Source organism: Spermophilus citellus (genome assembly GCF_964194105.1).
Source record: "Spermophilus citellus genome assembly, contig: SCAFFOLD_259, whole genome shotgun sequence".
NCBI lineage: Eukaryota > Metazoa > Chordata > Mammalia > Rodentia > Sciuridae > Spermophilus > Spermophilus citellus.
In genome coordinates, this window is record NW_027673096.1 from 186,461 (window position 1) to 258,549 (window position 72,089).

Genomic DNA, 72,089 nt, shown 5'->3' on the forward strand with positions numbered 1-72,089 from the left:
ACCTTGCCCTCATTCGTCACCTTAGCTGGAGAAGAACTTCTGGAACTGCTGTTCATGTGAGCTGGACCACATTCTGGGTCTGTTAGAGATCAAAGAATGGATTCAGACTTATTCTAACATGAAAAGAATAAAAATCCTCCATCCACAATTACAGATTCTTTGAAATTACTTGGTCCCTTTACCAGAGGCAACGGGTTTCCCAGATGCCTCAGAAGACCAGTACGAGGTAAAGGTCCATCCATTGATCCTCAGAGCCCTTGTATGTATTTTTCAGAAGAAATAAACCACTGGTGGACAGGTCAGGGTTCAACAATAACTAGAAAGCAACATTAAAAATGGGTTGCCCAGGGGTTGGGGTTGGGGTTGTAGCTCAGTTGTAGAGTGTTTGCCTAGCATGTGTGAGGCGCTGGGTTTGATTCTCAGCACCACATTTAAAAAATAAAGATATCATGTCCATCTACAATTAAAAATATTTTTTTTAAAAAAAACAGGTTGCCCAATACTGTGGGGAGCCATTCTGACACGTGATTGGGTGACTCCCGTTAAGGGCCTGAGGCGCTCTGGCTGTGTCGGAGCTTACAATGATATGTCTGAAATAATTAAGAAATCAGAAAAAGAACACTCAGATTTGAAAAGATTTGTATCCAATGCTTTTGGCCTCTTTAACTGTTAGGCTTTTCATATGCAAAGTCCATTTACCTAAAATAATTTTCTTCCAATTATGTTAAATAACTATGAAACAGAATGACCTACAGTACAAACATAAGTATGTATAAGCGCATATATTATATATATATATATATATATATACACACACACACACACACTTATACATATATGTACACACATACACAGAGATAGACTAATTCTGCTCAGGAAAAAAAAAAAACTTAATGAACAAAACATTTAATGGATTTTTGGACAACACATAATCTATACTTCCAAATAAAAAGGTATTTTCTGAACACATGATCAAATCATAAAATCTGGGAAAAATTTATATAAAAGACTGGAAAAATTATCTCATCTCCTTTTTCTCATTTTACTGTTATTTCTTTGCAGCATTTCCCCGTTTATATGTGTTTATATTAACATACAGTTCATCAACATTTAAATCTTAGTTTCTGCTTTTTTTTCCCACTTCACATTTAATTGTGAGCATTTTCTGTACCTCAAAGCTTTGAAATAAATAAATCTGCCTACTATTCCATTAATCGAACATACAATAACCCCTAAATGAATTATGTTGTGCTAAGTCTTCAATCTAATACACTGTTCCATTGAAAAACATTACCAAAATCTTCAAAGCATAGTTATTTCTTTAAGATAGATTACTAGACATATATGCTACATAAAAGGATATTTATCTACCCTATCCCACCTTTTATCCCACTTTTAAGACTTCTAATACATATGAAACTACTGGTCAGGATGGCTGTAAGAATTACCAGTTCTACCAAATGCACCCACACTAAATTATTTTATAAGGTTAGTTTGACTTAAACCACTAATTTGTGTTTTAGCAACTGAAAAAGAAAAGGGGGGGGGGCAGTGACTATATAAAATAATCCTTGTGCTTATGTGCTAAGGTATAAGTAAGTTAATTTACTCACAACAAGAGCAGTTCTCCAAAAGAAAATGACAAAGGATACAATCCCAAAGAAAACAGTGAAAACTACAGGCTTCCATGGTAGTCCATAAAAATCAGTTCCAGGTTGAGTATCATCAGGCAATGTAGTAAACAGCTGAAACAGACAAATTAGAAGAAATGGGAAACCTTAAATTTATAACAAAACAGTCACAAAGAATCATGGCAATTCTAAACCAACGTCCTCATCAGAAATCCACCTCCTCAATATTTTCCAATAGCTTCTTCAAGAGAGAGGATACTGGCAGTCTCATATTTTTTGTTTGCTTGCAGTGTTTTCAAGTATAATGAATCTAAATACTTTTTAAAAAATATTTATTTATGTATCTTTAGGTTTAGGGTGGACACATTGTTTTGTTTTTATATGGTGCTGAGGATCGAACCCAGTGCCTCATGTATGCTAGGCAAGCGCTCTACCACTGAGCCACAACCCCAGCCCGAATCTAAATACTTTAAATTGAGCATACATTTCCAGTTTGTAACAGGCCCTATATCATCACATTGTCTAACACCTGGCTAGAATCCCTCTGGATCATTCTTTTCTCTTAGATAACCTGGTTTTTATAATTTAAAAAATTCTTTTAAGACAAATACTTAAATATATGAAAGAACTAATTAATTTTATGGCAACAAATAAAAACAATGATGATATATGTATAAGATTTTAAATCTTACTTCCATTCCACTCTTATATAAACAGATAAGTGACATGTAATTTCAGACAACTCTTGAAAACTGGCTTAGATAAACTTCTCTGAATTTAACATCCTTCTATAAAATTCAAAGCCTAATTTTAAATGGTTGCTCAAAGGCAGTGCAGTAAACACCTGCCTACTCTTCCCTGTTTTCACCGCCCTCTACAAGTAATAGGAGATAACTGTCATTTGGGCCCAATTCCCCAGCAGTCTCTGTAGGGAAAAGACCTGTAGTAACGTTAGCTGTTTGGATTGTTGGCTGCATTTCGGAACATACCATGAGGTTGTCACCTCTATTCCATCAAAAAAAAAAAAAGTGCAAGTGGGGAAAGCTCAAGTACACTCTCACCAGCCTCACTTAACAATACAGTCACGTCCTGCCTGCCTTGGGCCTGACACACTCCATTTCTCCGTTGCTGCGACAGTCAGTGCACCCACTCTGCCAGAACTCAGCCACCCGCCTGCCAGAGCTGGGGTCCCTCCCTGTAAATAGGACCGTCACCTCCAGTAGCTTGGCTATGAGGGCTGCGTAGAGCACCGACAGGGGTCCCAGGAGCTCCGGGTCCCCCGGGGAAGCAGTGACAGAAGGCACAGTGGCAGGTACTGAGTCCATGGTGTAGGGACAGCTGAGCAGAAGCGACGCTTCCCTGCAGAACAGCACAGGACCCTCTCTTTCGCCGTTTCCTACTTCGGTAGGACCCAGCGCAGGGGGCGGGTACTGGGAGTGAACTTTGCCTTCCTCCACCGCAGTGCAGTGCTTTCCGCCCAACGCACATAGAACGCGTCATCAGAAGAAGCCCCTGGGTGGACTGCAGTGAGCAGAGGGAGGATGCCGAGGGGCGGGGCCGGGAGCGGAAAGAACCATCTGCGGAGCCCGGCGGGGGACAGCGGGAGGAGCGGAAGAGTCCAAATGAAAGGACTCCAGAAGGAAAGAGGCTCACCTGTCCCCTGAACTGGGAGAGGACCTGCGATTTAGAAGGCCCTGGAGGAAGCCAGGGAACTAGCAGAAGGGGATTATAGGCAGAGACTAGGAAAAAGGAGAAAGTCAGGCCTCCCAGCCCTTCCCAGAGCAAAACCCTTTTGTCAATGTGTTGAGACACCAGGTACCTGCCCCAAAAGTGCAGACAGAAGAGGAGAAGCTTCTCCTGCTCCCTTCTAAAGGACTATTGCTCGGTCTGGGCTTTCCTTCCCTGCTCACTCCAGTCCTGTTACTTTCTCCAATTGTGGATGACACTCTTTTTAAAAAGCCTTACCCTAAGGAATCATGTCATTATCACCCCACGCCGGTGGCTTCATTTCTGGATGCCACATTTTAAGGTTGCATGACTTGTGGAAAAGAACAGAATCATGAATAGCCCCCGAAAAGCACGTGCTAAAAATTGAAGAAACTGGGGACGTTTAACTTGGGGAGGGAATGAACATCTGTGGATCTTTAAAAATCTGTCGTCAAGTTGAATATAGTCAATTCAAAAGAACAAGAATAAGCAGGAAAGCACTGAAAAAGAAGAGCAATGAAGGGTACAGGGAGGGCAGACTATATAATTAATTCATGTACCCTCGTCCAAGCCCAGGAATACATAGAGATTGTGGGACAGAATAGAGAATCCAGAAACAGAACCAACTGGACATTTGGGGTACAATAAAAGTTAGTTTGGGGAAAATAGACTTTCTAATAAGTAGCGTTACCACATGAAAAATTATAAAATTGGATTTTTCTCTACTTATTCAAAAGATAAACTACAAATGGATAAGAAACATGAATGTAAAAATAGAAAATAAACAAGTACTAGAAAATATTGGGTGAAATTTTCTATGTATTATGAGTGGGCAAAAACCTGCCTCATTGAAAAAATCTTTCCTGGATGTATCTAAACCTGCTACACACACACACACACACACACACACACACACACACACACACAGTTTGACAATGACAACCTGAGAAAAAATATTTGCAACATATTATTGTCCAAAAAATCATGTTCCTGAAATATAAAGAACATTATAAATAAAATGGCCAGCAAACCTATACAAAAATGGGCTGAAGAAATAAACACATCTCAGGAAAAGAAATGCAAATAGCTATAGCATATGGAAACATGCTCTGCTTAGCTCATAATGAACAAAATACAAATTAAACCACACCAAGATACCATTTCTCACTTGCATTGGCAAGATCCAAACGTTTGACAACATACTCAGTAGGTGAGAGAATGTGGGGAAATACAAATTCTCAGACACTGCTGATAAGTATACAAAATGATACAACCTTTATGAATGAGATTTGGCAACATCTCCCAAAACTGCTTGTATATATACCTATTAACTCAACAATCCCACTTTTTTTTTTTTTTTTTTTTTTTTAGTGAGAGAGGGGGGGGGAGAGAGAGAGAGAGAGAGAGAATTTTTAATATTTATTTTTAGTTCTCGGCGGACACAACATCTTTGTTGGTATGTGGTGCTGAGGATCGAACCCAGGCCGCAAGCATGCCAGGCGAGCCACATCCCCAGCCCCACTTTTTTTTTTTTAACTTTTTCAGTGCTGGGGAAGGGTATCTAGGGCAAGTGCTCTACTGCTGAGCTATAGTCCCCCAGCCCTAACTTCTAAAGATACTGGGAATACAACAACAAATGTTTAAAACTTGTATTTACAAAACTATGTTATTCAAGCATTAATTATAATAATACAAGATGGTCACAAAAGGCTGAAACAACCGTCATCAATGAAAGTTGTTGAATAAACCAAAGAAGAAAGAAAATAATTTTAAATACCGCTAAAAGCTGGTTTCCAGAATACATTTTTTAAAAATGAAGTAGAGAAAAATATTTATAGAATACTATTTGTATCTTAGAAAGTGAAAAAAGATGAATATATTATTTCTTATAGCTTTGAGGTAAAATTGACATGCAATAAATTACATGTATTTAAAGTGTGCAATTTGATAAATTTTACATGAAATTATGAAATCACCATTATAATCAATATACACATCCTTTACATCCAAAAATATTCTCATTCTCTAGGTAATTCTGCCCTTTGTCACCCTTCCTTCTTGCCCCCCACTTTCTCATTCCTCCAGCAAAACGTCTATCTTAATAGATTGCTTTGTATTCCTCAAGTTTTATGTGTATGGGATAATATATTGTATTTTCTATGGCTTCTCTTATTCAGCATAATTTGAGATTCATCTACATCAGTTTATCTATCATCTATTTTTATTGCTGAGTAGCATTTCATTATATGTACGTACCACAATTTGTCTATCATCTATTGATAGACATTTGGATTTTTTTTCCAGTTTGGGGCTTTTACAAATAAAATAGCCAATAACACTGATATAAAATTCCTCCTATTGCTATATAACTTATCTTTTCTTTGGAAAAGAATGGTTGGATATGACTGGTGTATGTTTACCTTTTTAAGAAGGTGATTCTACCACTTTATATCCCCACCAGCTGTGTACCCATCCAGTTCCTCCATCTCTTCTCCAACCACTCAGCACAATTGTCTTTAATATTAGATATTTAATAAGTGTGTAGTGGTAACTCTTATGCTTCAAAATTGCATTTCCCTGATAATTATGTCAAGCATTTTTAATGTATTTACTATCTGTTTATCTTCTTTGATGAAGTGTTATTTTACAGGACTATATTTTTTCTAATGAGTTCTAAGAGTTCTTCATATATTCTTGATGCAAGTCTTGATAAATGCTTTACAGTAATTTCCTCCCAGCTTGTGTTTTGTCTATTTCATTCACTTCAAAGTGTATTTTGAATTACAGAGGTTTTAGTTTGATGAATCCCACATTGTCAAATCCTTTTTAATGCTTTTGTTGTCAAATTTAAGAAATCTTTGCCGAATCTAAGTTCAACAAAAATTTTTCTCTTATTTTTTTCCTAGGTTTTGTAGTTTTGAGTTTAATATTTAAGTCTGTGAGTTAATTCAGGTGTCTAATGCAAGGCATGGATCAATATTTTGCATATAAATATGCAGTAATTTCAGTACCATTTGCTGAAAAAACTTTCCATTCTCTACTTGTCTTTCCATCTTTGTTAATGACTGCTGCCATATATATTGTGTATCTATCTCTGAATTCTTGGCTCTGTTCCAATGTTTTGTCTGCAATCCTGATTACTGTGGCTTTAGAATATATTTTTTTCTTTTTTTCCTCTTCGTATGGTACTAGGGATTGAACACAGGACCTTGCATATGCTAGGCAAGTGCTCTACCACTGAGCTACATCCCCAGCCCTAGATTAAGTCTTGAAGCCACGTATTCTAGGTCTGTTGCAATCAGCTTGTCATTTTCTACAAAACTCTGCAGGGATTTTGATTGGAATAATGTTGACTCTGGTGATTAAACTGGGATGAATGGACACCTTAGTCTTCTGACTCATAAATTAGGTATATCTCTCCATTTAGGTTCTCTTTAATTTCTATCAGCAATATTTTATAGTTTTTAATATATACATTTTAGTTTTTGCCATGTTTATGTTTAAATACTTCATATTTTTATTCTATTGTACATGGAAATCTTTAAAATTTCAATTTCTAATTTTTCATTGTTAATATATAGAAAATATAATTGCTTTTAGATGTAAATTTTATCTGTCAACCTTACAATAGCTTTTTTCTAGATCATACCAGATTGTATCTATATATATTCATGTTATCTGAAAATAAAGAGAATTTTATTTCTTCCTTTCCAATCTGAGTGCATTTTATTTCTTTTTCTTGCCTTAGTATACTAGCTATTTCCTTACTGCACCCCAGTACAATGCTGAATAGATGTAATGAGAGTGGACATCTCTGTTTGGTTTCTGATCTTGGGGAAAAGTATTCAATTATCAACCATTAAGTATGAGGTTAGCTGCATTTTTTCAGAGGATGTTTTAAGCTCCCTTCCATTCCTAGTTTGTTGTTTGTTTTTCTACATCAATAATCAATGCTGAGGGGCTGGGGTTGATACTCAGTGGTAGAGCACTTGCCTAGCATGTGTGAGGCAATGGGTTTGATTCTCAGCACCGCATATAAATAAGTGAGTCAAATAAAAGTCAATCAAAATCTAAAAAAATGTTTAAATAATAATCAGGGCTGATTTTTTTTTTACATTTCGATGGGATTTATTGTCACCTACTTGTACATGCACACAAAATAACAATATAATTTGGCCAATATTACTCCCCAACATTTCCCCCCTCTGCTATATTTTTTAAATGCTTGTTTTGTATCTCTTGAGCTAAACACAAAGACTGTGCTTTTAGGTACATCAATGTGGTAAATTTCATTGATTTTCAAATGTTAAATAAATTTTGGATTCTTGACATAAATCCCCATCATCAGTCTAGTTTTTGTCTATGATGTATTTTCCTTTTAAATATTGTTGTATTTGACTTAAATTTTTGTTTAGAATTTCTGTACAGATTCATTGGAGATCCCATGAGAGGTATGTGGCTTCCGTTTCTTGTTATATCTTTGTCTTGGTTTGGTGTAGTGATAACACTGGCTTCATAGGAGAAATATTTCCTTGCTTTAATATTCTACAAGGGTTTAGTATTACTAATACTATTAGGAATTAGTATCATTTCTTCTTCACAGGTTTAATTGGATCACCAATAAAGCTATCTGGGTCTTATATTTTTTTCTTTGTAGAAAGGTTTTTACCTATACCTTCAATTTCTTTAATAGTCAACAAGGTTTATGAAATTGTCTGTTTTTCTTGAGTGAACTTTTGCAATTTGTGGCTTAAATAGAATTTCTTCATTTCATCTAAATTGTCAAGTTAATTAACATAAACTGTTCATAATATCCCCATTATCAGTCTAGTATCTGTGAAATCTGTAGCTATATCCCTTCTCTGATTGCGGATATTGGTAATCTGTGTCTCCTCTTTTATTTCCCTCACTAGATGTTGATCAATTTTATTCATCTTAAAGAACTAGCTTTGGGTTTCATTGATTTTCTCTTATTTTCCTTTTTTAAAATTTTACTGACTTATGGTCTTTATTATATCTTTTTTTCTTGCTTACTTGGAGATTAACTTATTTTTCCTTTTCTAGTTTCTCATAGTAGGAACTAAAGTCAATGACTGGAGACTTCTTTTTTAATAAAGCTATCTTGGGCCTGGTAGTGCTATAAATTTTCCAATAACACTTTAGTGACATTGCACAAATGGATATGTTGTTTTCAGTTTTATTCAACTCAAAATATGAATTTCTTCTCTGATTTATTTGACTCAAAAATTATTTAGCAGTGGGGGCTAAGGTTGTAGCTCAGTGGTAAAGTGCTTGCCTCACATGTGTGAGGCACTGGGTTCAATCCCCAGCACCACATAAAAATAAATGTACTGTGTTGTTCATTTATACCAATATATATATGTATATATATATGTATTTAGCAGCCTGGCACTTAAGTTTTCAAATATTTGAGAATTTTCCAGATTTTTCCATTATTGATTTCTCATTTTATTGTGTTCAGAGAATAAGCTTTGCCTGACTTTGAATACTTTTATATTTACTGATAATTTTTTTAAGATCCAGAATATAGTTTATCTTGGTAAATGTTCCATGTGCACTAAGCTCCTTGGGGGTTTTCTATAATTGTCAATTAATTTCAAATGGATGGATTGATTATGTCATTCACACTTTCTACAACCTTACTTTTATTTTTCATTTTCTGCCAATTGCTGAGGAGAGGATATTGAAATCTCTAAATGTAATCTATAGGATTCATCATTTTCCTCATAATTCTATCAATTTTTATACTTCATGTATTTTGAAGGTCTAATATTAAAAGTACAAGCATTTAGGCTTATTATATAATCTTGACTGATTCGTTTATCATTAGGAAATAACTTTCTTTAGTCCTGATGATATATTTTGCCCCACAACCTCTTTTGGTTTAATGTAGCTACTCCAGATTTCCTTTGACTAGTGTTTAACATGAGATACCTTTTTCAATCATTTTAATTTTGACTTCTTTGTGTCTTTCTATTTACAGTGTTATTCCCTTAGACATCTATTTGGGTCTTGCTTCTTTAGGCAATATGACAATCTCTGTTTTTAACTGATATATTTAGATACTTTCCACTTAATAGGATTACTGCTGTGCATAGGTGTAAGCTTAATATAATCTTCTATTTGTTCCTTCTGTTCTTTGTTCTTTTTCTTTTCTTTTTGTCTTCTTTTGCAGAAATACCACTATCGGTATTTTTAGTGATTCCTCTATTGGCTTATTAAGCTATAACTCTGTTTTCTAATCTTAGTGCTTCAGGGTTTAGAATATACATCTTTAATTTGTCACAATCTACCTTCAGATGATACTATATTACTTCACATATTCAATAAGAACGTTACAACAGTTACTACCCTTCTGAGATTTATACTGTTGTCATGTATTTTACTTTACATGTTTTCTAAGTCCCATACTACACTGATATTTGTCTTTGAACAGTCAATGACTTTTTAAAATGTTCAAATAAGAAAAATTATTTTAAATATTTATGCACACAGTCACCATTTTCAGTGTTCTTTACTCCTTTATTCCATTATTTCCATCTGCTCTCTTGGTGCAAGTGTAGGGTGAATTCTTTCAGCTTGTATGTCAGTACAAGTCTTCATTTTAGAAAGATATTTCACTGGGCATGATATTATCGGCCAACATTATTACTCTTCAAATATATTAAAGGTATCACTCCACTATATTCTCTTATGCCTAATTTCTGACAAGAAATCTGATGTCATCCTTAGTTCTTCTCTACATAAATGTCTTCTCTAACTGCTAAGATTGCTCTTTATCACTGGTTTTGAGCAATTTATTTATGATATAATATACCTTGATATAGCTTTATTCATGCTTTTTGTACTCTAGTTCCATTTAATATCTTGGATCTGCAGATGTACAGTTTTCACAAATTTTTGAAAATTTTTGGCCATCATTTCTTAAAATATTTTTCTGAATACCTCTCATCGCTCAACTTGAAACTGTCCCACAGCTCACTGATGCTCTGGTTCACTTTTCTTTAACAGAAGAAATTTTCCCTGTGTTTCATTTGGGGTACTTCTCCTGCTATGTCCTCAAGTTCACTAACAATTTCATCACAATGCTTATTCTGGCATTAATCCCATCCCCTGTGTTTATCATATATTTTCAACTCTAGAAGTCTGATTTTCTTAAAATATATCTTCTATATCTCTTTTTACCTTTTTAACACACGAAATATAGTAGTAATAACTTTTAAAAAAATGCCATTACCTCATTCTAACATCTCCGCCAGTTCTCAGTTGGCTTTGATTGGATGATTCTTCTCCTCATCATTGTGGATTATATTTTTCTTGCTTCTTTGCATGCCTGGTAAGCTTTGATTCGATGCCATACATTACGAATTACTATTCTTAATATTTCATATACAATTAAATTACTGGAAACAATTTGATTCTCTTGGGTCTGAATATTTGTTAGGTATGACATAAATTGTAATAGTCAGTCCGAGGTAACACCCTTCTGATTATTCTACCCAACTTCCTTAGATAGTTTTTTCCAGGTGCTATTCTGGTCCCTGTGTTAGGACCTGTTCCTTCTAATCACTTAAGATTGTTTCTCTGACTTGCTAAGCAGTTTCATCACACTTATGTGCACATCAATACCCTGCTGAACACTCAGAGAGCCTTTCACAGATTTCCAGAATTGTCTCTCAATGTAGCAACCTTCTTTTGGTACTCCACCCTGTGAATTCTAGTCACTTTGGTTTTCCTGGAATCTCAGCACCATCTCTCAATTCATGGTATCCTCTGGTTCTGCCTGACTTCACCTTCTTTGTCATGGCTTGGGAATCTCTTAACATAGTAAAAGCTGGGACAACTAAAGAGCTCACAGCATTTGTTCCTTATGTTTCCAGAATCATTCTTTGTTGCTTGATCTTCAATGTTGCTGGATCTTCAAATTTTATCTGTTTGTGGGGTTTTTTTCATATTTATTTTAGTTGTTTCAGTTGGGAAGGTGAAGCCAGTACCTATATAAAGCTATCATGGCTAGATGTAAAAATCATTTGCGTTTCTTTTTCTTTTTATGATTGAACACATGGCCTCATGTATGGTAGGCAAGTGCTCTACCACTGAGCTACATATCCCTTTTCTCATTTGCTTATTTTTTTTAATAGCAGAATACATAATGAAATAAATTTTAAAAGTTAACTATAAAAGAGAGTAACATCAGGGTAGACAGAACTGGGACAAAAGCTAGAGTTCTTTCAAAATCAGGCAGGAGAATCACAAGTTCAAAGCTAGCCTCAGCAACTTAGCAAGTCCCTACGCAACTTAGTGAGAACTATCTCTAAATAAAAAATAAAGAGGCTAGGTATGTGGCTCAGTGGATAGGAGCCCTGGGTTCAATCACCAATACCAGAAAACAGAAACAACTTATTTTTACAAATTAACTTTGGCTCTTCTAAATATTTAAATAATTGTAAAATAAACCAAAAAAAATCTTTAAAAAGTAACACCTAAATATTGAAAGCAAAAATGAAACAACCTGTGATATCATATTGGTGACAAACCACAGAAATGAATTATTTCAAACATACCTTAGTGGGATATAGCTTAAAGACAAGAGAATTTCATTTCATTTCAGGAATACATTCCTGAAAGTATTTTAAATAACATAAATATAGTCGTGTGTTGCTTAATGATGGGAATAAATTCTGAGAAACACATCTTAGGCAATTTTAGTGTGTAAACATCATTGAGTATACTTATACAAACCTAGAAAATATAGCCATTTCCACACGTAGGTATTCATATATGGTATATCATCGCTTTGGGGATAAAAACCTATAAGATATTATTATACTGAATTCTGTAGACAATTGTAACATTGTAAATGTTTATATATCTAAACATATCAAAACACAAAAAAGATATTAAAAATACTAGGTGACAAGAATTTTTTAGCTCCATTATTATGCACTAATGAACAAAATGTCATTAAGTGGCACAAGACTGTAAACAATTATATTGATGTCATTGAAAACTGGAACTCCAACATCAGAGAAAGAAAACACAAATCTAAGATAGATGAAGTGAAGTAAAATCTCTCTAGCATCCTGAATTTTCATGGGAATTATCTAAATGACATGATGAAAAATCCCCATATATTTCTGAGCTTTGTTCACTAAAAAGGCCTACAAATGACAGTCAATTTGAGCAATAAGCAATCTTAGTACTTGGAATGTAGCCTCTAAATATCATTTCCTATTGAAAGGAACCAAAGTTCTTTTAGAGAAATAGTTCCTTCAAGGTCTGGACAGGGAATGTTTAAGATGAACTTGGAACATCTCTCATAGTTCAAAAGCAAGGGAAATAGGTAAGAATGACCACTAGGTGGTGGCAAAGGGTCCCAGGAGCCAAGATAAAGAGGCCTCTACAAGGCAAAAGGGGGAGAAATTGAGCATCAGGTAAGAACAATTACTATTCCTAACTAGATTAAACACACCAAATATTTTTAAATGCATGACATCAGACTGACTCTTAAATAAAAGTTAAAAAGATTTCAAAAGCCCCTTTGGGTATCATTTGATAATGCTAGAATAATACCTTACTATTCTGAAAAGTGTTTAAATGAAGAAAAGGAATCAAATGTTTATCTCCTGCCTTAACTATACAAACCAAATATCTGTGTAAAGAATAATCAATCATAGCCAGGCGCCGTGGCACACACTTGTAATCCCAGTAGCTTGGGAGGCTGAGGAGGGAAGATAGCAAGTTCAAAGTCAGCCTCAGCAAAAGCGAATTGCTAAGCAACTCAGTGAGACCCTGTATATAAATAAAATACAAAATAGGGCTGGGGATATGGCTCACTAGCCAAGTGCCCCTGAGTTTAATCCCCAGTACCAAAAAAAAGAAAGAATAATCAATCATAAATTTTTATTTGTATAGGCATCCCAGCCTTTAAATGAAGAAAAATCCCAGCAACTCAGACCATTGCTATTTTGCAACCTGTAATATATTAGCAAATCTCACCAAGGTCACTGTTGACTAGTAGTCAACATCAAAGGAGAGGACATGCAGATGTCAATGCAATATTTCCTATTAAGTTTTCATAAGAAACAGAATTGAACCTAAATCTGACTACCAATTTCCAAGAAATATAAAGCAACAGAGAGAGGCTGAGGTTGTTAGCTCAGCACTTGCCTAGAATGCATGGAGCCCAAGGTTCAATCCCCAGCACGACCAAAAAAAAAAAAAAAAAGGCAATAGAGAAAACAGGTTAAATTGTTGTACCAGGGGGATATCATTTATTCACCCAAACTACAATATATCCTAGAAGTCCCACAAACATTTTTTTTCAATTATTGCAAAAAGTTACAACAAAAGGAGAAATCAATAGAGAGTAACTTATGAGACTTATTCTCCCACTGAAAGCAACCAGAAAGTTGGAATATATATATATATATATATATATATATATATATATATATATATATATATATATATATATATTGGTACCAGGGATTGAACTCAGGAGCACTTGATCACTGAGCCACATCCCCAGTCTCAGCCCCATTTTGTATTTTATTTAGAGACAGGGTCTCACTGAGATACTTAGCACCTCACTTTTGGCTTTGAACTCGTGAACCTCCTGTCTCAGCCTCCCGAGCCACTAGGATTAAGGCATGTGCCACCATGCCCAGTCAAAATATATTTTTAAAAAGCTATTTTTCAGATAGAAAGCCACAAGGGACATGCAACTGTCACCCCTAAGAGCAGGAGAACAAATAGGTGAGCATTCTACCTGGAGGCACCCTCTAGACCTCAGTTTGGCGAAGGGGAACCCAAATGGGGCATAACAGTCTCACTGAGGAGAGAGAGACCAGAGTTCCAGGAGATTAAGCAGCCAAAAATTTGTAGAGAAAACTACCAGAAAGATGGGAGCCACAAAGAAAAAGAGTTCCAGAAATCTGCATGGAGGTGGTCTTCAGTTTGGGGCTACATTCTAAGCAGTACCTGCGAGGGCCAAGAACAACTATAAGCTAACCAATCCCACAGTTGGCACTGAGCTGGGAGAAGTCTGGATTCCAGCTAGCCAGAGAGAGTCGACCTACAAAAACAGTATGGTCAACAAGCTCATTAAGAAGTATTTGATCCAGGCATCATGGCACATGTCTGTAATCCCAGCAACTCAGAAGGTTGAGGCAGGAGGATCCCAAGTTTGAGGCTGGCAACTTATCAAGGGCCTAAGCAAGTTAGTGAGACCCTATCTCAAAAGAAAAAAAAAAGTTCACTTAATATCATTAATTATCAGGAAATAAACTCACAAAGACATACCCACTAGAATGGCCCAAGTGCTAGTGAAGATGAAGTCAAGTGGAAGTCTCCTAAATTGCTGGTGGAAGTATAAAATGATTGTGGTCATTTTTTAGCATGGCTTGACAGTATCACATAAGATAAAAACATACATTAAACGTAGGAGGCAATTGCACTCCCAGATATGAGTCCACTTATAGTGGCATATATATGAAATAGTACTGTAGGAAAAATGAATCTATAGTTTAAAAAAAAAAGTTATCAGTGGTTGCCTGGAACAGGTGGTGAAGGAACTCACTGGGAAGGATCCCAAGGAAACCCCTTTTCTAGTGAAAAAACTGTTCTATATCTTGATTATGGTAGTTTTTACATGGGTATCTACATTTGTTAAAACTCAGAGTGTGCTTGCTTTGGCAGCACATATACTAAAATTGGAACAATACAGAAAAAATTAGCATGGTCCCTGAGCAAGGATGACACCCACATTTGTGAAGCATTCCATAGTTTTGTGGAACCAACCCTTCAGCAGATGAATGGATAAAGAAACTGTGGTACATATATGAAATGGAATATTACTTATAGCATTAAAAGAGAAAAAAATTATGGCATCTGCGGGTGAATGGGAATATCAGGTTAAGGGAAGTAAGCCAATCCCAAAAACCAAAAGCTGTATGTTCTCTCTGAAAGTGGATGCTGACCCATAATGGGGGTGAGGTGGGTGGTAAGGGGCATGGAAAGAATGGAGGAACTTTGACTGGGCAAAGGGGAGGTAGGACAGGTGAGGGGGCATAGGGATAGGAAAGATGGTGGAATGAGATGAACCTCATTACCCGAGGTACATGTAGGACTACACATGTGTTGTGTACAACTAGGAAAAGTTTTGTTCCATTTATATACAATGAATCAAAATGCATTCTGCTATCATGTATAACCAATTAGAACAAATTAAAAAAAAACTCACTGATATTGGCTATCAAGGAATTACTGTTAAGTTGGGTGATGGCCCGTGGGTTCATTATACTATTCTCTATGCTTTTCTTTAAAGCTTTAAAATTTATTTTTTAACTAGTACATAGAAACAAACATTATAATTATTGAAGTAGGTAACATGACATTTTGATGCATGTATACACTATGTAACGTTTAAATCAGTTAAATATATCTACCTCCTCAAACATCATTTCTCTATGGTAAAACTTTCACAATCTTTTTTTCTAGTATTCTAAAATATACAGTATGTTATGGTTACCTATAGTCCCCTACTATTCTCTCTGCTCTTATTTGAAAGTTTCCATGATAAAAATACTAAAAATAATTTTTAAATTAAGATATAACTTCAAATATTTAAAGAATTTCTATGTAGAAAAGAATTCAATTTTATAGAGGAAATCATGTGGAGAAAAATTTGGAGTCAATACAAGGATGAACTAGACAACAGAAGAACAGATAGTCTTGTAAGAGAGTGACTCATGCTAGGAAATACTGGTGTACAGGCCTCATAACTACTCGTCAGGGCCACAGTAAAGAAAATTACAGCAATGAGTGAGAAACTAGACTAACAGCCTTCCAAGGTTTCTTCTAACACTAAGATTCTACTAAGATTCCATTGATCAATGAATCTGATTGGTGCACATCTCCCAAACACATCAGAGTCTATTACTCTCCAGTCCTATCAGATATCATACTACTTGTTTAAGATTTTACATTGACTTGTTCATAATTTTTGCATATATTTGTGAAGTCCTTTTCTTAAGGCTTTCAAAAATCACAATTATTCCTTACACCTGTTAGACTCTTTTAGTCCTCGCACAATGTCCTGTACATACTGGGCCATCAAAATGCCTTTTTGAAATCTTTCAAATCAGTCTCCTAACATTGTGCCTCTTCTTTGCCACTCACATCTATGTCTTACCTATCACCGTACAATCACTGACCATACCTGCACCACATTCGTGTCCCCCGACCTAGACCTAGAGGAGGGCTGTGTGCATACCTAAAAATATGAATAAAGAAATCCTTCCCATATCGTGAGGCTGTTAACTTTCCAAGTGATGCTTATTCATTCTGATAATCAAATTATGACTGTGGAAGACTGCTTTAATCACTGGAAATATCATTATTCTAACTGCCTGGCTTATACATACCCCTTACCCAGGTGGCTGCCACCATCATGAACAAACATGGAGCCAACTGAAAAATGATTTGTTTCTCCCCACCACATCTTTTCCACCCTGGTGGTCTTTCCTCCCCAGGTATATTCATTGTCTTTATATCACCTTCTGACTGCCTACATGAGAATTATGGGGTGCGTGGGGGTAAAACCCTTCAAAATGCCAGACACCTCACCAGACACTTTACCTTGTCAAATCATTTAATTCTTATGAGGGAGTAAGCATTATCTACATTTTTCAGATGATGAAAACTTTTTTCAAAAGTTTAGTTATTTGCCCAAACTTCTAAATAATAACCTTGGGATTTGAAACCAGATCTATCTGGCTTCAAAATCTATACATTTTACAAGGAAAACAACAACATCATCTTTCTTACACAAGCCTTGAAATAATACAATCTTCAGAAAACAAGTTCAGTTGAGGAGGATTACTGTCACAATGGCCCTAGGACCATCTTATCCTCCAACCTCTAAAAGCTTTCTCATTCCTATAATTAAACTCTAAAAGTCCAATATCAACAAATACCAATGGGGGGGAGGTAAGTCCTAAAATGCTTAGATAAGCTTCTAGACAGATTAAATATCTTGTTTGGATCATGATTTTCTTTAGAAAGATCAGCCTTAAGTGACTCTAAGAAACAGATCTAATCTAATTCCTTTCATTCTTAAAACTTTCTAAGGATCCCCACTATTAATGGTCTAATGCTACTTTGGCTCATGACTTCCTTTAAGATTTGCTGGCCTCTCCAACAGACCATCCCCTTCCAACTTCACACTTTACAACACCAACTATTCACATTCTCCTGCCCTCCCCAAATATCCTTTTCTTCATGTTTCCATTTCTCTGAACACATTTCTTCTGACTACCACCTTCCCCCTCAGTCTTCCACCCCAGCCTGTCTAATCAACAACAAACCACATGTCAGACTCCCTGTTTGCCCTTTGCCAGTGCTTCAAACACATCTCAACTACTTTATGACCTTATTGATCACCCTTCCAACCATAATAAATGCATTTATGGACAATAATGTTCTACCATCAAATAAATACCTCTCTTTCTACCATTATCTTACTGTGTTTTAAGTGAATGCCATTATCTCCCTGCCAGAAAGAAAGGTTCTGAGGGGAAGAACCAAGTTTTTACAGGTGTGCAAATGTCCAGCCTTGGTAGACAGCAAATCTTTCTCATGTGCTAAACCAAGTAGCCATTAAAGCCACACCCCTATGGCTTTTGTTTCAGGAGCTATCTACTCAAAGGGTCAGGAGTCATTTTCATAAAGACATTTTAAGTTCTTCACTTCATGACCAGAAGCCACTTAAAAACTAATAAATAATCAACATTCTAATTGAAGAAACTATGTCAAACTTACCATCTTAGACAAATAAAGCAAGAATGAATGTAACAAGAAAAGTATGCTGTCCAAAAGGGTGGCATCTGCTGGCTCTTCCACCTTTATCTCTAGTTGGTTTTCTGTATCAGCAGCATCAACAGGAGTACCTTCTGTTATAAGTAGCTCTAAAATTGAAAGGGGAAATGGCTATTTTATTTTATGCTATAGAATAAGAATTGTCTTTCTTCAGTTTCAATATCCATCGAGTGTTTCACTAAATATATGAGTCACAGTGCCTGGAATATGTCCCTCTCCTAAAGACAATTAACACAGAGAAGAAAACTTCAAAATCCTAATTAGAGCTGTCAGACCCTTCAATTATAAAATGAACACTTTCAATTTATCTGGTAGTATTTCTTCAAAAAGTTCAAATGAAGTTTGTTCACCCTGAGCATTATCTGTTTGACTATCTGCATGAGGATGGTTCTTCTGAGCCAAAAATTGTTCCTCAAGATCCATACTGTTTTCTGAGAATGCACTTTCAATGTGCTCTGAGTTTGCTACCATTGGTTTAGGTTCAGGTTCAACATCCTGGGAGACTTCAAGAAACTGTTCCACTTTTTCTATACCTTTCTCAGAATCTTCATTTGCAGAATCATACAATTCCAAAAATGCTAGAAATTCTTCTTCATTATAATCATCAAAATCATCTCCTCCACCATCAAAACAGACAAAATCTGTCTCCTGTAAGGAAAAGAAAACCATTAGTGTGTCAATAACAAAGTGTCACAAAAGCAAACTCATCCACCCTCCCAAATTCAGGATTGGTTCTAAAGAATCTTTGGGGTCAACCAGATTACCCTCCTCCAACCCCCATTGGCTAACTCCATCTATGGCTGAGTAAATCTGTCTTTTTCTAGACTACAGCGTTAGAAAGTCTATTATTTCTTTCTTTCTTTCTTTCTTTTTTTAACATGGGTCATATTCTTTAAAAAGCATAATGAGTAAAAATGGTGACAATTTGGTCTCCAACTGCCTGACTCTTGGGTCTCTCTCAATTTGCTCTGAACATAAGTAGGGAAAGGCAAGGTATCACTTATAGGATCCTCCAGCTCTTAATATCTACACCTATGTTTCAGAAATTTAACTCTTAATCATTTGCTCAGGAGAAGCTGGAAGATCCTGCAGCACTGAGAAAGATGAATCAGTTTTAAAGTATCTTACTGAGATACAAGTACATTTGATGGAATAAAGAATGATATTAAGGAGGCTCCTCACATTATTACCACAAGAACAAACTGAAAACAAGATTCAACAAGGTATACACCTTTCTCTTCATCAGGGTTTCACAGTCACTAAGATCTCTCTCAGGACTATCTATATATTTATCTAGTCTTCCTTCTTGCCACTAGTAAGCAAATTGATATAAAAGGAACCATAGTATGAGTGGAAATTTAAAAAAGAAATTTCCATCTCCTAATTAAATCTTCCTAATATTCTGTGGGGGTTCCGGGGGTGGGGGAGGCAGTTCAATGTAGTAGGGATGAGTGATTTCCTCTCCCCATCACATGCATTTCTAAGCCATGAGGGATGCATGTAATGGGAAATATAATGAGAAGGCAGAGTTCAAAACAAATGAGTTCTCTGTAATCAGTGAACTGCTGTCACAGCTTAAATCCCAAGAACTCTCTTTACCAACAATGAAGTCCAACAAGCAACAGAAGTGATTTTATGGCCCCTGAGATTATGAAGAAATTTTAGGAACAGCAACAACAAACAGGATGACTTTATCCATTCAGCCCATCTAATCTAAGAACTGTCCTAGCCTAGCAGCTTGCATATTCTACAGCCACTACAAAGAGCTGCCCAAAGATGTTTCAGTGTTGGTGGGCATCAATTACTATACAATTTAAAACTCTAGAAAATAATCAGCTGAAGTGAGAATTCTAGAACACAAAATTATTTCAGTCACAAAATCAATTTAAGTCAGAGCACCATTGAGGAATGTTGTATAAAGGAAGCAGTTGGGGCCTTAAAAGATCTGAGACTGAACATCACCTGAAATGCTCAGGTCCCCTTTTCCAAATCTATAACATGACTATGAGCCCATATATGACTAAGAATAAGAAAACCTTTGTAAGTACATATTTCTAGCCTAGTATAAAAGTTAGAGTTTATTAATTTAACCTAAATATACTTAAAATGTCTAATAACTATCCAATGAGTTTTGCCTGTAAAATGAAATTATTTACCTCTTAAATTTAATAGCCAAGTACAAATATATTAAATTATTTATTTTTCACATATAAAACAGAAAAGAAAAGCCCTATAGTTGAGTAAAGAGCCTTCTACAAGAATATCTATTTCAATATATTAGACAACTCTCAGATTATAATATAATCACCCTTGAATACCTTTCAAACATTTTTTTTACAGGTAGTCTGAATTCAAATGAAAATCTGATACACAAATGTTAGATTGCCCCTCAAACACATTATAAAACTTTCAGAAGCAGTTAACTGAATATAACTGATGGATTTATAAGCCAGTTTACAATTGAGAACAAAAAAGAAATCCATAGCTTACATCTGTTGGAATTTGTAGCTCTTCTTTAGTATATTCACGAACTACCTTGATGCAATCTTTTGGAAAGTATCCAAAACTACGGCCAACCTATAGTGCAAAAGAGACAAATATCAAATAAATTCTGTACAAGGAATATAAATAAGAGATTTCTCAGAAGTGGCAGGAAATATACACATAATAGATAGGTATATGGTATAACCAAGAAAGAAAGTTGCTATAACAATTACACTGAGATTATTATTCCAAATAAAAATTAAGTACAGAACTGTTAAAACAACATTTCCAACTACGGAAGTTTTCTTTTTTACATTTAGCTTAATTCTCAACACAGAGAATATAAAGTTAAGACTTCTGAAGTAAATAAAAGATCTGCATAGGAGATTATTGTATATTATATGGTTAAAACTATGTAAATCAAAGCTGGTTATAAATGCAATTCCAATTAACCTCTAGCAAGAATTTACCTGTACTTTTTGTAGCATTGCTCATAAACCAATATTTATGTCTTTCTTAACCAATACACAACAGTCATAAAAATTAACAAGTAAAAACAATACAACATCTCTAAAATGTATTACCACTATAGCAAATGTATTGATAGCATATGCTTTCCTAGCTTTTTCAAAATCTACTTTTACTAGTATTTGGGGAGAAAATTAAATTACAATATAATGAATATGAAATCACATATCAAGCTTCAGTTTCACCCAAAATAAATCCTCTGCAGAAAAGAACCCCATTTATTTTCAGCACCAACAGCTAAATTATATGAAGTTACATAAAGTGTACAAAAGGCATATAAAGTTCCCCTTGAGAAAGACACTCTTATTACTAACTACTGACTAAAAGGAACAGAAGATTCTTGCCAATAATTAAAGGAAACTGATAGGCAAATCAAATGCCCAAAAGAAAATTTAAAAAGGCATCTTTTATCACTACCTCTAAAATATCCCCATTCATGAATGTTCTTGTTATATCTAGAAACCATCTGAGAGCCAGTATTAGTGGTAGAATACTGCCATGAAGATTAGATAAGACGGAGCAATTAAAAGCTTCATCACTGCAGATAAAGTCTGAGACTCTAGAAAACCAACAACATTGCAGAATGAAAACTAAAAACTCGAAAGGAGAATCATTTTGAAAACTAAAGAGTTTTTAATTTCCTAAATGACATGAGAGGCGAGTCTGAGGGGAAATACACTTTTCCCTTCTGATGAAAATTCTATTAAGGTTAAATTTGGAAAAGGGAAAGAAACCAGAGATGTATGGAGAAAGGAAACACATTTATCCCTTCTTAATCTGTGTCAATTGAGACCATAGATTATATAAAGCTCCATAATTACACACTGGGTGGTATCCCATTCCTTGTGATATGAAAAAAATGATGCAGAATCATGGAGGCTCATGACTGGGAATAATTTTTATATCTAATTTTGCTTCCATACATCATCCCTGCCAAGGTGCTGTTGATTTGATTTGTGGGTGGGGAGCAAAGAACTGCCACAAGAGAACAAATTCTGCATAAGCTACTATCAGAACAAATGTACTTAAGTGCCACTGCCCTGAAAGGAAATATTCAAAAGGAAGATGGATTAGATAGGGGTCCTTTCCTAACTGAGTTTTTCACTTTATAGGGAGGAGCTAAGATAAAACACAACCTGACTTACAAAGAAGACAAATGAATGCCACAGGAGCAATGCAAACAAAGTGCCACCCAAACACTCATCATTCGGCAAAGATCCTTTCTGGTCAGGTGCTGAAAGCAGGGCTCCTCAGGAAGACAGGATGAGTGCTGCCACCCAGAATGGCAAGAGTCCTAGGGATGAGCATAGTTAACAGGCTACAATGTGAGAGGAGAAAATGTAAATCAAGCCCATTTATCCAAAAGCTCAAAGAAGGGGAGAAAGACGACTACTATATGAAAAATGCCACTTAGGTACATAGAAAAACAGTTCCAAGTTTAAAGATTACCAATCCTATTTGGTATACTTGAAAAAAACAATAGATGGTTCTTTATATGGAGTATTGCAACTGGGACTCTGTCTAAATATAAAGTTTGTACCTAGAGGCACCATGTTTCAAGATCATTCCCTAAGAATCAGAAATGGCAACAAAATGAAACTAGTTTTCCCATAGGGATTACTCTTAGTAAACAATCCACATATCACATTTTTTAAAATGAAAAGGACAATACTCATAAGTCTCCCAATGAGGTCCCTCCTAGTGAATCTCCCCATTGAAAATATCAAAGCATGATATAAACAATGTCATGTCTTTCATCAGAAGATCCATACAACTGGCTGGAAGTAGAACCCCTGGGGGAACCTTCAGGCATAGAATATAGGAAAAGCAAGAAATGGATGACCCAGAAGTTGCAAAAAAGAAAAAAAAGGGGAAAAAAAGCACATAATGAACATAAAATTCTGCTTTTTTAGAGTAAAAACAGCACAAATAATTTGGTAAAATACACAAAAAATCGAATTTAAATATGCATGCCTGAGTTACTATCTCAGACTTAATTTACAGGATTAACTCTAATGTCCATGAATCCTTCCCTTTTGAAGCAGCAAAGCTAAGAATTGTCAGGTTTTCACCATGACAACCTCTATGATGTGTAGAGCCTTCTGGAACTTGATGTGAAGGGTAGCAACCACAACCAGTTCAGTTCTGTTTCAGAAAGTCTCCTGACTTTCTATGCTGTGCCAGGCCTAAGGTGTCTTAGGAGCACGGGGCCTGGCAGAGAGGTCAGGTTAACTCTACAAAGACCCCAAGAAATCAGTCATTTAAATCTACACTGCTGAAAAACCCATCAAAAGTAAGAATATAACACCTGTCAAACTTTTACTTACACTTCCGGCCCAAAGTTCTGGTGATACCTCTGCAAGTTTATAGTAGACATATACAGGGTCACCTTTTTTTAAATTTACAAAACGACAATCTTGGCCTCTGAAATCTTCAAGAGCTTCACCACGATACATTAACACTGTATATAAACATTGAAAAAAGAAAAACAAATATTAGGATTTGATTTTTCACAGTCCATATTGACTCATCAGGAAATATGAATCCCACTATGAACAAAAATCAAGTTTTTCCAGTACTCTCTGGAATCACTTTTAATTCACCTGCTCAAAGTATCTAAAATCCTTAAGAGATTTTATTGCTATAAAATACAATATTCCCTGCAATTAGACAAGGGAAAAGGAAGCTTCTCTATTTTTCTCTGTGCTGAGAAATAAAAAGCAAAGTGGCTACCACCAACCATGGCTGGTTTCAGTGAAACTCTTGGTTCTTGCAGGTCTCAATTTTTTTTCTGTTTCATAATCATAAAGGCTTCATTTTGCAAATATGTAAATCCAAGTGTAGACACGGACAGGCTTAAGTATGGCTTCATGCAGAGGTAATAGGGAAGAGGGAAGAATATCCAGGAACCCCCAAGGGGTTAATTAACTTGAACTAACCGCTAAAAGACATTACCTTTAAGTGGCTGCAAGTGCTACCATGCAGCCATAAACACTGTCAATTTCATTTGCAGCAGAGTTACCATCTCGGGGTAAATTACCAGGAAATGTATTTTCTCTGAGCAAATATCGTTGACTATATCCAACATTAAGATTGTTTCAAAACATTCTCATTCTTTTAATATTTATTTTTTAGTTTTTGGAGGACACAACATCTTTGTTTGTATGTGGTGCTGAGGATCAAACCTGGGCCGCACGCATGCCAGGCGAGCGCGCTACCGCTTGAGCCACATCCCCAGCCCCCTCATTCGTATTTTTTTTTTAATAAACAAAATCAAAAGTGGGTATCCTATCTGACAAGGAACAAGTTTAACCGTGAGAAAAGGTCAGGCAATACCTTCATGCTTAAAATGCAGGACTAGAATCACAATTGATCTAGAAACTTGTAGAAGCAACATTTTTCTTTTGGTTGACCAAATACACAGTTTCTGATTTAAGATGAAATGGACAATAGATGTTATGTAAAAATCATAAAGAAGAAATGGAAATAACACTTTTTCTAAAAGCCAATTAGCAGTAAAATACACAAGAATGTGTGTTTTATAAAAATATATGTCTGAGGAACAAACAGATTTGGAGAGGGTAACTTGTTTTTTTGAAGCTAAAATAGGACTATTTTCAGAACTCTCAGCATCCTAATTCATATATAATTAAGAGGCCAAGTTGAAGGTGAGAGACAATTTAAAGTGGGGAATTCTCATCACAAGTGGAAATGGCAATGTTTCTCTTGTTCCCCCTTAGGTCATAGAGGATTTACAAATCAGTAATATATTAGGTGACAACATAATGCATACTATGGAGCACCTATTTAGTTCTTTTTTTTTTTTTTTGGAGCACTTATTTGGAAGGCACACAAGGACACCTGACATACACACCTCACTACTTCCTACAACACAACACAGACCCACCTGTTGTGTTTGGTCACATCTGTTTGGACACAGGCCATTTCTCAAGTTATGTTACCCCACTGAACCTTACCAACACCATGTCTTAGTACTGAGGAAGCATCAGTGATGAGATTGTCCAGGTAGCCCACATAGGATAGCGCTCGACAGCAAAGAATAGCAAAACTGAAAGGAAATATCATGGCAGCTGCTTTGCTTTTCTGAGTGTTTATTTACTCCAGCCTTAGGGTTACCTCTAGGAACTGCTTAACATATATTGGAGACATCTTTTTTCTTTATTGGAGTGGAACAAACAATTCAAATTATAAAATTTGTTTTTGGTAACACCAATTTAGGCATAAAGAGCTCAATGGTAAACTTCTTGGCCTTTTTAGCATGAATATTTTAAAATATGTACTGCTTACAATTTATGGACAACACGGTCATCAAGTTGCAAGGTTACTAGAAACCAAGTGGGAGGCCATAAGAAGTATTCTGGGCCAGTAACTATATAGAGGAAAGAGGTTCCAACAACACTAGCGACTGACTCTAAAACTGAATTGGCTTATAAAAATCTTGGAGTATTTATTATTGTTATTGCAACAAACCTCTTCATCTGAATCTGAATGGCTACATCCTCCCCACCGCCCACCTCCAATCCAGGACTGGGAAGCAATTCTGTCCGCTTCCTGCGCACAGAAGAGGCTGCAGTTCCCAGGTGGCCGGTGCAGATCCTTGGCCTCTTTCAAAAGCAAAAGATTATTGGCCCACCTGCTACCCTACCTCAAATATGAAGGGAGGCTTCTATGCACAGAAATGACAGGATTGAAGCAGAGTCGGCCGAGACCTCGGAACACATTGCGTGCCTGGACTCAGTGCTCTTCCCAAACCTAAACTCTAGTCCCTGTTAAAAGGCAAAACCAGCCCAATCCCTAGTGCAGCAAAAGGACGAAGGGGCCAGTGAGCCTTTCCCAAGGAGCCCCACCATCAACCTGCCGCTGGGATTAAGGCAACCGAGCCCTGGAGAGCATCTGCCCTGATACCACACCGGCCCAGGTCCCTGTGGAGGGGGCAGAAAAGCGCTCTGATACAGCGTGGGGAGCCCCGGGCGCACGGCGCACAACCCCATCACCCACTGAGATCCTAGGCGAATCCTGGAAGGGAAGAAACTGAGAGCTGTCCCTGGGGAATCATGTTTCCCAACCCCGCCTCAGACAGTAGAGAAACATAAAATGCTGGCAACAAGTGGGAGTCGAAGCCCCCCGCAACCTGAGCGGGCTGGCCGGGGCTCCGGCAGAGCCGGAGGGGACACACGCAGGGTCCGAGGCTCTGTCACTCCTGCGCCCCACCCGTCATCCTGCGACCCCCTAGCCCAGCCCGCGGGGCTGGGGACCAGGGGATCGGAGCCCCATGTGGCCCCAAAGAGCCGAGACCCCGGGCCGCCCGCCCGCCTGCGCACTCACTACTGCATTCCTCATCTGCACAGAGTTTGTGCTTCGGGTCCGGTTGGCCCAGCACTCGCCAGGTAGGACAGAGCACGAACAGCCAGAAGAGCAGCCCCCGAGCCACAGCCATGTTGTGGTCACCTCGGGAGCCGGTGAGCGGTAGGCTGCGGCAGGCGGCGCCGGAGGCGGGGCTCAGGGGGCGGGTGGGTAGCGAAGCGCGGAGGGGTGGCGCCCAGGAAGGCTTAAGCCTTTCCCAGGTGACACGTCAGCAGGGATATTTGGGGGTCGATCCACAGACTCTACTGGAGAACGCAAGGAGCCAGAGCTCCATCCTTCTCTAGTGGAGACTTCTCCTCAACTGAAGACCTTCTCCTCTAGTCGCTGCCTTGGCAACTAGGACTCTCCTCGTCCAATCACCTGCCTTTGCTTCTGTGACCTCACAAGCGACCCTCCGTGTGATTCTAGTCGTCACCCACCCATCCCCCCCCATTCCGCCAAAGGGTCCTTTCTGGCTTTCCTCAACATCTCATTTCTGGTCCATCCTGAACTAGCCCACTCCACCATCACTCCCATCCCCCATTCCTGGTCTGGTACCTCCTTTTCTGAACTACCAAATCCCACCCCTGACTTGTCATAGCTAGTCTATGGTTCCAGGCTCCCTCCCCTTCAAACTCCTAAAGGTTCCTTGAAGCCCCACCCCAAGATCCCTCTGATTAGGAAAAGGGAAGGTGAATGGAACTGTGAGTGAGGTTGTAAACTGGAGACAGTGGCCTGCTTCATTTTTTAAGGCGGGGACAGGTGGGGGCAGAGAGATGGACATTAGTCTTTGGGCTAAGATCTTGAGATTCTTATCTTTATCCATAAGGGAAGAAATCATTTAATTCAACAGCATATTTTTAACTTTCATTTTGTGCTACCATTCATGCCAGACGCTGGACAAAGCCCTAGCATGGTGTGGGAGTGGATGAAAATCAAAAGACAAGATATCTGGTGCTGGTCCGAAAAAGTCCACAACTCAGTGGGAACCAACTGACAAAACCTATTGTCAGAGAAGAAAGCTAGTAGCTAACATTTCTTGAACGTTTTCTTTATGTCCAGTTGTTATTCTGAAGGTCTTATACATATCAATTCATTTAATCTTCAGAACAATAGTACCTTACAGTAGTAGTAGGTCCTATTCCAATCCTTATTTTAGAGTAAATTGAGGCAGTCACAGGTCCAGTGAGTAATGGAGCTAAGTTTCAAGCCCAAGGAGTAGACTTCTTTTCATCACAACCTATCAACTAACAAGCAATTGTACTTTCTGACAAGAGGAGCAAAATATGATTTAAATCATAATATAGCTGAATTACTGATATGTACAGTTAAGGGTGGGGGGGAAGGCACAAGCTAGCCAACCCAAGGAAGAGTGTCTGCAATGCTCCCATCCTGGGTGGAGCCATTCTCATTTGTCTGTGACCAAGGGCTTGTTACTATAGTCTCTGCTAAGGTTATTCATCAACCTCCAACAATGAACCCATCAGTTGTTTCCCCAAATTAACTGAATCCCCAAATTAACTGTAATCCACCATGTTCATAATGTTAAATAAAGAAAACGATGGAAAAAAGGTGTGCACAAACATTTGTCTACAGGGGCCATGAGAGGTCCCCGTTGGTCCAGTGTACTTCTGCGCTTTCTGGAGAACCAGTGGATCATACAGAGAAACTGTCTATCTGAGTCATTCTTCATTTCTTTTCTACCATGTATTTATTATGTTATAAAATGTATCTAGTAGGCATCTCTAACAACATGTTGAAAACTGAACTCATTTTTCTCTCAAAATCTGCTCCTTTCAGTCTTCCCTATCTCAGAAATAAGAATGACAATTTAATTCCCATTATCCAGGTGCTCAAAGCCCAAAACTTACAAACCATCTTTGATCTCTTTTCTCTCACATTCCAACTCCAGTCCATTAGACAATATTATGTCTTTATTTTTATAATTTTATTGAGATATAGTTGACCTACAATAAATTACACGTTTAAGGTGTACGATTTGATAAGTTTTGACATGAATATACCCATGAGACTATCACCAAAATCAAAAGAGTATTTCATCCTTCTTTGTAATCCCTCCCCTCTCCTTTTCTGGGCTGTCTCCAAACATCTCCTGTCATTATAGATTGTTTTACATTTTCTAGAATTTGATATAAATTATACAGCATTTTATTTATTTATTTTTCTGACTTCCTTCTTTCCAAATAAGCATTTGAAACATGCCCAGAATCTGACCACTCCTCTGCATCTGCTAAGCCAATATACAGGCCAAACCCACATCATAAGTCACCTGAATGATTCCCATAGCCTTCTTCTGTCCTTGCTTCTGCCCTCATTTTCCCCAATATCTATTGTCCTGATGGCAACTAGAGTGATATTCTTAAATATAAATTTGATTGTGTCTCTCTGCTCAAAATCTTCCTATAACTTCCCATTTCCAAATAAAAGGCAATGACTTTAGCCAGGCCTGGTGGTACTCATCTGTAATCCCAGCAGCTCAGGAGGCTGTCAGGAGGATCCTGAGTTCAAAGCCAGCCTCAGAAATGTAGTGAGTCCCTAAGCAACTCAGTGAGACCCTATCTCTAAATAAAATATTTTAAAAAGGACTGTGGGTGTTGCTCAGTGTTTAAGTGCCCCTGGGGATTCAATCTCTGGTATCAGGAAAAAAAGCCATGACTTTATTATGGACTGCCCTGCCTTATTATGGACTGTTCTTATTCAATGTGACTCCCCTCATCCTTTTCTCCCCATTTCCTAACATTCTTCTCTTGTCTGTTAGTTCCATTTAAATACACCAAGCCCACCCCTGCTTCAGAGCATTTACACTTGCAACTTTGCCTCAACCTTAACTCCCCAAATCATCTGACTCGCTAACTGCCCCCTCACTTTATCATGTCTCTGTAACAGTGGCATTTCATGTGATAAAGGCCTTCCCTGGCCATCCTACATAAAATAGAGCCTCTTGCCATGACTATCAAGCCCATTACCCTGCCTTTCTTTCTCTTCAGACTTGCCTTACCACTTCAGACTTCTCTTACCACTTGCCTTACATTTGTTTATCTACTTGACTGCTCTGACCCAACCTCAAACACAATTTCCAACACGAGCAGGAAATTAGTTGTTTTGTTCACTACTGTTACATCAGTGACTAGGGAAATGCCTAGAATGTATGAGAGAGTTAACAAATGATTTGTTGGATAAACTCATGGTTCCAATAATATTATAAATATACTACACTATTAACCTAAACACATATATTAACTATTAAGCCCCCATATATAAATAGTACTGAGAGGAAATAAGCTATGAGAACAAGGCATTTAAGGTCCACCTCTCAGCAGCATGCATCCTCAACTCCAGGAATGTACCCCTGAATGTGTTTGTTGTTGAATAAAAACATACTTGTGTGGAGAGTAGTTGTTTGGTTACATGATACTGGAATATTTAAGTAGATCTTTTAAAACTAGTTTTAATTTTTTTCTTATTTTTCTTATTATAGAATGTGGTATGTTGTAGAATTTTTCTTATTGTAGAATAAATTAATGATAATTCATTGGTGGAAAAATCAGAATAGCAAAATGATCTAATTGCATATTACCTTCTTGATATTTACTTTGACTCATAATCAGATATACTTTTATATGCTTAGTCAGTGCTTCCAGTTACTGAAGAACTAGCTGCTTAGTTTGTAGAGTTTTCAATATTTTGATTTATCAGTGTTAGTTTTTAAACTTATTGCTTAAAGACATATTAACTAGTCTGGTGGATAATGAGAAGAAAATTTCTCAACTGGCCACAATAAGGTAGTGGTAGTTCTTTCTACCAGGATACATACAATTAGTGGATGAATCGGCATTCACTTTTACTCATAGCATTTAAATATGTGGCATTGATGTTTAACATGATGTTTAATATAACGTTATATTAAAAACCTTCAGAAAAGGAACAGGATAGAATGTGGTGGTGATTGTTGGCCTGGAGACAAATAATCTCAAGTGCATTATTCTTTAATACCTCAAAGGGAATTCTTACGGGGTAAGGGTTGAGTAATTGTTAAAGGTAAATGTGACCAGTTTGGGTGGCAGGGACATAAAATTCTAAGATATGAAGTGTTCCTAATGTCAGAGTACAATCTAAATGAGACAAGAAAAACATATCTGAAACAAATAATTGGCAGCATAACAACATATACCATTGGAAATTTGTGAAGGCACTTGCCTAGGAGCATTCAGTAGGCCTAATGCTGCTGTTACCAGGAAGAACCTCATCTATTGTAAATGATGTACCAGAGAATAGTGTTAAACATTTATGGAAGACTAAATCTCTCCAAGAGGGGCAACAGATTTACCCTCGCATATGAAACATTGGAAAAAAAGTGGACAAAATACAAACAACAGTTCTCAGATATTAGATAATAAGCAGCATAAGAGTGACCTCTAAGATAAAGTTAAGCATGAGAGATGAGTGCTAGGATTATCCCAATTTACTCCCTGGAAAGAATTTTTCAGGCCACATCCAGAGAAGGGAAACTCAAATAGAAAATCTCCTGAGTTGAAGAGATGGATTTTAAAATCTAAAGAGACCGACACAGCTAGAAGTCCCAGAGCAGAATAAAGGAGAGAGTAGAGAACTGCAGAGGGAGAGAGAGTGTGTACATGCACTAGCTCTCTAGACATCTATGGAGGGTTCCCCTGAAGTCTGTGGCTATGTAACAATGGGCACACATGTAAGGCCAGAGAAAGAACTTTCAGAAAGGAACAGAATGGAAGGTGGTGGTGATTGTTGGCATGGAGATCAATTTTTGTAATCACCAGTTAGAATGGAAAATCTATAATAAAAGGGCATCAAGAAACATAGTCAGTAAAAGGGAAAAATTAGCCCAAGATTGAAGGTAACCCCTGTCTAGCAGAATCTTAAAAAGATAAAAATGTTTCCAAGATAGTTCAGAGAAAAAGCTGTACACAGCTCAAGAATATTTAAAAGAATACAAAATATGTTTCCAAGATAGTTCAGCAAAAAAGCTGTACACAGCTCAAGAATATTTAAAAGAATACAAAATATCCAGTATTCAACAAGGTAAATTCACAATGTTTGGAATCCAATAAAAATGTATGAGGCATGCAAAGAGGTAGGAAAATATAACCCATGTTGAAAAGAAAATTAATAGAAATGATCATTAATTGCACTGTGATAGAGTTATTATACAAGGACATTAATACAGTTGTATACCATATGTTCAAGATGCTATGGAAAAGCATAAGCATGTAAAGGAGAAAAAAAGAAGACATAAAAATGTCTGAATTAGATAAAACAGATAGAATTGGATAAAATCAGAAAAAACAATGGCTAAGGTGAAAATTACACTGAATGAGATTAACAGCAGATTCGACATTGAAGAAGTCAATATCAGCAAACTGAATATGCAGTGATAAAGACTCCAAAATCAAACATGGAGAAAGAGACTTAACTGAACAAAGCATCAGTATGCACAGCTTCAAACAGTCCAATATATATGTTATGGTAGTTCCTAAAAGAGGTGGGAAAAACACATTTGAAGAAATAATAAATAAAAATGTTCTATATCTGATGAACACTCAGATTCAAAAATCTCAATGAATAAGAAAAATGATAAAGATGACACAAATATACACTGAATGCTTAAAACCAGTGCTAAGAAAAAAATTGAAAAGCATCTACAGAAAAGAGATACCATTATGTACAAAGGAGTGAAAGTAAAATGTCAAAATTCATTCAAGAACCATGCAAACCAGAAAACAGTACATCAACATTTTCAAGTTCTGAAAGAAAAAAACACTGACATCCTAGAATTGCATTCCAAATGAAAATATATTTCAAAATGATGTAGTCTTTAATGCAAAAGAATTAAGTTAAACCCTACCCCACATAAAAATCACCTCAAAATGGACCACAGACATAAATGTAAGAACTCAAAATGGACAACACATATATATGTAAGAACCAAAACTAAATGTAAGAAAGGTAAATATTGGAGTAGACAATGACTTTGTAGTTAAGACACCAAAGGCCCAAGCACCAAAAGAAAAAAATAATAAAGTAATGAACTTCATAAAATTTAAAACTTTTAAAGGCTACCATCGAAGAAAGTGAAAACACAATCATAGAAGAAAATATTTACAATTCATGTAGTTAGAATATAACTACCTAGAATATACAAGCAATTCTTATTGTTCAATATGAAAAGACAAATGGCAAGAAATTAGAATAGACATTTCTCCAAAGAAAATATGCAAAAGCAAATAAGCAAATGAAAGGATACCCAGCACCATTAGGGAAATGTACAACCTCAGTGAGATACTACTTCACATCTATTAAGATGGTTATAATCAAAAAGATAATAATAAGTTGGCAAGGATGTGGATCAATGGGAGCCCTCACACACTACTGGTAGGAATAGACTACAGACCTAAATGTAGCAGCTAAACCTATACAACTTCTGGAAGAAAATATAAAAAGCTGCTTGGCAGAGACTTTTAAAACTAACTAGCTCTCTCTGCCTCATGCTCTCTTTTTTCTCTCTCTCATCTCAGAAATAAATCAGACTTAAAAACTTTGTCTCATGCTGGGCGTGGTGGTGCATACCTGTAATACCAGTGGCTCAAGAGGCTGAGGCAGGGGGATGGCAAGTTCAAAGCCAGCCTCAGCAAAAGTGAGGCACTAAGCAACTCAGTGAGACCCTGTCTCTAAATAAAATACTAAATAGGTCTGGGGATGTGGCTCAGTGGTGGTATGACCCTGAGTTCAATCCCCAGTACCAAAAACAACAACAAACTTTGTCTATTCTATATTCATTGTTACGGAAGTGGAAAGGTAAGCTGACAGACTAGGACAAAGTATTGGCAAAACATATATCTCTCAAGAGAATGATATCTAGGATATACAAATGATTCTTACAACTTATTAATAAGAAAAATCACCCAATTTGAAAAGATGGGCAGAAGATTTTTTTTCTTCACCAAAGTAGATACAAATATGGTGAATGTGCACATGAAAGGATATCCAACATAAGTTGAAATGTAAATCAAAATTGCAATGTTATTACACATACAGTAGGATGGAAAAAATTTAAGACTCATAACAAATGTTGACAAAGATGAAGACTATGGTATCTCTCTTAGAACTGCAGACTATAACATGTAGTATAAACAATGGCACAAACTGTTAGAAAACTGTTTGGCAGTTGCTTTAAAAATTAAATCACATCTGTCGAGATATTTACTCCAGAGAAATAAAAGCATACATCCACACTGAGACTTGTGCACAACTATTCATGGTGGTTTTATTTGTAATGATCAAAAAATCCCAATGTTGGACTGTGGGAACATGTCTGTCTTACATGCCTCAGAACCCTTATACTCATATTAACCATACAGTAGGCATTTGATTACTAACTATTACATGAATGTAGAGATTGATTTTTTTACTGTTAATAGAGCTTCTCTTTTATTAAATATAACAGACAAAAGAAAATCACGTATAGCACAATGAATTATCACAAAGTAAACATATCCACTGAACACTAACCCAGGTCAAGAAATTGGACATCAAATGCACCTTCATGAGCCCTTTCTCATTGCTCCCCTCATTATTCCCTCCACTCCCCCAGAGTTAGGCACTATTTTAACTTCTAATAACAAGGATTAGTTTTGCCTGTTTTGTTACTTTATACAGTGTAATCATACACATGTGTTCTTTGGTATGTGGCTTTTTTAGCCACATTTTTATAAGATTTTATAAGTATTTTTATAAGATTTATCCAAGTTGTTGAATGTGAATGTACTTCTTATTTTCATTGCTTAATAATTTTCCACTGTATAAATATAACCTGGTTTACTTAAAAAAATCCCCAATGTATATCAATAGGAAAATAGATAATAAATTTTGGAAACATACTTAGCAAGAATAAAGAACTATTGATAATAGCAAAAACAGGGAGATTCTGAATGAAATAAACTAGACAAAAAGTAATATGCATTGAAAATTCTTTTTTTTTTTTTTGTACTCCCTAGTACAAATATCCAGGGGTGCTCTACTGCTGAGCTACATACATCCCCAGCCCTTTTTATTTTATTTATTCATTTATTATTAATTTTTTTTTTTTTTTTGCTATCAGAGATGGAACTCTTGGGAACTCAACCACTGAGCCAGATCCCCAGGCCTCTTTTGTATTTTATTTAGAGATAGGTCCCACTGAGTTACTCAGGGCCTCGTTAAGTTGCTAAGGTTGGCTTTGAAATCCCAATTCTCCTGTTTCACCATTCTGAGCCGCTGGGATTACAGGTGTGTGCCAACATGCCCAGTTTAGTTTTTATTTTGAAACAGAGTCTGGCTTAGTTCCCCAAGTTTACCTCAAACTTGCGATCCTCCAGCCTCAGCCTCCTGAATATCTGGGATTACAGATTCTGCCACCACCTTCCAGCAGATTCAGTTATATTTAAAGGTAGAAAGTTATAAACCAGGTGAATCCTAGTAAAGGTCTTAGTAAAAAAGTAATAAAAATAAAAGCACTATGCTTGGTCACAATATGGTAAGGCAGAAAATGACAACAAATTGATCAGAACAGTATCATTTCTCAATGGATTTCAAAGGGTCTCCTTCCTTCTTTCCTCCCTCCCTCCCTTCCTGAGTTTTGGCATGTGTGTGTGTGTGTGTGTGTGTGTGTGTGTGTGTGTGTGTGTGTACATCATCTTCTGTGCCAGTGTAAGAGGTTTAGGCAATGGATCAACCTTTACACCTGTGCCGAAGGACCCCAAGCTTGGATCTATCTCCAAGGGTGGAGGTGACTCTAGATCCTCATTATAATCCCGAGAGTGGGAACTCCTAAAAAATAACAGGTCTTTCTTGGTAACACCAGTTTCCTCCTTGGTAAAAGTTAGTGTAGTGGGAGGGTGGCAAGGGCCCTACCCTGCCACAAAATAAATGCTAAAACGTTATTTTGGTACAAATTGTAAACACTAAAGAGTTAAACGTAAGAGATGAGTCTTGGGATTTGAGCTAGACCTGGATAAGTACATAGGATTCAGATTCTAAAAAGAGAATAAAAGGCAAGTGAATTAAACAGCATAAGAAAGACTCAGCAGAAAGAAGTATGTTTAAAGGACAGTAAAGACATCTCATTTTGCTAAGAGGAAAGGATTCTATGAAGGATGACATATTTGTGTGCTTAGGTCAGATTATGAATTTCCTTGAAAATCAAGCATAAGGATTTAGACTTAATAGAATAAAAATGCATAAAATATTAGACTTTAAGTAAAGGGATCATATAACTTAAGTGGAATTTAAACAAGTATCTTGTCCTTAAATCCAGGGAAGATGGAGGTTTAGGCTGGGCATGACCAGTAGGGCTGAGGCACTCCCCACAATTAAAAAGTCATGTCGAAGTGTACTATACTAATGGAAGTGAGTCATATACAAGGCAAGGTCTTCTGCCAGCATCTACTGTTTGTCTAGCCCTGACAAATATTATTCCACTTTCAACTGTACAAAGAAAGAAACTCAAACATCTGAAATTGCCACTAATATATGGCATGTATATGAGTTCCTGTTTCTGGTTCTGCCTAATTTACCTTGGAATTCTTTTCATGGAGGTCAAACATTTGGTGTGTTGAAATAAACGCAGAACAGATATTGGGGACTTGTGGCCTGCACATCTCAATTTCCACAGTGCACTGTTGGGCTTCATCCATTTAGTTTTCAGAAATATAAATTACTTCCTTACCAGAACAACAGCAGAAGTAAGGAATATAGCCAAAAGGATTGTAGTAAGAGTCAGAAGTCTAATTGTGTGACTATAGGCAAATCATTAACTTTTCTGAGTCTCAGATATTTCATCTATACAAATATGGGTCAAAGTTAAAATTTTATAATTCATTTTTAAAGAAGAAATAGAGATAATATATGAAAGATTGTCCATTTATGTGGTTTAAATAATTAAACAGCAAAATCCTGGCGGTTACAGCCAATATAGACAATTGACAAAGCAACAAAAGTCTTGGCAATAAATGCTTTCATCACTAAGGAGACATTTTTAGATAGTTCCTACTCTGGAAACTGTTCTCTTCTCATTGAAACAAAGTAAGGCTGATAACATCCTCCCAAAGTGTGCTTGGAAGATCACAAGCACCTCTTGGAGGAGACACGGAGAGTGGAGGAGAAAATATGTTCTTCGGGATAACATATAGTCTACCAGAGCATACACTGAAGCAAAGCAAACCCTCCTGAATCTTCAGCATTTTAACTGATGCATGCAGTATAAAATTAGAAACAGGACCATAAACACTATTATGAAGACTATACTCAGTGGGGGACACTGAACAAACATATATGGGAAAGTAAGTTCTCTGCAATTAGTATGAAAGCTCAGTCTTACCCATATCCACATGAAATTTGAAATGGTTTGGAATACATAAGAGGATCAGTGAATGACATCAAACCCAAATGATGAAATAGAGAATCTGAACATGATCTTTCTCTTATTTCTCACTGATCCCTTAGAACCACCAATAGAAATATAATATTAACTCTACATGTAAATTAAATTTTCTAGAAGTCATATTTTAAAAAATAAGACAGATGAGCTTCATTTAATAATACATTTTACATAATTCAATATATTCAAAATGTCATCCTTTTAACTTGTAATCAAAATAAAAATATAACTGTTATTTTACATTCTTCATAATACGTCTTTGATATCTGACTTATGGCACATATCAGTTCAAACTGGGCACATTTAAAGACAGTCACAGCATAAGAAAGTAGGGATTGTAAATTAATACTAGGCCATATCATATACTTGCACTTATTTTAAAGAAAAGCCAAGTTTAATAGTATGTTTTAGGTTTTAAAATATTTTTAGCCAACCTCTCTTGGTACTTACGCAGAAGTGAGAAAAGATGATTGAAGGTATCTCAACATCCCTCTTTTTTTTCACTCAGAGGTTAAGATTTCTGTTGCAATAGCTAGGGATTGCATTGTCATTTCAGATGAATCTCAAGTCTGTAATCAAAAAGTGTAAGTCATCATTAGGTTCCTACACTTGTCATTCTTTTATTATTTTTCATTGTTATCTTAAATATATTTACTTCTTGACAAACATAAAGAAATAAAGAATTATATTTAAATGGATAATAAAACAATTTGACTGCATAAAATCCCTTTTCATTTTAGGTAGACCTACTGGTACAAACAAGTCACCTGGGTGGTCTATTTTTCTTTGGTAACAGGGATTGAACTCAAGGGCTCTAGACCACTGAGTCACATCTCCAGCCCTATTTTGTATTTTATTTAGAGATAAGGTCTCACTGAATTGTTTAGGGCCTTACTTTTGCTGAGGCTGGCTTTGAACTCACGATCCTCCTGCCTCAGCCTCCAGAGCCACTGGGATTACAGGCATGCAGCACTGCACCCAGCACCTGCTCTGTTCTCTTACTTAACTGAAACTGTGTTTTCCTTGGTAGATTACTTCTTTGCACCAGGGTTTCTTGATAGAACTCTATTGGTACTTTGGTTTGGACTATTCCTACTAGCTGAAGGTTATATACTATCTATGGGCCTGGCCAAAAAAAGTTAGTAGTTTCCTCAGTCATGGTGAAACAACAACAAAATGCCCCCAGGCATTTCTAAACTTCTCTCGATAAGACTAGTATCACTCTCCCAGTTTGAGAGTCACTGCTTGAAACATTAGTTAAACTCTGATAATTTAACAAAGCAACTTTAGTTGTAAGTATCCTATATTTTGTAGTTTGCAAGTATTCTGTATTTTGTAATTTCTCTTATCAGCTAAAAACAAAGGATTATAAAATCAACATTTAAGGCCGGGCTTCATGATGCACACTGTAATCCCAGTGGCTCTGGAGGCTGAGGCAGGAGGATCTTGAGTTCAAAGTCACCCTCAGCAATTTAGCAAGGCCTTAAGTAATTTATGGATTTCCTATCTCAAAATAAAAAAAAAAATGTTAAAAAAGGGCTGGTGATGTGGATCAGTGGTTAAGCACCTAGATTCAATCCCCTGTGCCCATCCTCCACAAATCAACATTTTAAAAACCAGAATCACTAAAACATCAAAGAAACTCAAAGGCCCTTGTAAACACAACTGACTTTGCTTCAAAGGTTTTTTGCTTTTTGTTTTCCACTTCAAGTTAACACTACCTTTAAAAAAAATCACATTTTTGAATTTCTTTTTTCTGACCTCTAAGAGGTATCTTACATTTTTCTACTTCCCTTTCCAAGACTATTTCCTCTTTTGCACTGTGTAATCTTGAATTTAAATCAGAATTAGTTGCATTGATTTTTCCCTTGTGTTAATAGTCAAATTATGATACAATTTGAATTATTGAAATGCATATGGAGGGGTTTTTTTTCTTATTTTTAATGAAAACTCATGTTTTTAAAATTAGCACCTAGGGGACTATAGGTGGAGACTTAATATGTAGAGTCATCAGCATGATAATTGTAATTAAATAAACACAAATCAGTTCATGATAGCTGATTTCATTTACTATTATAATCAGCTTTCTCCACTATAAAACAGCACAATTAGTCCTAAATTGACATTCACTAATTGTATATTAGAGTTTCAAGGAAAACAATGAAGAGTTAGTGACTATCATAATGATTGAGATGTGTTTTGACATCAGTAATTATTATTATTTTTAAGAGGGGGGTCTTGCTATGTTGCCTAACCTGATCTCCAACTCCTGGACTCAAGCAATCCTCCTGGCTTGGCCTTCTGAGTAGTTAGGACTACAAGTCACCAAACCAGCCCAGTAATTATTGTTTAGTAGATCTCTTTTTGGACACTAAAATCACTACTAATATGATTGTATATGTTTGAAATTGGTTTTATGAGCAACATACAGATTTGATGCAATTCCCATCAAAATACCCACGAATTGGTGTGAATATACTTTGTATACAACGAGAGATATGAAAAATTGTGCTCTATATATGTAATATGAATTGTAATGCATTCTGTTGTCATATATAAATTTAAAATAATAATAATAATAATAATAATAATAATAATAATAATAATAAATGTCATTTTTCCAGACCTAGAGAAAACAGTCCTGAAATCCATTTGGAAGAATAAAATATTCAGAATAGCCAAAACAATTCTAAGTCAATAAGCAAGCTGGAGGCATCATCACAATACCTGACTTCAAATTATACTACAAAGCTATTGAAATAACCACTGCATGGCTCTGTCATAAAACCAGATACATAGACCAATGGGAAAGAAGAGAAGACACAGAAAAAGATCCAACACAATTAACAGTCATCTGATTCTTGACAAAGATGCCAAAAACATATTGGGAGAAAAGACAGGCTTTAAACAAATGGTGCCAGGAAAATTGGTTATCCATATGTAGACAAATATGACTAGACCCTGTACAAACTTGAAAGAGATCAAAAGCCCAGGAATTAGACCAGAAACTATGCAAATCCTTGGAAGAAAATATAGGTTTGAGACTCCAGCATATAGGTACAGGCAATGACTTTCTTATTAGAACTCCTAAAGCTCAGAAAATAATGACAAAAGTTAATAAACAGAATGGCATCAAATTAAAAAGCTTCTGCACAGCAAAGGAAACAATTAGTAACATGAAGAAAGAACCTACGGAATGGGAGAAAATATATTTGCTAACTACTCTTTTTTTTTTTAAAGAGAGCGAGAGAGAATTTTTTAATATTTATTTTTTAGTTTTCGGCGGACACAACATCTTTGTTTGTATGTGGTGCTGAGGATCGAACCTGGACTGCATGCATGCCAGGCGAGCGTACTACCGCTTGAGCCACATCCCCAGCCCTGCTAACTACTCTTTGACACAGGATTAATATCCAGACTATATAAGAAACTTTAAAAAACTTAATACCAAAACCTCAAATAACCTAGCTTAATTGGGCAAATGAATTAAACAGATTCTTCTCAAAAGAAGAAATAAAAATGGACAACAAATCTATGAAAATGTTCAACATCATGAGCAATTAGAGAAATGCAAATCAAAACTACAGTGAGCTTTCATCTCTCTCTAGTCAGAATAGCAGCCATCAAGAATATGAACGATACGGGGCTGGGGTTGTGGCTCAACAGCAGATTGCTGGGGCTGGGGATGTGGCTCAGGCGGCAGCACGCCTGTCTGGCATGCGTGCGGCCCAGGTTCGATCCTCAGCACCACATACAAACAAAGATGTTGTGTCTGCCGAAAACTAAGAAATAAAAAAATGTTAAAATTCTCTCTTTCTCTCTCCTCCCTCCCTCCCTCCCTCCCTCCCTCTCTCTCTCTCCTAAAAAAAAAAAAAAAAAAAAAAAAAAAAAAAAAAAACCAGCAGATTGTTTGTCTAGCACGTGCGAGGCCCTGGGTTCAATCCTCAGCACCACATTAAAAATAAATAAATAAAAATAATGGTATTGTGTCCAACTACTTAAAAAAAAGAATATGAACAATAATAAATGCTAGAGAGAATGTGGAGAAGAAGGGACACTTTTTTCTCTGTTTATAGGATTGTAAATGAATATAACAACTATTGAAATCAGTATGGAGGTTCCTCAAAAGACTAGGCAGGAAACCACCATATAACCCAGCTATACAACTACTCAATGTTTATCCTAAAGAATTAAAGTCATAATACTAGAGTAGTACATGCATACCCATGTTTATAGCAGCACAATTCACAGTTGCCAAACTATGGAGCCAAACTAGGTGCTTATCAAGGATGAATAAATAAATAAAATGTGGCATATACACACAATGGAGCTTTATTCAGCCATAAAGGTGAACTATGTCATTTGCTGGAAAACGGATGAAACTTGAGAACATTCTGTTACACAAAATAAGCTAAACTCATAAGATCAAGGGATCATATGTTTTCTCTCAGATGTGGAAGCAAGAGAGGAAAAAGGAAAAGAAAGTGAAAATAAAGAGGAGATCAGTAGAGTGTAGGAAAGGAACCAGGAGAGGGAAGAGTGAAGGGAAAATACTGGGGAATGATATTGGCCAAACTGTAGTGTTATATTGTGCATGTGGAAATATGTAACGACAAATACTGCCATGATTTATGACTATAATGTATCAACCAAAAAAAATGGAAAAAATAAAAGAAAGCAAACAAAAGAACAAAATTGCTTTCATGTATGTATGTATGTATGTATGTATGTATACAGCCTAGCCAAATATCTATTGTGAGCATAAACATTAATACTCTGGAACAGTGATGAGCCTGACACTGTTTTTTTTAAATTGTTCCTTCCTTTCTTCCTTCCTTCCTCCCTCCCTCCCTCCCTCCTTCCTTCCTTTCATTCTTACCCCTCTCTCTCTTTCCCTCTCCTCCCTTCCTTCCTTCCTTCCTTCCTCCCTCCCTCCCTCCCTTCCTTCCTTTCCCAGGCTGCCCTAAACTCCTAGGCTCAAGTAATCTTCCTGCCTCAGCTTTCTGAGTAGTTGTGACTGTTGGGGCACACCACGGTGTCCAACAATAACACTTGCTTTTGTAAACAAACTTTTATTAGAACACAGAAACTTATATTTACCCACAGTCTAGGCTGTTTTTGTGCTACACTGGCACTTGAGTGGCAATGAAGACTTGCCTACAAAGTCTAATATATTTATTATCAGTCTCTTTTCAGGAAAAATTTGTTGATCCCTGATTAGATTATAGATTATAGTCAGCAGAATAAATACATAAACATTTATTTTCTTACAACTAAAATTGGCTGTATGAAATGAGATAAATGATCTATTAATTGCCAAGATAAATGTCTCTTCCCTATAGAAAGTGTGTATTCAGGACTAGAAATCTTGGCACTGTGTCACGTCAAATGGAGGAAAAAACCTGGCAGTTCATTTTGATGAGACTTAAGAAATTTCTTTTCCAGGGCATTTTGAGGTGCATCTAAACTTTGTAGATAATACAGGGAAGAACATTTTAATCTGCAAATAGATTATGTTCATTATTAGTTTGTAATCATTTCACAACTATCATATAATATTAAAGCATCATTAGAGACTGCCTATCATAATAGAAACTTTTATGACTCTAGCCATTAACATGTATTTTTCTAGTTATTGTAGACCCATACTTTTAAGCTAGTGCTATTGGTAAAATATATGATTATTTAAGTCTGATTGCCTTACTAATTTTGACCAGTTTATTTTTCAGATATCCATTTTGGGGTTTACTCTTTCAATTAATTTTGCGTTCCATGGGCAATGAAATTGTTGTTTAGTATATAAGATGTTGCAGTTTCTATGTAAGTTCACCTAAGTGCCTCTACCACTATTGATGGGCAAGGATATAAGTAAGTTAGTATTCTTACTTGAAACTGTTATAGATCTACTGTACTGGATTTGTTTTCCTGACACAAAAGAGTATAAAACTAGAAAAACTAAACATTTTCAGGTATTAATTTCAGACATGACTGTAGGCCTGGTGCACAAAACACAATTAGGGAGATGAAGCTCAAGTAAGATGGTGGTCATACTGAGTTAAGGAGAAAATTATCAAAGTGCAAGATTACCATAGTGGTTGGAATTTTGTGGACAAGAATGTCTGAGCTATTTATGGTGGGTGCAATGTGATTATGTGTGTGTAATGTTAGAGAGAGAATACTAAAAGCCTGGAGGAAATTCATTTTTGATATGAATGTACCAGATGAGACTCTTTAAGGCTTAGCAGAGTTTGACTGCTATAAAGAAGACTGAAGATGATGCTAAATGGCAATATTGGAAGAAATTAGGTTTCCAGCAGAGTCAGATTTCAGCAGCTTCACTAATATATCAGGTACTTAATTAAGAGTTCAGAAATAAGCCTTAGCAAAAAGAACCACACACAAAAGAGTAAAGGGAAAAATGGTAGACCTAAATTTGAAATCAAAATTGATTCATGCTGAAAATGTATGTGGCAGCCAGAAAGGAAAAAGGAAAAGAAAGGTGTGTGTGTGTGTGAAAGGAATCTGACGACAATCAAAGGGAGATCAGTAGAATAGAGGAAAGGGATCAGGGGAGAGAGGAAAGCAGGTAAAAGAGAAATACTCGAGAATGATATTGGCTAAGTTTTACCACTATATTGTACATATGTATGAAAACATAACAAATCCCACCATTATGTACAAGTATAATGCACCATGAAATATGGAAATAAAGAAAAATACCAAACCTAGTGAGGCGCGGTGGAATATGCCTATAATCCCAGTGACTCAGGTGGATGAAGCAAGAGGATCACGAGCTCAAAGCCAGCCTTAGTAAATCGAGGTGCTAAAGCAGCTCAGCAAGACCCTGTCTCTCAATAAAATACAAAACAGGTCTGGGGATGTGGCTCAGTAATTGAGTACCCTGAGTTCAATCTCTGGAACCAAATAATAATAATAATAATAATAATAATAATAATAATAATAATAATAATAATACCACAAAATCTAATATGATCAAAACAATTCACCAGTAATTAGCCTGCATGACACATAAAACAGAATATCCTTTATAGGAAGACAACATAATCCAGACTTCCTATGATGTATCATCTATAAATGACCAGAATATAATTAAAAAAAATTTTTTTGGTACCAGGGATTGAACCCAGGGGTGCTTAACCATTGAGCCACAACCTCAGCCCTTTTTTGGCATTTTATTTAGAAACAGGATCTCATTGAGTTGCTAAGTGCATCCCTTAGATGTGGAGGCTAGCTTTGAACTCTTTTTTTTTTAACAATTTCAATTTTTAATAATGGAAACATTTTGCTATTCCAGAAAAAATTTCAGGGGAGAAAAATCTTCCCTATAAAAATAAACTCATCAAAATTATAAATATTATAACTTTTTTACTTCTGCAATTTAAAATGCTCCCCTGCAATACCACCCCTTCATATAACACCTTTCCTGTACCATCACATTTTGAAGAGAAAACAGTATTACAGCAAAGCTCAGTTTTAATTTAACATCTTTGGCCTTCAGAGCCTTTATTCTTATTTTACAACATTAAAAATGCTGCTGCAGTAACCAGTGTTTGGGAGAGAACATCACTCTTCTAGAACCATGAACAGACAGAATTTTAATACAGTAACTTCCAAATTGTAACTTGTAGTGCACATGACATGGAGGTTTGGATAAACACAGAGGAGAATATGCCTATTTCAGACAATCTACTTCAAGTAAAAAAAAAAAAAAAAAAAAAGAATTCACAGATACCCATCAGCTACTACTTCAGGTTCTAACAGTGCCATGAATCTGAGAAACAAATGCTTCACAAACTATAAGTTTACTGGGATGAGCAATTAAAAGACCAGGTGGTTGATAACAGTATATTCAAACCCAATCCACAGTCTGAATAGGAAAACCAGTATTAAAATCATGAAGGCATTCCCTGAACAACAAAGGCCAAGTGTTGGATGACAATGTCACTAAAACCTCATTGATGCACTAAAAAGAAGTTACATGCAAAATTAAACAATGTGTGCCATGCATAATTTATTAGCTTTGAACTCCTGCCTTAGCCTCCTGAGTCACTGGGATTATAGGCATGTAGAATATCATTAAATTTTGCCAGAATGCAAAGAAGATAGAAAAATGAGAACCACAAGAGAAAATATCACATATAAAAAAAGTTCCATGAGCTGACCCAGATGTTAGGATTAGCAGAAAAAAAAATTTAAATAGTTTTTGTAACTAATTTCAAGGAGTTAAAGAAAAGCTTAATCATAATGAATAAGTAGATATGGGTGTCAACATATAAATGAAAAATTTCTTTTAAAAGAAATAAAAAATATAGTATTTGAAATGAAAAATTCATGAAGCAAATCTATCATCAGATTGTGTAGTGCAAAAACAGCAAAAAGTTAACTTGGAGATAGACTAATAAAAATTATCTGGTCTAAAAATCAGAAAGAAAAAAATAGAGACTTGGTTACTATCAGTACAAAGTGACCTAACATACATATAATTAGATTTCTAGAAGAACAGAGGCATAAATTGTACATAAAAAAATATTTAAGACAATGATGGCTAAAATTATCCCAAATTAACAAAAAAAGATGTTAACAGATTTAGGAAACTCAGTGAATACTAAGGTTAGTTACAAAGCAAATCACATCTATATGCATCAGAGTCAACTGTAAATGATCAATTAGGAGGAAAAAGGTCGTGAAGGCAATTAGAAAAATGTGGTGTGTTATGCATTGGTAAAAATGACTAAAATGATAGCTGACTTCTTATCAGAAATGAGAGGTTAAAGTTAATGGAAAGGTTTAAGGTGCTAGAAGACAAAAACTGCTAATCCAGGATAAATACTCTTCAAAACTGAAAGCAGAATAGACATTTTCAAATAAATAAAAAGTAAGAAAATTCAATACCAATAGATCTCTACTATTAACAATGCATCTGATGCGTAAAGCATTGATATTGATGTTCTATAATACATATAGCATCCACATCAAGAGACCGTGCTCTAAAGAAAGGAAATTAAGGCCAACAAATTATAAATTACAAATGATCAAGACAAACCAGAAGAAATCCAAAGATTAAAAAAATTACTCAACATTCATAGCTCTTAACAATGACATCTGCTCAAAAATTATCAACCAAATATCCCTGTAGAATGTGAACATAAATGAGAATTCACATTTACTGCAGAGATGTTGTTGCTTAGCAGACCTTTGGTATCGAGACAAATGGCAACAATTTTTCCTAACAATGTTTAGGCTGTCATTATCATATCATAGGCATCATACTATAAACTATTCCTGTGGAAAAGTGACCCTTAAACCAAAAGGACATAAAATTGGCCCCAGGAGTTTACAGAAGATGCAGATTCCTACATTTCATCCCCAAACTTCATCTGTTAGAGCAAGTTTGGAAAAGAGACAAGAATTTGCTTTGTTTTAAAAGAATTGTTTTCCAGAAGCGGGCAATCTACCACACCTGAGGAAAAAAAAAGTTCCAGAAGAGAAGTCAGATCTTTTGGGATGCCAAAACACATTAAGTTTTTCATTCATCTAAGATCTCAGTTGTCAGGTTCTTTTATCAGAGATAACCTTTTAAAAATGTAAAAGAAATTCTTAACCAGTGGGCATACAAATACAAAAACAAGATGTGGGTCAGTAAGTGTTAACTATTTAAACTTAGACACAATTAAAATTTAGTCTCTCCTCATACTAGCCACCTTGCAATGCTCAAAAGCCCTGTTTCTTGGTGGCGATCACAGTGAAAAGTGCAAATATAGAATGTTTCCAGCAGTGCAAAAAGTTCTGTTGGACCTGCTCTAGACCCTGACACTAAGACCTGAAGGAAAGTCAGCACCACCAGCATGCTTCTTAGAGGCAGGCTCTCAGGATCCACTAAGACCCACTGAATCAGAATCTCCAAGTTGTCTTGGTGATTTGCATGTACATTAAAGAGCACATACTAGAAAATTCTAGTGCATTCTAGAAAATAAACAAAACTCAACAAAAAACTTTAAGACCCATTTACAAAAACATTTTTTAAAATTGCTTTATCCAAATAGTTTTTCCTGAACTTCTTTAGCCACTTGAGAACGTCAGAACACATGTCTAAAAACACCCTATTGGAAGAATTTAGAACACAAGACAACTGAGATTTGTATATCAAAATGCGGTAAATTCTAAAGAAGACATGCTATCCTCCCAATTCTCAAAGAGTACATGGAAGATGAAACACAAAACAAGGTTTTTTGATGATTGATTGGCACTTAAGTCTACACACAAGCTAAATAACTGATGAAGACTGCCTGAAATCATAGCAGCTGTGATGCAAATTCATGTCCCAGTTTGCTGGCCTTTCCAAAGTGAAGATAAAATTTGCTAAATCTTGGAATTCTAAAATCATTTAACACTCAGGATAATTAACCCTAACACAAAAGTATTAGTGGTTTAAAAAGTATTCCTAAGAGTAGAAAGAAAAACGGTTACAAATTTTATATATCAATATGAAGGAAAAAAAGTCACAATAAGGAAACTATGGCTAATATATGCCAAATTGTTTAAAGTTGCCATTTAACAGAAATGATAGGCCAAAGGCTAATAATAACGGTACCTCTTGATCAGTTAAAAAAAGTAGAAGATCTCCCTCCTCCTCTTCACACATATGTATCTGGATCACTGTTCGAATTGCTGCTTCAAGATAATCTCTCTCTGGTTCTGGAGTATAAAAGATCTCAACAGGATGCGTGCGGCCAGGAATAGTTAAGAGAGGACAGTTATCAAAGTAAATCTGGAATTTTCCCGCATCTAGAGTAGCACTCATAACTATAACCTGAAAGAAAACAGTAAATTACTTGAGTCACCTTTAAGTTCTTTCATGGCCTCAAAGAAAAAAACAGAAAAGTACTGATTTACTGTTCTATATACAGTTATAAAGAAAACTATAAAGATCTTTAAATAAACCACTTTAAAAATGAAATACAGAAAGACTGAGGTACAGTAAAAGCTTTTTATTCAAAGATATTTAGAAATATCTATTTAAGTAAGTAAACTGCAATTACCTTGAAACATACCAAATGAAAGTTTGTGAAAGAACTAATGGAGAACCACGTTAATGTCATGATTATTGCTACATTTATTCAAACAAAACATGTTTCCACATGAAAGAAAAAGAAAAAATGCAATATTAACTAGTGGACCAGGTGTAAATTTTCTCACTTCTTCCAAATAATCTTTAATACACACATCTTTAAAAAAAAATCCTAAAATAAGCAAGGATCTTCTATACTTGTACAAAGGCAGAGCAAAAAAAAAAAAAGTCTTTTCAGGTATAGAACTTCATGATTATGCGGTCACAGCCCCATACAAATCATATATCATATAAACTAATAAAATTTTACTGTAAGTCTCCCTCATACATCATTCCACTAGAATTCTTAATTCTTATTTTAAATGAGATTTCTCCACTGAAACCCTGACAGCTCATCCATAATTTTTAACAGTGATAGTATTTATATGGTGCTTGTACAGCACACATACTAACAAGGAATGATGTGATGATGAGTTTTAAGTTTCAAAGTATGGTACATGCACACAAGAAAGCAAAAGGGGGAACTTCCTAAACTATGGGTCAAAAATGTAAAAAATATATATATATATATATATATTTATATATATATATTATATATATATTTATATTTATAAATATATATATATATTTATAAACTATTATAAACTATTATAAACTATTCAGACAGTTTTAAGACCTTAATCAACATAATAACACTGGCCAAGGTACAAGTGGTAAAGAAGGGGTTAAAAAAAAACAAAAAAAACCCCAAGAATTCTGAGGAGTTGATCGTCCTGGATGTTTATGTTGGAAGACAGACATAAATCTGAGGGATAAAAACTGATCCTTTAAGGAGATGTCTGCACTTAATGATGAATAGAGTGACTAGTATGATCAAAAAAAACAAAACAAAATGTTAGAATATGAAGAATCAGATGGGTTAGAAAAGAGAGATTTGGTTTAAAAATACATTACTAAAAAGTAGGAGAAATATAAGTGAAGTTTAAAATGAAGCCACATCAAAGTAAAAACACAGGCAGTACTTGGACACTACTTTTAGAAGTAAAGGATGGGAACAAGCAAATACCTAACAGAACACAAAAACCATTTAGCAACTTGTCCACTGGGACTGAGTAGCTACTAACGACTTCAAAACCAGAGTACGCACTAACTTACATGAGATCTGATCCTCTGAAAACAGCACAATATTAGACTCATCATCTATCCATATGTATCTCAAACCATGAAGAAACTACCTTGGACTCTGTGTACAATTAAAAAATACACCAATGTGGCTATTCTCAAAAAAACTCTTAAATTCTGAGTCCTTCAAGCAGAATCTTCAGAGAATATTTTGATGAATGCATTCTTCCTACCCAATTAACTATATAACTGATTTCAGTCAGTTACAACTTTAAATGTTTATAACATGTGGGTTCTTAATGGGTTGATATGTGACTATGAAATACACCAAGGGAATCATAAACCACTGTTCTTAATGAAGTATTCTTATTAGTCAAAACTGACATTAGTCCTCTTCATTAAATAAGAATTACACTGGAAATTTTAACGTTTCCTTTTAAAGCAATTTAAAATAATATATACCCTTTTACTAATATAGTGTCACTTAAAAACAACACTGGTTACTCCCTACCTTAAGGAGGAACATTAATAAATTTACCCTGTCTGGAATAAATTTTCTTGAAGAGGTTTAGTTATAGATAATCTTTGGGAACTGCTCCACAAGAAAACATCACAATGCTAAACATATGTTTTACTTATGTATATTTATATTGTCACTCCCTACTAAAAACTTAAAATCTTGCACAAGCGTACTCCCTACTAGACAGACACACAAACACATACACACCTCTAATACTGGTAACTTTCTCACAATTGATTTCTAAATTCCAATCTTAACTGTAACTTGCCCAAATATGATACAGCGAATCAAATGTCAGAAAGGTATGCCTACTAAAGACAAGTAAAATTTTACTCTATTTTTTTCAAGTCCTAGACATTATCTGTACTTTACAGTAGTATCAAATGAGCTATGATTTCACATAATTATTGTCAATTACAATGTAATTACAAACAACCAATAAATAATGTGATCACTAAGTTTATTTAGTTAAGATTAAGATTTAAACAAAAAAAAACCCTTATAAATCAAAGTTAAGGAGACCAAAGCATTTTAAAGCTCAATTGCTCTTAAAAATGAAATTATATCAAATTCTACTGAAACAAAATATATATTTCAAAAGACTAGAGGAAAACTAGACACAAAACATGAAGTGATTGAATATTTTGTTTGAAGGGATTTTTTAAAGTTGTGACAGTTATATTTTAAGAAAATGAGACACCGAAAATATTTTAAGATGAAATCATGATACCTAAACTCTGTTTCAAAATAATGAGAGACAGGGAAAATACTGGGATATAGGTGAAACAAGGTTGAAGATGCATAATAAACACAGGGAGTTCACTAAACTAGTATACTTCTGCAGACATTTTAAAATACCTATAAAATATAAAATTTTAAAAAAAGAGACAAGAATCCCATTTATTTCCTAATCCTATAGATGGATACAGATAGATCCATCAACAAAGACTCATGTCACTGACCACGTAACATTTTGTTCCAACATGTCTTTTTTTAAAACTTTGGGAAATTGCATTGTTTTTTTTTTTTTAGAAAGAGAGGGAGAGAGAGAGAATTTTAATATTTATTTTTTAGTTATCGGCGGACACAACATCTTTGTATGTGGTGCTGAGGATCGAACCCGGGCCGCACGCATGCCAGGAGAGCTCGCTACCGCTTGAGCCACATCCCCAGCCCGGGAAATTGCATTGTGACACAGGTTTTTTGTTATGTTTACAGTACTGGGGATTGAACTCAGGGCCTTGTACATGCTAGACAAGTGCTCTACCCCTGAGCTAGATCCCCTAGCCCTGTGAGAAATAGCATTCAAATGACACAGAAGTTAGTATGAAAACTTCCTCCGGAATTTATCCAGACCTTAAGCACTATTTCATGGATGAACTTCACAGTACAGGCAAATACCATGACCATGACAGCCTTGAACTTGCAATCTCAGCCTCCAGAGTAGCTGGGATTACAGGCATTTGCCACTGTGCCCATCAAGAAATAAGCTTTTTAAATAACTTAAATGTCATATAAATGCAGATAAACAAAAGCAATAAGGAAAAAAAATGAGATTTTTAAAGAAATGACTATCCGGAAATATATACCACTTGTGCAGAATGCAACTATATAAAATGAAAAAAACATTTTTGTCAAGTTAAAACATTCAAAAAGACCAGTATGACCACATGTACCACAGCTATAAAGAGGAACCAACACACCTTCAGGTGCCCTGAGTACATTACATAACAAGATTTGGCCTTTTAGTTCATTATGTATGCATATCAAGATCTGCAAAATTAACATTAAAAGTCCCTTGCCTACAATTAAATCATATCCCATCTTACACATCATTCTTTCTAACATTAGCTGTCCTTCTACAAAGATAAATCCATTTTTTTTTCTTTTTGGCAAGACTGGGGGTTGAACTTGCGCCCTCATGCAAGCACTCTACCTTTGCTACATCCCCAGACCACTAAGATATATCTTACTTTTCTATTCCTATCATATTTAAATGATATTTCAGAGCATGTCTACTAAAACTACACATTTTATAGGAACATTTTCACTTAAGATACAACCTCAAGCAACTAAAACCTGATCTGCCAACTTCAATTTCTACTAAAAAGCAACATATATTATAACCAAGAAAAAGAATCCACATTAAAATGTCACCTGAAAAGTGGCCTACTTCGAACTATTCAAATTTTAAATTTTTATAACTTGAGTGTCCACTTGCAAAATTCTTAACAAGTGGCAGAAAAGCTACAATTAGAAAAAGCATCCATTTTTAAAGATAAAGTACTTACTTAAGGATGGTTTTTGCGCTACTGCAGTCTTCAAATCGAATGGAATACCAACATCCTGGCCCAACATCACATCCATCTCATCAGCAACTCTCTGAGCCACGCTCATTGCAGCCACTCTCCTGGGTTGGGTACAGGCAACTCCTCTCTTGGGTCCCGGTAATGATCGCATATACTCCACACACCACTGTGGAATCTATCAAATAATTTCACATTTAAGTTAATTCTATTCTGCCGCATATCAACTATGTTTAATATAAAGCACTTTTATCTCATTCCAATAATTTAAAATAAAATTCAATTAGGCAAGTGACAGAGAATTATTTATAACAAAAACTTAACATATCATAACTCCTTTAACATATATAATTTAGATAGAAGAATATCCAAAAAGAGGTCATGTATAACAAGGATGTGATGTGATTACATTCTGTGCGCTAGGTCCATATAAGCTTTGCTTGGTATGCTCACCAGTGTTTAAGTGGTCCCATCATTAACTATTTGTCTACCCAATGAAAAAAATCCTACTTGAAACAAATTCTACTTAATAACAAAAATGTTAATTTCCAATAAGTACAGCATCAAAATTCATACAATGAGTTACAATATGCAGATACAAGTAGAAAATATTCCCTTGTTGCACAAGTATCTTTTAATTCAATTCAAATTCTGTAAGCCAGCAGAAGCCAAATCCTAGCACCTACTAGTACTCCAATCCATCTTTCAGGAATGTTATGCACAGTGGCAACACTTTAGGTACCATCTTTAAAGTAATTACCAGTCTCAAATTCAATATGGCTTACAGCAATAGCGCTTCACTGAGTAAGGTCAATCAAGGGAAAAGGGGAAAGAGAAAATCTCAACCACAAGATGGTTGTCAGGATGACAGCATATTTCCTTCCTAATTATCCACACACTCATAGATTCTCTCATTTTATGGTTCTTCTCGACTGACTTAACTGTAAAAGAACCATGGGAAAAAAGCAAATGACCATTCCATAAAACTGGAATCTACTGCTACAAGGACATGATTTGTCTTCACCAAAGCTTCCAAAAGCCTATCAGGTGCTAATGCTATAGAAAAAACAAGGGGTTTCTGGGTACACCATGTGTACAATGACATCTGATAACTAGTATTGATTATTGCATTATTATTACATTTTAGTTAGGTTACTTTTTAATTTGGAAATAACTTGTAACTGGAGAAACAAATGAAAGATGATTATGTTGCTTCTCAGAGAACATAATAATATTTTTACATGGTTTTAAATGAACAAAATACTTAACTAAAATAGCAGAGTCTTCCTGGTATTGCAAATCAACAGACCCATGTTAAGTGGTCTTCTTATGAGGTTTTAATTATCTATCCTCATTTTACCAATCCTCAAAAAGTACTGACTTACAAATTAAAAATACTTAAAATTAATTCGTAATTCTTAAGGCAAGATTATTCACATTTTTAAAAATTTCACTCCAGTGAAATTGATAATTTAAAAATATATAGTTTTCGTTAATTTAGCAGTTCTCTTTTAGAACTCCTTATACTGTTAAAATAAATGAGGATACCAAACAATTAATACATTTATTGTATTTGGAAGTTAAAACTGAAAAGCAGCTAAATTGTTTACTAATTACTAGTAACAACCTATCTTCTATTTTTAAAATGTATATTTTTCAAATAAAATAATACTTGGCTAGTAGAGCACATTTTATTATTTTTACATATCTCTCATGTCTAGCTTATTGGAAGAAACCTCAATTCTGTCTCTACATTCAGTATGCTGCAATATTTTGTTTTGTATGAAAAATACTAAGAAATTCTTGGACCCTGGAAAGGGTTTCAGAGATTTTTAAGGGTTCCCAAAACAGCTTATGATAAGGCATCTACTCAAACTTTCTAAGGAAATATAATTTGGAAGGGATGCATATCCTGAAAGATGTGGGCGACTGGTCTGCTCAAAGTAGGCATCTGCTCTGCTCTTCCTTCCTCCACTTGAGGCTATTTTCCCAAAACCTAATCCTTGTTTTATATATTGTCCTGAGTAGCCTTTTCTATTCTCTTAAATTCCAACATTGCCTGCAACAGAACAAAGTCAATCCTATAACTCTAGCTCCTACCCCCAAACCTGGTAGTCACATCTCCTTCTGAATAATGAATATTTTATTGGTATCTCAAATTCATCAAGTTCAAAGCAAAACCATTTCTCACCTTCCTTCAAGTTCTTTTAATTCTTCCCATGTCCCCTATTCAGTGGCAGTAAAAAACAGACTCCATTCTTTGTTCCTCATTCCCACTAACCTTGTACACAAAGTCAAAACTTGTTAGGATCTCCTATATGGTCTTTCATGACTGAACATTCTTAATAAAAATTTGTGTCACTCCCCTCCAATTAAAAACTCTGATGGCTTCCTTACCTATGGCAAGAGGTAGTAAGGCTCAACCTAGGGCTCCAGCCTCACCTACCCCACCAACCCTTCACACTAGTCAAAGTGTGCAGTGTTCCCTTCTCTAAACTTGTACCCTCACTCATGTTTTTCCTGACTGAACTAGCTTTAATTTCTCAAATATAGGCATAGTATGTGCACACCAAGCACCATGCAAAATGTCTTTTCTATGGCTCTTTCAAAAGTTAAAGTCATTATTTCAAATTATGTTTGATTTCATTTTCTGATAGGCAGGGATAACCAAAACAACTGCTAAGTACTCTTTATTAGGTTTGTGTCCAAGTTTGATAACTATACTAAAAAGCATTTGGATGAAATTTACTGATTTAACTTTCTAGTTTCCCTTTCACATCCCCAAAATTCCCTGCAGTCTTCAATATTCACATAAAGTAACCCCTGAAAGCATGTGTAATCCAAATCATCACAAGCCTCTTGTGCCTTGAATCGATTAAATTATCCACACTAACTACTAATAAAAACTCCTCTGAATCACATCAGACCACAGAACAGCAGTATGAAATAAATATAACTGGTTATTGAAAAGGGACAAAACTGTTAATGCTGAACTTACCTAAATCCAGAAACTATTTAACCCAGAGCAGCCCACTAAACCAGAGTTCTCTCATTAATCTAAGCCGCATTCTGGTCCTCCATAAAATGTGATTACTTTCCCTGCAGAGTTGTATATAAACTTAAAATGATATAATACATGTAAAGTACACAATGCCTGATTAATTAACAGGTGTGTTAATATTCTGCAAACCAGTAAAACAGTTGATATAATTATTTAAAATACTCTGACAATGCTCCATTTTGTCCTATTGTATTAGATGTAAAACATCTATAAAAAATATAGTATGTAGCATTTAATTAGTATAGTGATATAATTAATTAGTATTACATTATTTCCAATGTATCTGAATGCACATGTGTCCATTTCATTGAAATATTTGCAAATTTAAAAACATGGGACTTAATGAAATAGATTAGCATAATTAAGAGTTATAGACTTGCACGTTTCTAAAACTTTTTAAATTTTGTTTAATTAAAAAAAAAGGCTACAGTTTCTTTTCCTAACATCAGCACTAAGTTTTCCTTCACTTGAAAATAGTTCTCACTAAAGTTCAGTCTTCAATAAAAGCTTTTCTATTTTTGTTGCTGTAGTAGTTTTCGAAAAGCCTCCATGAAATACTCAAATTGACTTGCAGTCCATATAACTTAAAAAAAGATAGTTAACCTCACTCAGGGAAACACACACACAAATTAAAAATTACCCCAGGTTTATTTTTTTCACCTATTAGATCTGTAAAAACTCCAATCCAGTGATACTCCCAAACATGCTCTCACACTTGCTTATGGAAAGGTAAACTGACAGGTTACTTATGAAGGGAAGGCAATTTGGCTACATGTATTTTAACTGCAAATGATATCCAAGTTTCCATTTCTACAAACATACCTGCCCATGTGAAGCCTACATATCTATTAACAGAAGCCCAGTAAATAATGACTCATCCATGTTTGAAAAATATCCTAGATGTCTTATTAGTTCTGGCATGAGGTAGGGATGACTACATATGCCTTCTACTTTGTGAAAGAATAGGTAATATTCAGTTCCAAACAACTATAATAAAAATAAAAAAGAAAAAGTAACTCACCTGTGTTGTCTTACCAGACCCAGTCTCGCCAACCAGCACAAATGACTGATGTCTAACCAGGATATCTGTAAACCTATCCTTGTATTCCCAAACCGGGAGCTGAAGTCGTTTCTTTAGAATATCATAGTATCGAGGTGTATGGGGTAAATTGGTGAATGGATTAATGCACTGTGGAAGTGATGTGTGTCCTGCATGTCCAGTGTGTGTTGAATGAGCAGAATGTGTCGAATGTGTTGAATGAGCCGAGTGGGTTGAATGAGCTGAGTGGGAAGCTTTCAAAGGTGGTAATCCAGCACTGATAAGCATAGCATTGGTTGAAGCTCGCAACTCCTTCTCCTTTTCTTTTTCCCTCTCCCGCTCTGGATCTCCTCTATCACGTTCTCTGTCACGATCTTTAGACCGATCTTCACGATCCCGGTCTCGATCTCGTTCTTTCCTAAGAACAAAAATTTTAGAATTCAGATTCTAAATTTTAAGCATAATGTTCGAGGCAATATTACAGTCATAAGAGCACAAATGTTCACTAACCTAATGAAAAAATTAATGTAAAATTTCAATGAATTACATAACTATTAGAAATAACAATCAAGAATTTTCCACACTCCACCATAAACTTTTTCCTTCCTTGATGATGCCTCAAATTATCTTACTACAAACTTCAACATAAGGTTAAGACATCCTAAGGAAAAAAAAAAAAAAAACTTCCTATTTCCACAACAGAAGTCAGAGACTGCAGGTGGGGTGGGGAAGACAGAAATAAATTGGGCAAAAGAAGACAGTCCCACAATCTTTCCTAGATTCTCCTTCAAGCTGCACTTTGCTTTAAGTTCTAATGCTAAATGAAAAGAACACAGTACAATGTTACACACAGTATCACAAGTAATACAAATATGAATTAGAGGATTATCTGCAAGTTTGCTTTCTTAATTATACTTTCCAGTACTTCCTCAATTTTATTCAGTAAGTGTATACTGCTTTACAAGAAAAACGAAAATTCTAAAACACTTTTATTCCTTTGCTTTCAGTGTCTACTCTTGCATTTAGCCTTTGGGGATAGTAAAACACTGGAAGTAAAAGGTAAATCCGCATATACTGGCCAACCATAAATGAAATAAAGCAGAATTAAAACTAGCTTCATCATTTTACCGCTGTTTAAAAAATGCTAAAATTATGCAGGCAGCCACTTTATTAAACTTAGGCCAGTTTTAAGTAGTCAATAATGATATCTACTTCTAGTTACTAGATTGTCCCAATACGATGATAACCTTAACTAATCTAGGTGAGGAAACCTGACAAGCAGCAAGACAAAGGGCTGTATCTGGTGGCCTCTGAGGGCCTGGTGACAGAAATAAAATAATCTTTCCTTGCTCATTTTACTAATCCACTTTATTTCAGACAAACTCCTATAGCAAAGAAGGAGTTTGTAGCAAAGAAACTTGCCATGAGGTGTTGGGACCCAGATTAAAAATAATGAGGACCAACAGGAAGCTAAATGTGTCATTGCTCCTTATTCACAATACACAAATGAGTACAAGTTTCCTGTGCTGTAAGTATCAGTAGCAGAGAAAGAGCAGTCACTCTCCATAATGGTACATCAATGGGGCAATAGTAAATTCTTGACAGACCAAAGATAAAATACTAAACCCAGCACTGAGTCAGAATGGTCCATTTACAGAAATGGTAGGCTGACCAATCAAATCGGATCCTTTCCTTCTAAAAATATGCCATTCTATTCCATTAAAAAAAAAAGACTTAAGGGGGAAAATCCTTGTTTTAAACAGGTGATTTTTTTCCTTCTTCCATTTCAATGTCCACATGCTACAGAATTATAGGGTATACAAGCTAGAAAGTTTTACTCAAAACCAAAAGAAAATGTGAAAAATGACTAACCATAAAATGAAGTCTCACAATTCAAAATTTTAGAGTCCTGACCTATCTTTGAAATATGCTATCAACTACCTGCTTTCTTTCCCTCCTTCTACCTTATCATAGTGCTCAACATATTTAATAAGCATTCATATTAGCCCAAAATGTGGATGGGGAATAGTTTACAATTGGGCAAGCAGAAATATGCTCACCAAGTGAGAAGCACTATACTCACAAATAATTCAGAGTAGCCATCTGAAAGATAATGGTACACATAACTAGAGTGAACTATTTAAGAACATCTGGTCTAAATGAAAAGGATTGTTTCTAATACTCATACCATCATGGGGGAGAAAAGAAGGACCGAGAAAAGAAAATGTTTAATAAATTCCTCTTGTACTTCTCACATAATATCAGATACTTAAGATATGGACCAAAAATTCAATAGTTACAAAAATTGGGGGGAAGAGGGATTATGGAAGAAGTAAACTATGTATTACATACTCTTGTAGTCCTGTGCCAACAAAGATTGGTTTTCAGAGACCAACTTCATCCATAGCTTCATTAAAAAAAAAAAAAACTCTACAACACAGGAAGCAAATATCAAATACATTCTGAAGACACAAGATTAGGAGCTGACCAAGAAATGAAGGCAATCATAGTATAGAAAGAAAAGGAGTATAACCACAGGTAAGGCATAAGCCTCAATTTATTAATTTGCATAGTGAAAAGTATTAGTAAGATTAAAGTAAGAAAGTAACAGAGAAGACTTTATAGGGTCATGGAAAAAAGGAAAGAGGCAGATGTAGAAAACAATTCAATCACCTAGAAATACTGCCTTATGGTTCAAGCTATCTATCTTCAATAGGATAGGAAGAATAAAAATTAAGTCTGTTAAGTGGGAACTTAAACCCTCTGCTTCATAAATATGTATAGGCTTGTACTTATGCATATTTTCTTTTTTAAATATGTATTTTTGTCAAGCACAAAAAATTGTATGATTCTATACAATTTTTCAGCTCAATTCTGGCTCAGCACTTAAGGTAGCTATATAACAGTATTTCTTTTCTCATCTCAAAACACAGCTATTAATGCCTTGTGAGGTATTGAAAAGATTAAATGAATTAACACGAGAAAGTGTTGTCTAACTCTGAAAATGCCCAGTAAATGTTGGTTATTATTAAAGTTTTTTTTTTTTAAAGTTAGAATTACCATGTTAAAGCCAGGCATGGAGGGACATGCCTGTAATCCCAGTGACTCAGGAGGCTAAGCCAGGAGGATCACAAGTTCAAAGCCAGCCTCTGCAACTTAGCAAAACCCTATCTCAAAATAAAAAATAAAAAGGGCTGGGGAAGTGGCCCAGTGGTTAAGCAGCCCTGGGTTCAATCCCTGGTATGGTGGGGGGTGGGGGGGATTTAAAATTCACGAGGGATAATAGGTATTAAAATGCTGCAAATGAAGATATAAGCTGGTCATCAAAATCAGAATATTTTGAACACACACAGTTTTTCTGGCAATCTTATTTCCACAAGCTTCCAATCCCATGAGTATGCAAATATGTATACATAAGGATGTTCACGATACTTTTAACCTATAAAATGACAACTGGGAAACCACCTAAACAGCAAGGAACAGGATACTGGGTAAGTTATGATATACCTTTACAAGTGGAGTACTACACAGCCAATGAAAAGGATAGTTACTGACATCTGAGCAAAACTAAAAGCACACAATAGAGATTCTACTGATATTCATATTATACTTCATAGTCATGAGTAAAAATGCCAAGACTGTCCAAAATTGTTCATCACAAAATGTTTTTCGAAGATTTCCAGGAATTTGCCTTTTCTGTTTTGTTTCTGCAACTTTCTTCACCTATCATATAGGACCGTCATAAAAATGTGTTTATACATGTAAAAAGTCTGGAAGTGTCACGTGTACATTATGTGCTCTATTTGTATTATATCAATGTATATAATAAACAACCAATGTATCGATCAGGAAATATCGAAAAGCCAACATCTAGTGTGTTTTCCACACTTCATAGAGGTTTGTTTTGTTGTTAGTAACATTATATTGAAGACTCTATAGGGTCATGGAAAAAAGGAAAGAGGCAGAATACGTAAGAGACCTATAACTTCTCCACCTGCTCCCAAACAAAAACATGCCAGGAGTAAATAAACCCTTATATAGTATACGAGCAAGAACATGGATGAAATCTCCCACTAAATAAATGATCCTCCCTTTTTAGTACTAGAGAAATGGGACAATCATGTTTAACAAAAGAGTTCACAAAAGTGATATGCCTGTGCTCTCAAACAAATACGCCTCCTAACTATCAGCACTAAAACACAACGACAACAACAACAACAAAAAAAAAAACTACAGGTTTGTTGGTCATTCAACAAGTTACTTAAAATTATCAAACGGGGGAAATTTGATATTTCACGCCTTGAGCCATAACAAACTTCAGAAGTCCACTGCTAAAGAAAACTAGCCCTGTGAGAAACAGCACTCAAATGACACAGAAGTTAGTTTGAAAACTTCCTCCAGAATTTATCCAGACCTTAAGCACTATTTCATGGATGAACTCCACAATACAGGCAAATCTCAAATATTATGGGGAATCAGAGACCCAAAAAATCCACTTAGGATATCTGTTTTGGAGCATTCACCTAAGTGTATCATGAGACTATTAATCCCAAGGAAAGCCCTTTTAAATGGTGCACATACACAATAAACCTGATGAGTCAATTCTCCAGTATACTTTGATCCAACCTGACCTCTTACTGGAGATATTAGCTGCATCTTAGCCAACGACAAGCAATTTTATTTTTACTTGAAAGGAAATCAAGAACCAAGTGTTCCCTGCTTTACCAACCTATTATAAATGTCACTAAAACAAGCTGTAATGATTCTAAGTACAGTATCAGACTGTGTGTCAGAGAGTGGAAATTCAAAAAGCAGCATTCCAGATTCCACTATAAAACTGTTAACTTGCACAATCCACTTAACTCCACCCCGTCTGCATTTCTCATTTCTTGAGTCTCCATTTCTCATTTCTTGAATGGAGTTGATTATACTCTTTTGAAAGTTGTTTCCAACTCTAAAGGTCTGTGACAGAGCTTAAACGTACTCATGTTTTTTGAGGGAGCAGTCTAAGATGCTATGTTATTATGTTATTGTATGATTACTATACCTAATATCATAATTTCTAAAAAACCTACAAAAATAAAACAGTATAAATATTTCTGTATTTACAATTAAATATACGTTAGGTATCAAAAAGTACATCCCATTCTGATTTATACTCCACCTTGACAGTAAAGATTACGTGGAAAACTGATGAAATTATGCAAGGTATTTGGACATTCGAACTTTTGTTTGAGGTTTTTCTTTTTGCCTATTACCCAGAGAATTCTGCTCTTCAAGAGTGAAAACACACACTGACTGGACCAGAAAATGACTGTGATACAATTCCTCAAGTTAATTGCTAAATTCCTCGGTACCTTTAGAGAATGGCTAAGGAAAAGGAATCCGGAACCCTATGAATCTTGTATTTCTCAACCTCCACATGGCGATATTTTGCCATGAGCATGAAAACCACTTCTTGAATAAGTCTCCGTATTTCAAAAGCTCCTTCAAATAAAAACTTAGGGGTGAAAAGTATGCCTGCCAACTCCTAGCCCTAGCACCGTCTTCACCAAAGCAGGAAATAAAGGAGATGGTGGGAGAGTGGGCGGCAGACGGAAGTTTGCCTGCCGTCTACTCCGAAGTGTTTGAATGGACGGAGGAACGCGCTCTCCCTCCACGCTGCGCCCCTAGACTCCGGGACGCGGCCCCCGGCCCACCAGGCAGCCTTCCGGTGCCTTCCTCCCGCAGGCCTCCGCTCCCCCTGCGCCCGGACTCCGCACTCAACTCCCGCCACCCCCGCCGCAGCCCACACGAGAACCCACGCGCTCCCCGCCCTCGCGGCCCGGCGCCGTCCCCTTCCCAGGCCCTCTCCCGGCCCTCGGCCAGGAGCCCGGTGCCCTTGGGCGCGAACGCTCGCCGCGCCCTCCCCCACCCTCGCCAGGCCTCAGTCGGGAGCCGAGGCCACGAGGTCCGCGCTCCGCTCCCGCTCCGTCCAAAGTGGCTCTGGCAGGCTGGGCCTGGCGGAGGCGGCGCCCTGGTGGCCCCCACAGGCCTCTCCACCTCCCGACCCTGCCCCGCCAACATCCGCGGCGCCCTTGCCGGGCCGAACCGGCGCCGCTCCGCCCGGACCGCCGCTGAACGGAGCCCCAAAGAAAACAAAGGCTCGGGCTCCGCGACCTGCTCGGCCACGCCAGTCGTGGCCCGCTCCCCGCCCGGACCCCAACAAAGCCCGAGCCGCTGCCTCGCGCCCCAGGCCTGGCTTACCCATCGGTCCCCGCACGCTTCTTGCCGGAGGGGTAATCCTCCCCCAGGTCCAACCGGTGCCGCTTGGACATCTTCGCACTCTTCGAGCCCAGCGGTCCACACCGCGCGGCTGGAACCAGGAGCTAAAATGGCGGCGGCCACGAGGGCTGGGCCTGCGCGCGCGCTTCCGCAGCGTGCGTGCTGAGCGTGCGTGCGTGATGCACGCGCACGCCACCCAGAGGCGGGAACTGCGGTCCCGCCAGCCACAGGATTGGTCAGAATAGGCTCCTCTCCTCCCGCCCTGTCCCTCCTCCCCGAGCTTTGAGCCAGTCCGAGCCGCTGCTAGGGCGGGGATCACATCATCTTCAAAGAGTGACAATTTGGCTTCCTCCTCTTCAATTTGGATAACGTTTGCTTCCTTCTCTTGCCTAATTGATCTGGCTAGGACTTTCAGTACTATGTTAAATAAACGTGTCAAAAGTGGACAGCTTTATCTTGTTCCAGATCAGAGAGAAAAAGCCTTCAGTGTTTCCTCCTTCAGCATGATGTTAGCTATTGTTTAGTTATATGAGGATTTTATTATGCTCTGATATATTCCTTGTATACCAAATTTGTTCAGATTTTTTTTTATCATTAAGAGATGTTGAATTTTAACAAAATTTTTTTCTGTACTTGTTGATATGATATGAATTTTTTCCTTCATTCTGCAGACGTAGTGAATCAAATTTGGTGGTTTTTGTATGATGAAATGTCATTCCATACCTATAAGGAATCATACGTGATCAGGGTGAATAGTCTTTTCAATATGCTGTTGGATTTAGTTGCTAGAATTTTGCTAAGGATTTACCAAGGATACTGGACTGTAGTTGTGTCCTTATCTGCTTTTGTGATTTCAGTAATGCTTGCCTTGTACAACCAGTTTGGAAGAATTTTCTGTTCTTGAATATTTTGGAACAATTTAAGAAGAATTGGTATTAGTTCTTCTTTAAGTGTTTGGTAGAATTTTACAGCAATCTCATCTGCTTCTGGGATTTTTTTTTGAATGGAAATTTTTGTAATTATTCATTCTCATTATTAGTTATGAGTCTGTTAAGGTTTTTCTATTACATCATGATTTAAACTTGATAGGATGTGGGTGTCCAGGAGTTTGTCCATTTCTTTTAGGTTAGTATTATAATCTTTAATGATCATTTGTCTGTCTGTGGTGTCAGTTTTACCGTCTTATTTTCATTTCTGAGTTTATTTATTTGGGTAGTCTCTCTTATTTTCAACTGTTTGTCTATTTCATTTGTTTTTCATGAACCAGTCTTCAATTCATTGATCTTTGTAATGCTTGTTTATAGTGTCTAGTTTATTTACTTCGTTTCTAAATCTATATTAATTCTTCCCTTGTACTAGTTTTGGTTTGGTTTGTTCTTGTTTTTCTAGTTCTTCAAGGAATGGTGATGCATTGTTTATCTGAGAACTTTCTATTTTCTTGACGTGGTACTGATTGCTGCAAATGTCCCTCTTAGTGCTACTTTTTCTGTATTCCACAGGTTTAGCTATACTGTATACATTTCCATTGTCTTCATGGAAGGGTTAAATTTCCTTCTTAACTTCTTCCTTGATCCATTGATTGTTCAGAAGTAAGTTGTTTAATTTCCATGTGTTTGTATAGTTTCCAAAGTTTTTCTTGTTATTGACTTCTAGTTGTATTGCATTGTGGTCAAAAAGGAAAATTGGTATCATTTCAATATTTTAGAAATATTTGAAGACTAGCTTTGTGGCCTACCCATATGATCCATCCTGGAGAATATTCCATGTGCTGTTAAGAAGAATGCATATTCTGCAGCTGTTGGATGGAATGTTCTGCAGATGTTTGTTAGGTCCATTTGGTGTACAGTACAGTTTAACTATGCTGTTTCTTTGTTGATTTTATTATTTGGATGATCTGTCCATAGCTGAAAGTGAGTGTTAGAGTCCTCTACAATTACTGTAGTGGAATCTGTCTTTCCTATTAGGTCTATCAATACTCACGTTTTATATTTAAATACTCCAATACTGAGTGTAGATAATATATACTATACACTCAAACTCAGGGCCTTATGCATGCTAATCAAGTGCTGTACCACTGAGCCATACCTCCAATACTTATATATGTATTTAGATTTTCTTTTTGCTGAATTGACCCCTTTATTAGTATGACCTGTGTAATAAAATGACCTTCTTTGTTTCTTTTTACTGCTTTTGATTTAAAGTCTATTATATCTGATATAAGTATATCTACTCCTGCTTTCTTTTGGACTCAATTTTCATGGAGTCTCTTACTATATCCCTTCACTTTCAGTCTATATATGTTCTTGGAGGTGAAGTGGGTTTATTAAAAGCAGCATATAGTTGGGTCCAATTATCCATTCAGTTACTTTGAAGTAAAGAATTTAACTGATTTATAATTAAGATAATTATTGATAGGGAGAGTCTTACTATTCCTGAAAATTTATATTTAAATACTTCTATATCTATCTATCCATCCATCCATCCATTTATCCATCTATTCATTTATCCATTTCTCTGGTTTGAAAGGTATCACTTAATGTTAAGAAATATTCCCATACAGTTTTCTACAAATGCTGGGATAATTTGCACTTTGAGCAGCTGCAAATGAGAGTAGTTTCTTTCATTAAATCTGTGCTAATTTATAAGTAAAAAGTAGATCTCAGTTGTTTTAATTTTCATTTCATACTAGTATAAAATTTACTTTAATTATGCATTTGTATTTCTCTCTTTAGAAATAGCTTACATTTCTTATCTTTTTTTGCATTTTTGTCTGAAAAGGTTCATATGAATATTAATCCTTTGCATATCATGTTTATTGCAAATATAATTCCCATTTATTGGTTTCTTAATTTTGTCTCAGATAATCACATATGGTTAATTTTTGTTGTCAAATTTATTGACAATATCTTTGTGATTTTTTTTCTTATTGCTTTATAAATGTAAAGCATAAAGAGAATCTTTTCTCAATATTACATTATTATTTATATTTCACCTTGTTTTAAGTTTTTAAATACTGCATTCTTTAATCTGCTTGGGTTTTGCATATTGCTCATGTTTTTGTTTTTTTTTTTTATTGTTGGTTGTTCTGTATTCCTTTTTTGATGATCCACAGGCATCATTTTTAAAATAGTTTAAACGTTCAGGAGAAGTTTGTGGCTGGTCTTCTTTACCCCTCTTAATTGATCCACTGGGGGAACCACCCGTGAATTAGTTGAAGGTCTTCACTTTGTATGGAGCCAGGGAGATTTAGATCTGGCATTGGGAACTATTTTGTAGCTCCTCCCATTCAATGGATTGTCCAGTGCACGTTACCTCTATCTCTGCTCTTTTAGGAAGACTGTTCTTGTAGCTCTGGAATTAGGCATACCCATTGGAAACTGGACAGCCCACCTCCTACTTTATTTGGCAAAGAACATTCCATGGAAAACCTTTGATGTTTTCCCATATAAATAAAGCAAGTGTGAGCTCCATTGCTCTCTCTTTTCAGCATGGAAGCTCAATCCTTAAGATAGGGTAGTCCATCCTGCCCCAGGTTTTTAAAATTCTGTGTCCTGTGTTTTTTTTTTTTTTCATTTTCTCTTTCTTAGCTTTTATTCTGCTGCCAGCCCATTCCACCCAGAAGGACCCCAATTCCATCTCCTGTGCAGGCTGCAGGTGAGAATCCACTCTCTCCATTCTGCCTATATGAGCTACCTCTTCCAAGTGGACTTTCCCTCCCTCATAATACTTTTACCTTTGTTGTGATTGTTTGATGAGTCATCTGGCCACTCCCATGTCTACTTTTGCTGCCTGGAGACTTTAACACTTGTTTAAACACACAATCACTTCATGCCATTGGTTTGTAATTCTGTGGCATATTGTTGTGGAAAATTTGGCAGTGCCTTTTCTTCATATCTTTAAATGTATTATTGCATTTCACATTCTGAAAACTGGATCATAATAAAGGTGACTTGATCTGGCTAATTCATTTAAGTATTTTGTCATTTATACTTATAAAAGAGCTAATGTTGATATAATTAGGACTGCTCTTCTGAAAGATTAATCAAGCTAATTAATTGCCTGAAATAAACACAGAGCAACCTTTGAGGAACAAGGACAGGAAAACTCAAGGCTATTGGGTCAGTGCAGGATGCAATGATATAGGCAGATAAGGCATAACTAGAAGAATCAGACTTAATAGTATGTTTTAACATGTGGAGATGAATCAGGTAAACTATCTGTTTAAAAATAATTCTATTCATGATCCATAAAGATTTGAACTATTCCGAACTGAACCACACATGTATAATTTTCAAGGGTGAAATAACTGACTGCTAGGTTCACATGTAGAGAATGGCTCTGGAATTCAGGGCATGGGGTGACACTGAGTGGCTCTAATTTCAAGAAGGGCTCAATACCCTCAGGCTCTTGACCATATGCTCCCCAAACGTATCAGTGTTCCTCCTGGACTCTTTATAAACTTAGCAAATGTATCCTTTCCATTGAAGTCTCTGGGATAGATGACAATCTTCACAGGTCATCTAATCCATGCACCTGCCTTTAGGCAGGCCTGCTCTTAAAACCACCCAGACAGATGGTTCTTTGCTGTTCTCAAAATTCCCCAGGGAAGAAGCTTCCACAGGCTTCTACAATAATTCATTCCTATGTCTCCCAGTCACCCCTAGGACACTGAATCCTAAGCATTTAGTTAATAGCAGGTGGCAATGAGACAACTCTTTGTCTCTCCCTGAGGAATTGGAAGTTGGCCAAATTAGCCATGGGGCAATTGCCAAAGTGTACAGGAACCCCAATGCTGCTCTGAACTTTACAAATATCAAGTTAAGTGAGGGTATTTAGTGTTCCCAGCTGACAAAATACCAAATTCAGCAATGAGCTGGACAAGTTTCATAATGCTTAGTCAAGAATTTGTATTTAGGTAATAAATTTTAAGGCCTAAGCCAATTCATTCGATTTAAAAAAATTAAAAATAACAGAAAGACAAAAATGCCTTGGAAATAAGTTTCTAGATAATTCTTAGATGGAAGAACAAATGAATCATTAAACATTTTAATGAATGAAAAATAGCATCAGAACCTTTGTGATACAGATAAATTCACAAAGGAGTATTTACAAACTAAAATGCTTTAACAAAATGGAATAAATAAATGAACCTTCAGATTAAGATCCTGCAAAAATGAATGAGTAGTCTAACTCAAAGTAGGTAATACAGATTAATAAGGTTAGACATTAAAAATTATGAGATAAAACTGCAAGTTTATATATATTATACACAAACACACACACACAAGAAATTTTAAGAAAAAAGGGGAAAAAGTTAAAGTAAAAAGGGAGATGCAAAGACACAAGAGATATTTTTAAAATTATAAGTGAGCAATATGCCTACAACATCCTAATAGCTGAAAGTGTTGATAAAAATGTATGATTTTATTCCAGCAAAATGTAAACTAATGGATTCCAATATAAGTAACCCTCCTCAAAAAAAAAAGCAAAAGCACTCTAATAATTGCTGAAAAATGTAACCAGTGAGAAATAAAAACAAATTAAAACACTAAACAATAGCAAGAAAAAGTGGAATTAAATTGGAATAAAGTTATCAAGGAAGAAAAAAATCACAATTGTTAAAGGTTATGAAATAATTTGAGTAAGTGGAGAGAATATTATGTTAAAGAGGAACCGCTTAATTTTTGGTGGGGGAGTACTGGGGATTGAACTCAGGGACACTCAACCACTGAGCCACATCCCCAGCTCTATTTGGTATTGTATTTAGAGACAGGGTCTCACCGAGTTGCTTAGTGCCTGGCTAAGTTGCTGAGGCTGGCTTTGAACTCACAATTCTCCTTTTTCATCTCAAGCCACTGGGATTACAGGCATGTGCCACCATGCCTGAAGAGAAGCTTAATTTTTAAAATGGATTTTAGCACAGATATGTAAGACAACATAAAATAGTAAATTGTATTTTTACACAAGCTTTTGTGTCTTTACTGAAGCATGCTATCATGTGTATGTACATATGAACATGCATGTACACAGTTTCAATGAAGAAAAGCAAAATTCCTCAGAGAATTCTCAATTCCAAATACAGTCACTCCAAAGACAGAAAGTCAAGAAGCTGCTTTTTGTCTGTACCCATATACAGTCATAAATGAGAGTTGATGAAAATTTAGACTACTGTTCAAATATTTTCCCTACAGAAACAAAAGTCAAGCCCTCTGTGGACATGACCTCCACAGGAAAAGCTCAAAAAACAGTTCCAGAATCTTCTAACTGTTGAACTTCCTTGTGTGATTCTCTTACTTTGATACTCATTACCAAAGTAGTGCTGGTCCAGCTTTTCTTTCTGGCCCAAGTAAGAGAAAATTAATTACCTCTATGGTGAGATAATAGAATGAAGAAGATAAGAAAGGACTCTTCTAACTCTAGCAGTTTATAGTTTAAAGAGCATTTCACAGCTATTATTCATCTTGATCAAAACCCCAACACTATAGGGGGCTCTTTTAGCTTCATTTGATGAAAAAAATATGAACAGGAAACTTAAGAAAAATTTACTTTTTTTCTCTTTAATAGGATTTTCTTTTATAACCACTATTAGTCAATCTAATTGCCAGAGCATTAATATAGCAATGCAGAATGCAAAGCAGTTCACAGAAGAGGGGACTCTGCATTGCAAATGCAAGTGAACCTTTAAGACTATCAAAACACATGCCTTCATATTCTTCTTAGTTAGATCTTAAAATAATTATTCATTTTTGAATTGCATCTGACCTGGTTCTCATTGTTGGAGATAAACATTTCCATTTGTGGACCATGTTTGTTTTCCAATTCAGAAAGATCCTATGCTGTGATGAACCTATCCTTTCCTGTAGATAGTATCAGTCATAAGATTTCTTAATTTCTTTTAGTCTTCTATGTTGCTTTCTCCTGCTCAATTCTGGGACTCCTGATTTAAATAGTCTCACAAAACAAACCTGTTTCATAAGACTAACGTGAGGGGGTGAGGAAGCAGGTGGACCATTTTTTTCCTGCCGATTTCTTTTCTTTACCCAAATATGCTTTAACACATTTACTTTTCCCCTCATCTTCTTTCCTTTGCTCCTTTTTTTTTCTTCCAGCAATTCTCTGTGAATTAAAAGGAGGAAAGAAAGGAAAAAGGAGAGGGAAGGAGAAAAGAATACAGGAACAGAGGAAAGAAGGAAGAAGCATGGTTGTATGGAATGGGAGTGACCAATGTCAAGAAAGATTATGGCTGGGCTTCTAATAATTTATGGCCTTTGATGCACTATCAAAAAGATTAGGTTACTTGGGAATTAGCCAATTTGTTCTAGCTAATCTAGAACCTTCAATGGTAGTCAAGTCAAAATGACCTACAGTGAAATACCAGCATAGTGGAAGTATTAGTAACATTAAAAACCTAGAGGCAAGGGGACTGGGGTTGTGGTTCAGCGGTAGAGTACTTGCCTAGCACGTGTGAGGTGCTGGGTTGAATCCTTAGCACCACATAAAAATAAAGAAAATAAAGGTATTGTGTCTGACTACAATTAAAAAAGAAAATATTATTTTTTAAAAAAAACTGCAGTCAAATCTGAAATTTACCTTTAGTCAAAGATCAGAATTCACAGAAAAAGTTTGGTCTTTTAACAAAGAAAATGATTGGGGCTCCCACACATGTATACCATTGTGATCTCTCACAGATCACTGAAAATTTTTCCAGAACAGCACTGTAGAAGGCATCCAAAAGATGACCATGTCCTAATATTTGATTCCTATGAATAAGTTATTGTACATGACAACAGAGACTTGACAGATATAATTAAAGATCTTGAGATGGGGAGATTATCTGAAATGACCCAAGTAGGCTAATCCAATCACTTTGATTCTCCTTAAAAAGTAGAGAATTTTCCCAGCATTGGTCAGAGGAAATTGTTACTATGAAAAAATAATCAGAGATGCTATGTTGGGGGGCTCTGTAGAAAGAAAGAGAATAAAGTCAAGGAATGTAGGAAGCCTCCATCATAAAAAAGAAAAGGCGAGCGGGGGATGTGGCTCAAGCAGTAGCGCGCTCGCCTGGCATGTGTGCGGCGGGGGTTCTATCCTCAGCACCACATACAAACAAAGACGTTGTGTCCGCCGAAAACTAAAAAATAAATATTAAAAAATTCTCTCTCTCTCTCAAAAAAATAAATAAAATTAAAAAAGGCAAGGAGGATCCCATCCTAGAACCTGTAGAAAGGGATGCAATTGCTGACATCTTGCTTTTAGCCCAAGAAGATGGATGATGGACTTCGATTTACAACACAGCAAGATAACAAATGTGTGTAGCTTTAAGTCCCAGGTTTGTGGTCATCTGGTATAGCGGCAATAGGAAACTAATAGAAATATTATAAACCAATATGGATACAATCCTTTACAGTGATAAAATTCCATGATGCAAATCATATTAAACCAATTTGAGCATCAAGAAGGTGAGAGGAGGCCTAAGGTATTCCTTTTTTGCCCACACAACCTGTTCTGTCCCCATTTGAAAGATGATTTAAACTAAGGTTACAGATGATAAATTCAACCATGGTTCCTTACTAATTTCCGGATATTCTCCTTTGGTGGTTTCCCAGTTAAAAGTGAGCACAGCACTCCCCATCCCTGTTTTTGTGGGAAACACATTCTAAGAATTCCAGTGGATGCCTGAACTCACTGATATTACCACGTCTTATCATATAATGCTTTTTCCATCTAAACTAAGCACTTATTACTCATGGTGGCATAATTTTTTTTTCAGTTTAAGAATGAATTCCTTTTTTGAAATTTTAAAATTTGTTTTAATTAGTTATATATGATAGCAGAATGTATTTATGCATTTTGATATATCATACATAGATGGGATAAGATTTATCTCATTCCTGTCAGAATAGCAATCATCAAGAATGAGTTCTTTATTTATTCTCATTTTTCATCGATATTAGATTTGTTCTTACTACAGATTTTTTAGCAATGTTAGCACATAATTTTTTTTTATTTCCATAAGTCAAGAATTTCTACCTTTTAACTTAAAGGAAGCACTTTACAACTTCCCATTTATTCATGTCTGAATTTCCAATATCATTACTTTTCTGTTTGGGGACCATTAAGAAAAATAGGGCTAACCAAACTCAAACACTTTATTAGTGCAACAGTAGATCTGGTCATTAAGACTGCTGCCAAGTGACTAACCAGCAAGTACCAATGTGGTCATAGCAGTGAGTATACTGGACAAAGGGGAGACTCATATCCTAGTGGGGGGCATGACATTGTGAGATTTCATCACACTAACAATGTGTAATTTGATATTTATATATTGCATATTTCTAGAATTTTCCATGTAATACTTCTGAGTCACAGTTGACTGAAAGTAACTGAAACTGTGTTAAACAACATAGTGGATAAGAAGAGACTACTATACTAAGATATTTTATCTTGGGATAATTTACTCAATTCATAACTACCAAACACTTGGTAAATAAGCAATGCAAAAAAGGAAACAAGATGTTTAAGGTTAATGGAAAGAACCAGTGTTAGCCTGTGCACTGCCACATAGTGGCTGCGGCTTAAATTCCGGTTTGTCTCAGGATATCATT

General features: G+C 36.0%; 3 protein-coding genes and 1 long non-coding RNA gene across 4 annotated transcripts in view; all 4 read right to left on the reverse strand.

Moving 5' to 3' along the window:
* The window catches only part of LOC308640118 (transport and Golgi organization protein 1 homolog), a gene marked incomplete at its 3' end in the record, with an annotated part of 3,705 nt that extends 3,631 nt beyond the window's left edge, over window positions 1–74 (reverse strand). The window contains exon 1 of the mRNA XM_081312144.1: window positions 3–74. Coding sequence (XP_081168270.1) covers window positions 3–56 — 54 coding nt within the window. The 5' untranslated portion in view covers window positions 57–74. The remainder of the gene's footprint in view (window positions 1–2) is intronic.
* A 1,462-nt stretch (window positions 75–1,536) lies between these two features.
* On the reverse strand, window positions 1,537–19,033 carry LOC308640120 (uncharacterized protein; the record flags this gene model as incomplete). Its single annotated transcript, XM_081312145.1, has 5 exons — window positions 1,537–1,745; window positions 2,846–2,969; window positions 18,183–18,328; window positions 18,773–18,887; window positions 19,004–19,033. 5 exons carry the CDS (start codon window positions 19,031–19,033, stop codon window positions 1,726–1,728), a joined length of 435 nt encoding a protein of 144 aa, XP_081168271.1. The 3' UTR covers window positions 1,537–1,725.
* A 1,502-nt stretch (window positions 19,034–20,535) lies between these two features.
* On the reverse strand, window positions 20,536–26,729 carry LOC308640112 (transport and Golgi organization protein 1 homolog). Its single transcript, XM_081312141.1, has 3 exons — window positions 26,598–26,729; window positions 23,579–23,712; window positions 20,536–20,816 (listed from the first exon to the last, which is right to left on the reverse strand). Exons 1-3 carry the CDS (start codon window positions 26,707–26,709, stop codon window positions 20,694–20,696), a joined length of 369 nt encoding a protein of 122 aa, XP_081168267.1. The 5' UTR covers window positions 26,710–26,729; the 3' UTR covers window positions 20,536–20,693.
* A 25,435-nt stretch (window positions 26,730–52,164) lies between these two features.
* LOC308640113 lies at window positions 52,165–62,553 on the reverse strand. Its single transcript, XR_014020176.1, has 3 exons — window positions 62,467–62,553; window positions 56,203–56,638; window positions 52,165–52,298 (listed from the first exon to the last, which is right to left on the reverse strand). It is a non-coding gene; the product is annotated as an uncharacterized lncRNA (long non-coding RNA).
* Between the last annotated feature and the right edge of the window lie 9,536 nt (window positions 62,554–72,089).

What these genes read in the sequence shown, in the direction of transcription:
- LOC308640112 (XM_081312141.1), bottom strand. Translation starts at nt 26,709, where the DNA reads ATGGCTGTGGCTCGGGGGCTGCTCTTCTGGCTGTTCGTGCTCTGTCCT. An exon ending in TGCAGATGAGGAATGCAGTA is followed by an intron (nt 23,713 to 26,597) that starts GTGAGTGCGCAG and finishes GTTTATATACAG; the next exon opens with TGTTAATGTATCGTGGTGAA. An exon ending in CAGAACTTTGGGCCGGAAGT is followed by an intron (nt 20,817 to 23,578) that starts GTAAGTAAAAGT and finishes TTTGCACTATAG; the next exon opens with GTTGGCCGTAGTTTTGGATA.